At 40.4% G+C, this 72,089-nt stretch overlaps 4 protein-coding genes and 1 long non-coding RNA gene across 5 annotated transcripts; all 5 read right to left on the reverse strand.

The window, feature by feature from the left end:
• Window positions 1–5,084: 5,084 nt before the first annotated feature.
• On the reverse strand, window positions 5,085–7,908 carry LOC143861525 (uncharacterized). The gene is made up of 3 exons (XM_077372440.1): window positions 7,342–7,908; window positions 6,693–7,115; window positions 5,085–5,867 (listed from the first exon to the last, which is right to left on the reverse strand). Exons 1-3 carry the CDS (start codon window positions 7,906–7,908, stop codon window positions 5,085–5,087), a joined length of 1,773 nt encoding a protein of 590 aa, XP_077228555.1.
• An 11,872-nt stretch (window positions 7,909–19,780) lies between these two features.
• LOC143862675 (uncharacterized) lies at window positions 19,781–26,697 on the reverse strand. The gene is made up of 3 exons (XR_013240427.1): window positions 26,599–26,697; window positions 26,360–26,493; window positions 19,781–20,159 (listed from the first exon to the last, which is right to left on the reverse strand). It is a non-coding gene; the product is annotated as an uncharacterized LOC143862675 (long non-coding RNA).
• Window positions 26,698–32,417: 5,720 nt separating this feature from the next.
• Window positions 32,418–33,879, reverse strand: LOC143861527 (F-box/FBD/LRR-repeat protein At1g13570-like). The gene is made up of 3 exons (XM_077372441.1): window positions 33,025–33,879; window positions 32,791–32,946; window positions 32,418–32,714 (listed from the first exon to the last, which is right to left on the reverse strand). Exons 1-3 carry the CDS (start codon window positions 33,850–33,852, stop codon window positions 32,418–32,420), a joined length of 1,281 nt encoding a protein of 426 aa, XP_077228556.1. The 5' UTR covers window positions 33,853–33,879.
• Window positions 33,880–46,007: 12,128 nt separating this feature from the next.
• LOC143861528 (pentatricopeptide repeat-containing protein At3g53360, mitochondrial-like) lies at window positions 46,008–47,370 on the reverse strand. Its single transcript, XM_077372442.1, has 2 exons — window positions 46,716–47,370; window positions 46,008–46,648 (listed from the first exon to the last, which is right to left on the reverse strand). Exons 1-2 carry the CDS (start codon window positions 47,368–47,370, stop codon window positions 46,008–46,010), a joined length of 1,296 nt encoding a protein of 431 aa, XP_077228557.1.
• A 14,026-nt stretch (window positions 47,371–61,396) lies between these two features.
• Window positions 61,397–67,159, reverse strand: LOC143860098 (uncharacterized). The gene is made up of 2 exons (XM_077370620.1): window positions 66,284–67,159; window positions 61,397–61,624 (listed from the first exon to the last, which is right to left on the reverse strand). Exons 1-2 carry the CDS (start codon window positions 67,137–67,139, stop codon window positions 61,551–61,553), a joined length of 930 nt encoding a protein of 309 aa, XP_077226735.1. The 5' UTR covers window positions 67,140–67,159; the 3' UTR covers window positions 61,397–61,550.
• Window positions 67,160–72,089: the final 4,930 nt, after the last annotated feature.

Consider the following 72,089-nt stretch of genomic DNA (forward strand, 5'->3'; position numbering starts at 1 on the left):
CGGCCAAGCCCTCTGCACGACCTAGGACGGCCAAGCCCTCTGCACGACCTAGGACGGCCAGATTTTTGTTGTTTTCTGAACGCGTCAAATCCTGGCCGACCTCAGACGACCCGATTTTTGTCATTTTCTGAACGCGCCATATCCTAGACGGCCTGGGACGACCAAATTTTTGTCGTTTTATGAACGCGTCATATCCTGGCCTACTTGGGACGACCAGATTTTTGTCGTTTTCTGAACGCGTCATATCCTGGCTGGCTTGGGACGACCAGATTTTTGTCGTTTTCTGAACGCGCCATATCCTGGATGGCTTGGGACGACCAGATTTTTGTCGTTTTCTAAACGCGCCATATCCTGGCCGGCCTGGGACGACCAGATTTTTGTCGTTTTCTGAACGCGCCATATCATGGCCGGTGGGACGACCCTATTTTTGTCATTTTCTGAACGCGCCATATCCTGGCCGGCTTAGGACGACCAAATTTTTGTCGTTTTTTGAACGCGCCATATGCTGGCCGACTTGGGACGACCAATTTTTTGTCGTTTTCTGAACGTGCCATATCCGGGCCGGCTTGGGACGACCAGATTTTTGTCATTTTCTGAACGCGTCATATCCTGGCCGGCTTGGGATGACCGGATTTTTGTTGTTTTCTGAACGCGTCATATCCTGCCCAGCTTGGAATGACTAGATTTTTGTCATTTTCTGAACGCGTAATATCCTGGCCGGCTTGAGACGACCAAATTTTGTCGTTTTCTGAACGCGCCATATCCTAGCCGGCTTGGGACGACCATATTTCTGTCGTTTTCTGAACGCGCCATATCCTGGGCGGATGAGAGACGAGCAATATTTCATACTCATGTTGTACGTGTATGGTGTACAAAGTATATATATATACACTATACATGTATGTATTATTTGTATCCATGTACGTGTATATATGCGTTGCCTCGCATTGTGCACCCTGTCTCATTAGTGAGGGACACGTGGCGGCCTTTGGTTCGCGAATACGAACCGCCTCAAGCCTCCAAGGCTATAAGTAGCGGTGACTTACCCATTCACTTTCACTTTTCACTTTTACTTTCCACTTTTTCTTGCTCTACCTGCCTGGCTTTGTGATAGCTTTGCGGTTGTGGTCGTCGCTGAGTTAGGAGCCTTTTTCTTTGAACCGGTAATCTTCTTTTTAGTGCGCTTTTCCTCTTTTTTTCTTTCTGCTCTTGATGTCCAGCAATAGTTCTAGTTCTGAGTCGGGCTCCAGATCGTCCTCGGGGGAATCCACTTCGAATAGCAGTTCAAGGTCTAGTTTGTCGGAGAGGACCAAATCTAATCTGACCAGGGTTCCCGGTCCGTACATGGCAGGTCATAGGGTGGATGTAGTTGCCCTCGATGAGCACGTAGATAGCGGGGACGAGGTGATTTTAGATTTACACACCACCCCTGTTCGAGTAGATAGCCCCTACCGGGCAGAGGCAAGTGAGGGGAGTTATATGGCAGAGGCGTCCACTTCTTTCATTCCGGACTGGGCCGCAGAGGTCATAGTTGAGGCTCGAATGGACGCCAATCCTCAGTACAATATTCAGGCTCTCTACAAGGAGAATATCCTGGATGAATCCAAACTAGGGGAGATTAGGGATAGGTATTACATTCCTGAGCGGTTCAGGTTGAGAGCGGCAATAGAGGGAGATAGGGCTAGTAACGACAGTACTGATGTCTGTGTTTACGACGAGACCCTAAGGGCCAGACTTAGGTTCACCTTGCACCCCTTTTTTGCTGAGGTTCTCCGATATTACGGCCTTGCCCCGGCTCAGGTCGCGCCGAACTCATGGAGAACGCTGGTCGGCTTTATGTACCTGGTTCGAGGTCGTCTCCAAAGAAACTTGTCCATACTGTTGTTTCGTATGTGCGTGCATATGAAGAGGCACAAGGACGGAGGTTGGATCTATATCAGCCAGTGTCCTGAGGTGAAGATGATCACTGGCATCCCAACCTCCATACATAACTGGAAAAATAGGTTCCTCTACGTCGAGGATAGCGAACCTACCGGGCCCTGGCCGGTTCCTTTAAAATGGTCCACCCCTGACACGCTTGTGTTGAGTCGCAAGCCACTCCTGGAGGGCAAGGATAAGCTCACGTTTGCTCAAATCTGTGAGGAGCTGCAACGAGAGAGCCTGATCTATTGCTCGGAGTTCTCTAGGGAAGAGATTCTGGTCGGGCTCGGCATTAGTACTGTGACCCGGGCATGTAAGTGGCTTTAGGCTAGCCTTATTCCTAAGCTTTCTTTTTCTTTCGTCTTTACTGACTTCAGTTTTATTCCTGTTGAGTTTCAGAGATGCAGAAGCAGTCCGCACTGGAGAAGGTGAGACAGAATGCTTTTGGTAGGGGCCAGAAAAGGAAGGCTCCCGAAACTTCCAGCCCTGCACCAGTCCAGGATGCACCGCCCAAAGGGAGTAAGCCAACAATGAAGATCGTCGGCGCCTATGGCCGGGGAGCTAGATCCGGGCAGAGCGCTGTCCCCGGCATTCCATTAACTCCTGCGCAGCCAGCAGACAACGTTTTCAGCCCCAACTGGGCCGTTCAAAAAAGCGACACTGGCCTGGGTGACAACCGGGTAGCCAAAGAGATAATCACCAAGGGCTTGCTGAAGGACGACAAGCTCAAGGTTCTGAAAGAGCCTCCGGGCACGACCGAGGAGGCAGTGTTTTCTTCAATCTACCAGGTCTTCTAATTTTTATTTTGGCTCTTGTTCGTTCGCTGCCTCTCCTGTTACTCATACCCTTTTCCCTTTATTCGCAGATCGGATGTTACTATCACGACATCTGCGAGAAGAGCCGGGGCTTCTCCACAGCGATCACCCGATCTGAGGCTGAGAACGGCAGGCTGAAGCAGGAAGCCGAGGAGCTGAAAAGGTCTATTGATGACAGGGACAAGGAGATCAGGAGGCTAAACAACGAAATGGCCGCCTGAGAGGAGAAGGCTCTCGACGCCCTCCAAAAGCAAAGAGAGCCCAAAACAGGCAGAGGGAGGCCGTTCAGAAGAAGGAAGACGAGCTCATCAATCTGTCCACTGAGTCGTACAAGTTGGGTTTCACAGATTGCCTTGATCAGGTCAAGGGGGTAACCCAAATGTCGTCCTGGAAGGCATTACAATGCCAGAGACGGAGGCCGGGGAGGCAGACGAGCAGAGCGCCCTTCCAGCCAGGGGCGTTTCTGAGGCAAACGACCCTCAGGGGAACCAGTCGTGAGGAGCCCGGATCTTCTCACTCTCTTTTAACTTGTCTTGACCCATGTGATGAATTATTTTTGTTACTGCCCTTGGGGGCTCATTTTTTTGTACTTTTGCTCGTCTGGGCTTTTATGAATAGAGAATGTTCTAAATGTTTTGCAAGTTCTGAATGTTCTGAATGTCTTACAAGTTCTGAATGTTCTGAATGTCTTTGCTTTTGCTTGTGCTCGTATATGCTCAAAGCTGACCATACTTGGTTCACTCCCGGAATGAACCAAGTAGTTAACCCGAGCTTAAGAACTTAAATCCTATTAGAATATTGGTTCTCCCCCGGTTTGTGCCTGACCAGGAGTTGACTCCCGGTCTTACTGGGATAAACCAGAGTGAACCAAGCAGTTAACCCGAGCTTAAAAAACTTGGATTTTCATTTGAAATGTTGGTTTTCTGCCCTGGTTTGTTCTCGACCAGGAGTTGACTCCCGGTCTTACTGGGATGAACCGGAGTGAACCAAGCAGTTAACCCGAGCTTAAAAACTTGGATTTTCATTTCAAATGTTGGTTTTCTGCCCTGGTTTGTTCCCGACCAGGAGTTGACTTCCGGTCTTACTGGGATGAACCGGAGTGAACCAAGCAGTTAACCCGAGCTTAAAAACTTGGATTTTCATTTGAAATGTTAGTTTTCTGCCCTGCTTTGTTCCCGACCAGGAGTTGACTCCCGGTCTTACTGGGATGAACCGGAGTGAACCAAGTAGTTAACCCGAGCTTAAAAACTTGGATTTTCGTTTGAAATGTTGGTTTTCTGCCCTGGTTTGTTCCCGACCAGGACTTGACTCCCAGTTTTACTAGAATGAACCGGAGTGAACCAAGCAGTTAATCCGCATTGTAACATAGAGAGCTTGCAAAAGATGCATCCTTTTTCATTTACTACGAGTTTTGGTGGAATTACAATGGGATCTGGTGTTCGCCTAGTGTCTCCAATCTATTGGTAGTATCTTCTCAGGTTTTTTGAATTCCATGCGTGGGGGAGCTGGTGCTCGTCTAGTGCCTCCAGTCTGTAACTTCCTGGCTGTACAACTTCTTTTACTCGGTAGGGCCCCTCCCAGGTTGGGAAGAGTTTGCCCACCCTCCTGGGTTGGGATACAGACGCCTTTCTCAAGACTAGATCACCCACGCGATGTTCTCTCGGGCGTATTTTCGTGTCATGGTAATTAGAAACTTTTCTGTTTATAGGCTGCTACTCTGATGCGGGATTCCTCTCGGACTTCTTCCAGCAGATCTAAGTTCGCGCGGAGCTCGTCCCCGTTGAACTGCTCACTGAAGTTGCTGACCCGGGGGGAAGGGACACTAATGTCAACTGGAATTACTGCCTCGATTCCAAAAGTCAGGTTGAAGGGTGACTCCCCAGTTGCTGTACGCGGAGTCGTTCGGTAGGCCCACAGGACATGGTACAGTTCGTCCACCCATCGTCCCGCTTTATCATCCAAGCTCTTCTTGATTCCCTGGAGAATAATCCTGCTTGTGACTTCTGTCTGGCCATTGGTTTGGGGGTGCGCAACAGACGTGAACCTCTGCTCGATTTTCAGATTCGAACAAAACTTTCTGAAGCTGCGACTGTCAAACTGCTTGCCATTGTCTGTTATCAGGATGAGAGGTACCCCGAATCTGCAAACCACTAATTTCCAGAAGAAGGTCTGTATGTTCTGCTCCGTGATCTTGGACAGAGGTTCAGCCTTCGCCCACTTGGTGAAGTAGTCTATAGAGACTACGACGAATTCGCATCCTCCGGAGGCTAGTGGGAAAGGTCCCAGGATGTCCATCCCCCATACTGCAAAAGGGAGCGGACTGAAGATCGCGACCATTGGCACAGCCGATTAATTAATGGTGGGAGAGAACTTCTGACACCTCTCGCACTTTTTGACAAGGTCCAGCGCGTCCTGCCTCAAGGTCGGCCAATATAGGCCTCGCAAAAGCACCTTGATGGCCAGGGCCTTGCCCCTCAAGTGTTCTCCGTAGATTCCCTCGTGTGTTTCTCGCAAAGAGTACGAGGCGTCGCCCGGCCGGAGGCATTTCAAGTAGGGGAGGGTGTATGACCTTTTATACAGATTCTCACCGTCATGGGAGAACCTCACAGCTTTCTGTACTACTTTACGTGCTTTTTTCTTATCTCCAGGAAGCTTCCCTTCACGCAGGTAGTCGATGATTTCGTCCATCCAACATGGTTCAATATTGACCTGTATTACTTCAACCTCGCATTCGATGCTGGACTTCTTCAGGAATTCCATGCATATATTTCCGAGAGCGGTGTAGCCTGAGGCTGCTAGCTTGGAAAGTACATCTGCTTTTGTATTTTCCGTCCTGGGGATCCTGACGACCTCAAAGCTATTAAACTTGTCGACTAGCTGGCAGACCTTTGCTAGGTACTTGATCATCCGCTCATCGCGGGCTTTGTACGTTCCTTGAACTTGGTTGACAATCAGTTGAGAATCAAAGTAAGCCTTGAGCCTCTGGGCATGAGTCTGTACTGCTAAGTTCATTCCGGCAATAAGAGCTTCGTACCCCGCCTCGTTGTTAGATGCACGGAATCCAAACCTTACTGCGTAGTCCACAACAAAGTTTTCGGGTCCGGTGAGAATCAGGCCAGCACCACTGCCTAGCTTGTTTGAAGACCCGTCCACATACAATTCTCAGAGCGGTTGTTAATGCGACGGATTCTGCTCTTCGGTTTCCAAATCCACGGGATGAGCTTCCTCGGTCCGGACTTGCCCCCCAAGTGTAGTTAATTCTCCACCTGGAGGTCAGACTGTCTATGTTCCTGGCGTTGCATTCTGTGTGGGTACGGTGCACTCCGCGACAAAGTCTGCCAGTACTTGGGCTTTTATTGCCGGTCTCGGAAGGTATCGGATGTCAAACTCGCTGAGTTCCACGGCCCTCTTTACAAGTCGTCCCAATGTGTCCGGTCTGTGAAGGATTTGTTGGAGTGGCTGATCTGTCAGGACCTTTATTGTGTGCGCTTGAAAATACGGCCTTAGTTTTCTGGCCGCCATGATAAGGGTATACGCCAATTTTTCTACCCGCTGGTATCTGGTCTCGGCATCATGTAGGACCTTGCTGATGTAGTAGATAGGCTTCTATTGGTTATTCTCCTCTCGGATCAACACTGCTGCTAGCACCAGGGGGCTCACAGATAGATACAATACGAACACTTCTCCCACGTCGGTCATGGTCAACAGCGGTGGGGAAGCTAGGTACTGCTTCAGTTATTCAAACGTGACTTGGCATTCCAGTGTCTAGGGGGCTGTTTTGATCCCCTTGATGGCATTAAAGAAAGGGACGCATCTTTCCACTGATTTTGAAACAAAGCGTCCTAGCGCGGCCACCATTCCAGTAAGCCGCTGGACTTCCCTTATTGTGGTCGGCGGGCTAAGTCCAACCAGTGCCTTGATTTTCTCAAGGTTTGCCTCGATTCCCCTTTGGCTTACCATGAAGCCCAGGAACTTCCCAGCGGCAACTCTGAACGTGGACTTGGCCGGGTTGAGCTTCATATTGTGTTCTCTCAGAACTTGGAACGTCTCCTTCAGGTCGGATATGTGATCCGACACTTTTTTGCTTTTGACTAACATGTCGTCAACGTAAACCTCCATATTCCTCCCGATCTGGTTCCTGAAGAGTTTGTTTACGAGTCTCAGGTGCGTTGCTCCGGCATTTTTTAGACCGAATGGCATGACTTGGTAACAGTATGTCCCCTGATCTGTAATGAAGGATGGTTTTGGTATGTCCGATTCGTACATTCTGACCTGATTGTACCCGGAAAAGGCGTCCATAAAGCTCAATAGCTCATGACCTGCGGTCACATCGATCAATTGATCGATTTTTGGAAGCGGGTAACTGTCTTTCGCGCATGCCTTGTTCAAATCGGTGAAATCAATGCAAGTTCTTCATTTGCCGTTGGCTATCTTTACCATGACAACGTTTCCGAGCCAATCAGGATACTGGATTTCCTGAATGAAGTCAGCCCTTAAGAGCCTCCCCACTTCCTCTTTGATGGCATGTCGCCTCTCCGGGGCAAAATGTTTTTTTTTTGTTTTATGGCTTGCAAGTGGGGTCGACACCGAGTTTATGAGTGCTGACTTCGGAATTTACGCCAGGCATGTCCGCAGGGACCCACGCAAAGACATCTGCGTTATCTCTCAGAAACTGGATGAGCTCCTGGTGGGCGTCTTCACCTAAGGAAGAGCCGATTTGAACCGCTTTCCCACTGTCATCTTGATATAACGGAATTGAGAGGAGATCCTCGGCTGGTTCATTTACGACGATTTGAGCTTCGTCTCTCAGATCGAGCAGCTCAATCGGTAGTGTTTCTGATGCATTTTTGCCTTTGAGCGCCATGGCATAGCACTCTCTTGATTGCGGCTGGTCTCCCCTGACCTCACCCACGCCGTTAGAAGTGATGAATTTCATTTTTTGGTGGTATGCAGATGCGACGGCGCGGACGAGGTTCTGTCCAGGTCTTCCTAAGATAGCGTTATAGGCTGAACCAACCCTCACTACTAGGAAGTTAACCATAGCAAACGCCTGACAATGAGGCTCGCCGACAAGAACGGGGAGCTTGATTTGTCCTTCGACTTTGACTACCTCTCCCGAGAAGCCGAACTGATCTGAATTTGCCGGCCTCAGCCGATCATCCTCTATCATCATTTGTTTAAAGGCGTGATAATAGAGAATGTCCACGGAGCTTCCATTGTCGACCAGGTTTTTTTTCAGCTCTCAATTTGCAACTAGCACAGCGATGACCAGGGCGGCGTCGTGTGGGAGTATCAAGTTATCGAGGTCCGCGTCCGAGAAAGAGATCTCGTTCTCTATTTTCATTTTCTTATCACAAGTGTGGATGGCATTCGCTCGGCGGGCGTAAGCTTTTCGAGTTGATGACAAAGTTCCCTGTAAGCGCAATGGTTCCCACCTTGGCATTCCAATCTTATTTTGATGATTCCAATACACAAGTGATTTATATCACTAATGTGTTTGTTTGTCTAAGTTGTAGATCATGTTTGATTAAAGACAAGATTGCTTGGATTGAGGCGAAGAAGCACTCATTTGACCACATTCGGAAGGCCAAAGACATCGGAGATCTAAGACGCATGAAGACTTGAAGCATTGCAAGTAAAGACAAGGTATAAGATCCAATCCTAGCTTTAGATTATAAGAGGCATAAATAAAGTAATCTAACACACCCTAAATGTTTAAGTGATTGTCCTTGTGGTGTTCCAACACTTTGGAACCCTCATAACAATCCCAACTTGGTGTAGAGTTGGAAGCCTAAAAATAGAATTGAAAATGTGCTGAAAATAGGCTTCTCGGAAATTCTCTCGGAGCTCCGAGCTCGAAACTCCAAGATTGGTCTAGTAGAATTTTTCAATCTTCTGTTTGTATTCCCGGAACTCCGAGAGAAATTCTTGGAACTCAGAGAATTTCTCGGAACTCCGAGAACACTATAACGGGAAGAAATAGAGCCGTTGGTATTTTTGCCAGAATTACCACTATGCCATCAAATGGTCATATTTGGGTTTTTCTATATATATGGGTATTCCCAACTTCTCAATTATCGATCCCAACACTCTAAAATTCTACTTGAATATCCCAAGAGTGAATCAAACTTGTTTATGCCTCTCATCCTCTAGATTTAGGATTTGGATCAAAAGGCTCAAATTTGTACATCTTCTACAAATCTTGTAAACCCTTGTGAGGAATTGTTTTTAGTTCTTTCTTTCTTTATCAAGATTGTATTCGGGCGAGTGTTCGGAGAAGCGGAGCCCACTCTCCGTGTGAAGATTGCCACCAAGGTTAAAGCAGTGGGAATTATAATCGGCACCGATCTTCGCCGAAGTTAAGAAGATCATATAGTGAAGCCATCAACGGGTTTGGTTGGTGGAGTGGAGTAGGCCTCGCGTTTGGAGGACCGAACCACTTTAAATCTCGGGTGCAATATCTCTTGTCTCTTGCTTTTCATTTGCAGTGCACTTTAGATTTAACTTGCGTGCTTAATTTTCATTGTTGATCTCTTAATCTTCAAAACTGGGTTTGAATTTTGAAAAGAGTTAAAACTTGTTAAGAACCTAATTTTACCTCCTCATTAGTTGCCATACTCGGGACCACCCTTGGAATTTCACTTGGTATCAGAGCCTTGGCTCTTAAAAAAATTTATTTTCTTAAAATCAATGGTAAATTTTTTTAAAAATTTTAACAAGGGAAAGATCATAAGATCTTTGGCAACTTTCTAATTGTGAAATGGCAAATACAAATGGAACCGGACTTCCGGAAGGGCATTCCACAACTATACCTCCTTTCTTTGATGGGTCCAACTATGGACATTGGAAGACAAGGATGCGCATCTATCTTCTTTCGATAGAGGTGAAGCTTTGGCACATTGTAGAAAATTGATACATTTTGCCTTACAAACCATTTGAAGAATGGAATGTTGTAGAGAAAAGGCATGCAAATTTAAATTACAAAGCTATAAATTCTTTGTTTTGCGCCTTATCTACGGAGGAATTTAATAGAGTTGTTCTTTTTTATTCCGCCAAGGTTATTTGGGATACACTTGCTGTTACCCATGAGGGAACATCACAAGTCAAAGATTCCAAAATAAACTTGTTAAAGAGCAAATATGAAATATTTAGAATGGGTTAAAATGAAAGTATTTCTGAAATGTATACCCGATTTTCTAAAATATCTAATGAATTAGCAAATCTTGGTAAATCTTATCCTACTGATGAGTTTGTGAGTAAGTTGCTTAGGTCACTTCCTCCTTATTGGGACCCAAAAGTCACCGCCATCCAAGAATCAAAAGATCTCAAGACGCTAACTATGGAGGAGCTTGTAGGATCTCTTATCACTCATGAGATGCTCCTCACTAGCCGTCAAGAAGAGAAGAAGCCGAAAGAGAAAGAAAAGGAAAGTAGATCTCTAGCTCTAAAGGCCTCCAAGACGGACTCATCATCCTCAAGTGAAGCGGATAGTGATGAGAAAAAAGCGTTAAGGAAATTTAAAAGCTTATGGAGAAAGCAACATAAAAATGATAAAAAGAAGAAGAAAGAAGAAAGTGAAGTAGAAGGAGGAATAAGGTGTTACAATTGCAAGAAGACGGGACACAAAAGACCGGATTGTCCACTTCTCAAGTCATCTTCCTCTAAGTACAAGGGAAAAAAGGATTGGAAGAAGAACAAGGCTCTTGCAGCTGGTTGGGAAGCTTCTAGCACCTCGGGTAAGAGCTCAAGTGAAGGGGAAGATAAAAAAGATGATCTTTGCTTCATGGCACTCACCCATGAAGATGAGGTAAATTCTAACCCCTCTTGTAATTCATCAAGTAGTGATAGTGGAAATATATCTTATGATGAATTGTGCAATACCTTGCATTCTCAAATTTCAAAAAATAAAGTTCTTAAAAAATCTATTTCAAAATTAGAAAATGAACTTGATACTTTGAAAAATGAGTCATCTTCTTCCTTGTCTAAATCTCAAGCACAACTTGAAAATTTTAAACTTGAGATTGAAACCCTTAAGGGTCGTTTGGATGAGAAAACTTGCCAAATTATTAAACTTCAAAATGTGGCAAGCTCTTCCAAATTTTATGAAGATAACACAAATGATTTTCTAAATCAAATAACCCATCTTCATAATGAAAATGAAAGATTAAGATTATGTCTCAATGGATTCCTAAATGATAATAAAATCATTGACATAATCTTGAAAAAGACTAGTCATAGACATAATCATGCATTTTATGATAGGACTAGTCTATCTAACCCTCATATTAGATGCCATTATTGTGGAATTAATGGTCATTACCAATTCTAATGTGCATCTAAGATTAGGGATTGTGGTGGAACCAAGAAATCTTGGGTTCCCAAAGCCCCCATATGATTCTCTTCATATGTGCTTAGATTAGGGGCTTGAATTTAAAATTGAACATCTTTTTATGGTTATTTAAATATCCCCTCTTGTATTGAATTTATTTTCCAAATAGGGAGAGTTTTATGATTATCTTTTTCCTTGAAAAAGGGGGAGCTTAAAAATTAAAAATTTTATCCTTTGATTTTCTTTTACCCCATCTTTTTGATAGATGCCAAAGGGGGAGAGAAATCTAGTGTAAGGAAATATATGTATGCTTTTATTGGAAAATCTCTTGTGCTTGTCATCATCAAAAAGGGGGAGATTGTAAGCCCAATGATTCCCACCTTGGCATTCCTATCTTATTTTGATGATGCCAATACACATGTGATTTATATCACTAATGTGTTTGTTTGTCTAAGTTGTAGATCATGTTTGATTAAAGACGAGATTCCTTGGATTGAGGCCAAGAAGCACTCATTTGACCACATTCGGAAGGCCAAAGACATCGGAGATCCAAGACGCATGAAGACTTGAAGCATTGCAAGTAAAGACCTGAAGCATTGCAAGTGAAGACCATTTTAAGTCTTTTTTAGAATGTATAAGATCCAATCCTAGCTTTAGATTATAAGAGGCATAAATAAAGTAATCTAACACACCCTAAATGTTTAAGTGATTGTCCTTGTGGTGTTCCAACACTTTGGAACCCTCATAACAATCCCAACTTGGTGTAGAGTTGGAAGCCTAAAAACAGAATTGAAAATCTGCTGAAAATAAGCTTCTCGGAACTCCGAGAAATCCTCGGAGCTCCGAGATTTGGTCCAGTAGAATTTTTCAATCTTCTGTTTGTATTCTCGGAACTCCGAGAGAAATTCTCGGAACTCCGAGAACACTATAACGGGAAGAAATAGAGCCGTTGGTATTTTTGCTAGAATTACCACTATGCCACCAAACGGTCATATTTGGGTTTTTCTATATATATGGGTATTCCCAACTTTCCAATTATCGATCCTAACACTCTAAAACTCTACTTGAATATCCCAAGAGTGAATCAAACTTGTTTATGCCTCTCATCCTCTAGATTTAGGATTTGGATCAAAAGGCTCAAATTTGTACATCTTCAACAAATCTTGTAAACCCTTGTGAGGGATTGTTTTTAGTTCTTTCTTTCTTTATCAAGATTGTATTCCGGCGAGTGTTCGGAGAAGCGGAGCCCACTCTCCGTGGTGAAGATTGCCACCAAGGTTAAAGTAGTTGGAATTGTAATCGGCACCGATCTTCGCCGAAGTTAAGAAGATCATATAGTGAAGCCATCAACGGGTTTGGTTGGTGGAGTGGAGTAGGCCTCGCATTTGGAGGACCGAACCACTTTAAATCTCGGGTGCAATCTCTCTTGTCCCTTGCTTTTCATTTGCACTGCACTTTAGATTTAACTTGCGTGCTTAATTTTCATTGTTAATCTCTTAATCTTCAAAACTGGGTTTGAGTTTTCAAAAGAGTTAAAACTTGTTAGGAACCTAATTTTACCTTCTCATTAGTTGCCATACTCGGGACCACCCTTGGAATTTCATTCCCCCAGCTGCGGGCCCTCCCATAATGGTGTTTATAACCCCATTAGGCAGGGATCAACGGATTTCAGGACGTGGGCTCGATTGGGCAGGAGACTTATGCCACGCCGAGGGTGGAGGGGATCGTTGAAGGCTCTGACCCCGAGGGCGTCTCTCCTGCGCTCCCTTCTACGGTCATCCTCTTTAACATACTTCCCTAAGGTATCCTCGGTTAATCAGCAGCTCGATTTCTTCTTTAAGGTGCCTGCACTCGTCGGTGTCGTGCCCGTGGTCTCCGTGGAAACGACAGTACTTCGACTTGTCCTTTTATTTCCCTTTGAGAGCATTCTGGCAGGCCATTTTAAGAAGTCTTCTTCCTTGATGGCGGCGAGAATGCGCCTTCTAGAGGTATTAAGGGGAGTGTAGCTTTCTTTCTTCGTCTGGGGAGTCCTTTCTCTTCATGGAGCCGTATCGTATCTGCGCTGCTTGGCGGGGTTTTTTTCTTCCTCGGAGGTTCGAGTCCAGGGCCACCAAAGTTTCTTCTACGGATATGAACTCTTCATCCCCCGCCATCAGACCCGCCAGTGACTGTGGGTCTCGGCGGGCTACCGACCGCCGGAAATCGTTAGACTTGGCACTGGCGAGGAGCACATTTGTGGCTGCAGAGGGTTCTAAGTTCATCACCTGAAGGGCCTCTCTATGGAAACGGCTCACGAACGCCTTCGGAGGTTCTCTTTCCTCCTATCTTAAAGCAATTAGTGATGCCGCCATTTTTCTTAGCCTTCGACTACTCATGAAATGTCAGACAAGGTCATCTCCAAAGTCTTCAAAGTTACTGATGGAGTTCGGCTTAATTCGCGAGTACCAATCTTGTGCAGCACCAGTCAGGGTGGTCAGGAAAGCTCTACAGATGAACCCGTCAGAGGCTCCGTGGAGGAGCATCATGGTTATGAACGTCTCCAGATGGTCCACAGGGTCAGTGGTTCCGTCATATTGCGGGACTGATGGCATCTTGAACCCTTTGGGCGTTGGTGCGCCCAATACATTATCGGTAAATGGTGGTCTGCTTCAGAACGCCTTTGAGGCAGGCCGGCCATGATCTTTCGCCAGCTCTTCTATCTAGTGGTATATTTCCTCGATCCTTCACAGCATTGGATCAGATCTCTTGTCTCCTTGCCTCGCCGATTTGTCCCTTCTCACAGAAGGACCAGTGGCTGACCAGGAATGACTTTCTAAGCTCCTCCGACGACGATGAGATTTATCTTGTTGTGCACGGCCCCCTGGCTCGGTGCCTCTGTACTGAGCAAGATTGAGACCGGTGACGGCGGTGAGGTTCCGTCTGTGCGTGTCTTGTTTGGGAGTGGTGCGCTCGCCTTGAGTGGTGGGAATGATCACGACTGGGAGGTACAGGTTCTTCCCCAGGGGGACTCAACCTTTCCTGCGGTGGTCGGGAGGCCTCTGGGTCGTGCTGCTGGGGTGCTTGCTGCACCAGGTGCTTGTACTGATCAACAAGAGTTGTCATGTGTTGAAAAAGAGTCTCGATTTGTTCCGGAGTAGGAGCAGGGTTCAGATGTTCCGAGTGAGCCGGGCTCTGTTCCGATATTGTAGAAGGAGCCACTACTTGTGAGGCCACTCGCTCGCTCCGAACCCTACGATGCGCGTCGGCTCAAGCTGTCCGGGCAGTTAGTACTCGAGCACTCCTCTATCTTCCCATTTTATAAAGGGGGATTTGAACAGCTTTTAGTTCAGGGTCCCACCACGATGGCGCCAATCTGTTAAGCCCAAAATTGGTAACATAAACGGCAGTGACGAAAGAGCTGATCTGGCTGGTCCAAGTTGACTTAAAAATGTCCTGCGCAGTAGCGCACAAGGTCCGAAGACCAACCCGGAGTCGTGCTCCGGACGGGCCCTTCGACACTCAAGTCAGTATGAGCAGAAGAGTAAAGCCAGAGCTTGGAGTTATAGCTTAAGAATTTTTCTACTTACCCTTCTTAGCATGAGTGAAGGCTATTTATGGTGAGAGCTCTGGGGTGGTTGGATTACCTACCCCGGGACAGGTGTCGGTCCATGTGTGGGCTTGTTTTTATCTGCTCTTGACAGATTACTACATTGCCCTTGGGGTTGGTGTCAATTCCATGGTGGGCCCTTAGGGGGCCACGTGTCAACAACTGGTTGGATGTGGCTTTTCATACCTCATCATATGATAAAGGACTAAAAAAATCTAAGGCATAGAGGATGACTGATGAATAGTCTAATCAAGGTATTCTCATTGGCCTTTGGCCGGACTAATGATTTCATTCTGCTCAACTGATTTATCATGTAAACGAGGGAGAAGTGCTGGTCAATTTGATGCAATTACTTCTAGCCAGGGCCCATCCGATCTCGTAGTTCTCTTTCACTTATGATTGTTTAATTGACGATCAAAATTTGATATAATCATGGTAGTTTACCTTGGATTGCCCTTGATTGCTAATGTGGTCCCTCTTTGCGCCCTCGATTGCTTTAGATTGATGTCTTCCTTGATGAATAATAAAAAAATTTTTGGCCCGGATTGTTTGATCTTACTCCTCCTTTCTTTCCACACATTGATGATACTGGTGGGCCCCACCATATGAATTGTTTCACTCTACTTGTAAACAAGGCTAAGGAGAGAAATACTAGTATGAATAGAAATTAAAAGTGCTTTTATTTGCCGTTCAACCTTGGACATTTGCAGTTTATGTAATTTTTTTTTATAATGCAAGGTCTCCTTAGCCCAATTATTTTTTATAAGGCTAAGGAGAGAAATACAGTAGTATGAATAGAAATAAAAAGAGGTTTTATTTTTATTTTTGAAATTGATGGGTGCATTCCGTTGTTTAAATATTGGCACTCCTCTCTAGAGGCTGTAAGAATTGAAACAAGGGTGCAAGATATCAATCCCTTTACTTTCTTAACAGCTTCTTAATATTATAGAGGATGGTGAGAAGGGTCTTATCCAATCTTAGCCATTGATCTGCTCTGCCTCTTCAAAAAATCATATCCAAAATGAGAATACATTTCATTTGTCCACTTTTTGTTTAGATGATGGCACTCTTGAGTTTCTTCTCCCATTCCCTGACCCTAAGCCCAAACAGTGTACAATGTAAGTACAGCCTAGGACACTCCGATGGACAATCCAATTCAAAAAGGATCGATCGTGACCAACACTTAGAAAGTAGGATATGATAAACATTCCGAAATGGATCAGACTGGTACAGGATCTGAAGGACAGTGATCCATTTCGGACAATCCAATTCAAAAAGGATCGATCGTGACCAACACTTAAAAAGTAGGATATGATAAACACTCCGAAATGGATCAGACCGGTAAAGGATCTGAAAGGATAGTGTCCAACTCCGAAATGGATCAGACCGGTAAAGGATCTGAAAGGATAGTGTCCAAAATGGATCAGACCGATAAAGGATCTGAAAGGATCGTGGCCAAAACACAGGTATATCCGATCCAAACTTGATCTGATGATGCCCCCAGTCCATGTAAATAAAACTTGAACTGTAGTGGTTAGGTTAATTTTTTCACTTGTAATCAAACATTAGAAAACCATGAAATTCTGTAAGAAAAATTCTTTTACAAACTTTTCCAAAAATTCCTACAATCCAAATAGGGCTGTATTTCCATACTATTATACTAAAAAGATATGCCTTCAGTGGGTGTTAGGGGCATGGTTTTAAATTTCGGCCGAAACCGAAATTTGGTGAAATCCGAAATATTGGGTTTTATCAAATTTCGGCCGAAATTTCGAGAAATTGATTATTTAAAAAAATATATATAAATATTTCAAAATTTCGGCCGAAATTATTGAAATTATGGATTAACTCAAAGTAATAGTCGTAATGCTAAATAAGCAATACAATGTAAGTTAACAACCCCAAATGCATAAAAAAAAAACTTATAAAGCAAATTAAGAAAAAAAAAACTACATGAATTCTAAAAGAAAATAAAGAACAATATGCTAAAAGGAAATGTGCGTGACAAGGAAATTTTACTACCCTCTGGGTTGTCTCGAAATCTCCGAAGTTCGTGAAGATTTCAAGTCTTTCAGAGAGTTACAAAAATATATTAGGGCCGTTTGGATATATGGATTTTATAATCCATGATTGTAAAATCCTTGGTTTTACAACCTTAAACCTGGTTTTTCTAAGCTAAAACCGATAGGATAGTAATCTAGGTTTTAGCCTGTAAAATCCAAGATTTCATAATCATTGATTATAAAATCGATATATCCAAACGGCCCCATTTTGTGTGAGTCCAATAATCAGTTTTGGACTCACAATTACTTCTCAAAATCCAAAACAAACACGGCCTTAGAGAGTGAATTCACTTAAATAAAAAATTAAAATATTTTCCAATAAAACACAACACCTATGCTCTACTTGTTGTTGAAGCTAATGAGGAGTACGAGAAACTTCAACGGCAATTTAATGAATTCATCACCAAAGGAATTTGATCTAACGTCACATTAAGTGGATAAATGGATACTAGAAAGATGTGTCTTGGGAGAATATTACATCTAATTTTTCGTCAATTTATATTGATAAGTTTTTATTACATCTTACATTGAAGCATACAATGGATATTCATGGATTCAATCTAGTTCAAGATCATGACCTTTCATCTCTTCGTCTTGGAGATTATGAAGCAGAGTTTGATCATCGGGAGTTTGAGTTGATGGACTTTCTTTTATGCTTCAAAACTTTCAAAACTCAAGAACGATTTTTCTTGAACCATGGAAGTTTGGCAAACTACAAGATCATGTAGGTGGTCCTTTTCAGGTGCTTAAGAAAATCGGAGATAATTCATTCAAGATCGAATTACCTGGTGTTTATGGCATTTCAGTTGCTTTTAATGTTTTAATGTTTATGATCTTTTCCGTATCATGAAAATGATATGACCAACTCGGATGAGTTGACATTTATCCGGGGGAGATTGAAGTAGTTTCCCACCATAATGATGCAACCTGATTTTTAAACTTCTAGATGCTAGAACCTAGAAAAGTGGTAAACTAGGATATTGTAGATCTTTTTGAGATCTTTCCAATGAGTATAAGCACTCATAAATTGGACAAGTTGTTAGAGAGTGTGAAACAATCAGTAACTCCAAAAGGAGTTATTTAATCTTTTATACTTTAACACTCCCCTCATGTGTGGCCCCTCTTTTAAGGTCACGCGGAATATGCGGGCCCCCTCAGTTGGGTTTGGCCAATGCATCTGGATTTTTGCTATCAAGGAGGTTTGAACTCAAAGGTGATACCATGTGAAACAACCAATAACTCCAATAGCTTAAGCTTGGAGAAGGCGTTATTTAATCTTTTATACTTTAACAGAGAGATATGATTGTTTTAGTAGATTATGTCAATAAGTTCCTAGGCTAGTTAATGTGTTTGTGAGCTACTAAGTTATTTATGAGTATGTGAGTCTCTAAACTAATTAGTCAGCTAGCTTGAACATTTTTTCTCATGTAGTTCTCCATTGAAGTGTAGCAACCTTCAGTAAAAGCAGTTTTTGTTGAAGAAGAAAAGGTTTCTAATATTCTGGCTTTGTTCTTCCTCCACACCCACAGGATTGAGTTCGTCAATCCAAACGGTATCAAGAGTGGACAGGGAGCGAATTGAGAGGGGATAAGTGGGGAGATGAAGCTTAGTGGCTGAAAACTAGGAATGACAAAAACTCTATTGTGAGTATAGTTTTTCTCTTCCCTTTCTTTTCAGCCACATTTCACCCTCTTCTTACTCATGCCCTCTAGATTAGCAAACCTCTGCCACCCTCCTGGGACCTATCCCACCACTTGATAAACTAATATATATTCCATGGAAAAACTTTCATGCCTGCAAAACATGGCATAAGTCAAGCTTAGTCGAGATTTTATCAAATTTCTTGTAATTTATCAGACTGATCTTGAGAGATTATACCTATTGAAAGGGCTTTATGGATACTTTACAATAGTATATGGCTTATGTTTAAAATTTACTTTGATTAAAACAACTATCAAATTTACTTATCATCATTGATAAGTGCACCCAACATATGTATGACCTCTGAGATACTTAGACTACCATTCCCCAAAATCAACACCCAAGATTAGCAGCTTTGGAAATCCAATCCAGAAGGGGAATTCAGAGTAAAGAGAGATTACAAGAACCAAAGTTAGGAGATCACGCTATGAACTGGGCCCTACACTACTTTTTGAAAAATACTGGACTTCACTCGTGAACACTCCATATAAAATCTTGTTTGGTTGAGATTTTATATGGCAAGCTTTTATATGGAGTGCGCGTGAAGTCCAGTATCTTCCAAAAGGTACTCTGGCCTAACATCGTAGGATGATCCAAACTGTTAGTTTATTGGCTCACAATGTAAATAGGCTGTACCCCGAAGATTGTTTCCATTCGATGATCCTAACCCTCCAATCTGTTACGGGTTTGCCTATTTTAGAAACATCTATAGGTCAAAGGGTTATGATCATCCTATGGAGATGATTCAAAAGGTAAATACTATTTACGTTGTGGCCCAATAAATGAATGGTCTATCATCCTATGATGTTGACCCTACAGTTCTTTTTGAAAAAAACTGGACTTCACGCGCAAGCACCATATAAAATTATGTTAGGTTAGAACGCTGTCCTCCCCAAATGTGGTAATTTAGAAAGAATTTGGAGATCCCTTACACCAATCTGCCTATGAAACTATGCAAACATTGCAATTGGAATCAAGCGGAACCCGGGGAAGAAAAGGGAGCGAATGTATCATTTCCCTTTTAATAGTTTTAAGATTTGTGGACTGTCAACTCAATTTTCTTTGACGCATCGTAATAAAATAAGTTTATTTTCCAATGAGTCTAGATGAGTTCATATCTTTTTAGAATATTATAAGGAACATTGACAAAACATCTGTTTATACACATCTTTATTTCATCTAATGAATCACATAATAAATAAGTGATCAGGTAACATAAAATATGAGAGACAAACAATTTTAGGCTAGATATATATCAACAGACACTTCAACTTAACATTGCTAGCATAAGAATGTTTGACAATATCTTGATTTTTAATCCATCAAAAACTAAATAAGTTCAAAAACAAACTTCAATGTGAGCATTTTTAACATCTAATAATTCTCATAACGAAATCTGTTGAATTTAGACTTGAACTCTTTTAGGAGTTTTTGATGTAGCTACAAATGAGACTAATATGGAATATATACAAATTGATGATACCATGATTTCAAACACATATATGTGAATTAGTGGGCTAAGTATACAAGTAAATCATTATTCATAGTACAAAAAATATGTACATGATCATTATCCAAAAAATATTTTTAAATGAACTTGACCGTCCTTGGCCAACTGTTGTGGTAAAAAACAGTTAAAGTGAGGTGGCAGCTCAGGAAAAGCAAACCTGATTGGGGTATGATTGAAAGTTGGGATGAATGTTGATCTGATCGTCTAGTAGAGGCGGTCCTATGCCAAGAGAACCCTACACAAGGTAGCCCCCGGTTAGAAGGCCAACCTGAGGGACAGTCCCCGGACGGGCCCTCCGATGCTTAAGTTAGTATGTGACATCCTCTCTAGGCCGTACAGGACAAAATAGTAATGAACGGTGATTTCTCGGGTTTCGGACCCCTACCTTTGAGCCTTTGATGGCTATTTATAGTAAGTGGGTGCAGTTGATTTACCCTTTTGTCCCTTTGACAGGTGTCGCCCTGTGATTGGGTAGAATGTGAGTTTTCCCTCTGCCTTTTGGGGTTAGGCTTATAATTACTCTCTGCCGAGGGGGTAATTAGGGTATATTATTCGAGGACACGTGTCACTCTCTGACTGGATATTCGGCTTTGGGTCCCCATCAGAACTTAAAGTCAATCCTATATTAGGGACCCATGAAATTTGTCCTCAAATGCATTCATCTAATATATATTTTACGATGTGTTTATGATCAAGCATTGCATCCCTATGATATTTTTTAAGATGAAGAATTCGGAAGACAATAATAATATAAATCACATGGTCTTAGTATCAGATGGTTGAATTGAATATCTTGTTTGTAAGAGGGTTTTCTTTTCTTGGATGAACCCTAAACTAGTTGTGTTGGATTAAGTACCATCCACATCAAGATGTTCTCAATGGCTTATGACCAGACTTTTGAAGGAGTTTAATTGTTGCCCTTTTTTTTTTGGACTTTTCTTTCTATTCAGAGATACAATAAATAATTTTTTTTTACTGTTAAATAAATGTTTCAACCATTAATTGTCCAAGAGGCACTTCTAACAATTCAACCCTCTGTTTTCTCTCCTGGTTTTGAATTAATCCTTCGATAACCAGACAACAAAAGGGTGTAATAATTGTAGGTGTCACTTCTTTTTCCAAATGAAATATCTCAAATGAGACAATATTTCATAGGTAATCCACCTCTCCTCTCTTTCTAACCTTTTTTCTCTCTATCCCTCGCTCTGCTGATTGACTTGCATCAAAACATAATAGAGCTTATGGTTTTCTCATGGTTTACATGATATTCAAAATTCTGCCCCCTTCCATAGACTTTACTTCCCTAAAAAATGCTTAAGCATCCCAACAGAGGCTTAGTGAACATTTGGGTGATGTGCTATTGGGAATACTCCGGTTACAATGATGTATTTATTTATAGAGGGCTACTAGCAAAAAGGAAATCAGTTTTGCAAGAATAAAAAAGAAAAGGCGAATCACTGTCGTGACACATGCGTTGAGGTTGCCTTGAATTTTGGAACCGACCAAGCAAGTGACGTAAGGTATTTAGACTCATGTATAAAGAGTCTTTATGGGGTTTTTGGCAAAGAAGTGTCCTATTTACATAGGGAAATAGTGAATCGATTCTTGACAGTTTGTTTAACGCAAAACGTCAATTGAGGGGTTATCTTTTACCGTGAGAGAGAACTGGTTGTGTATGAAAAGGGAAAAAAAAGAGAGAGAGAGAGAGAGAGAGAGAGAAAAGTGAAAACCGTTTTCAAGAGGAAGAACGAGTGGTTCTTGGAACTCTTGTGAAGGGTGTTGTATTTTTGGCTCTCTTTTGGGCAAGATTGAAGAAGAAGCAAGGCATCTAGGGAGCGAAGGCGCTTGGATCCTAGAGGGCGTAGAGATTAATTTTTGTGTAATCCGGAGAAAGCTTGGTTTTTTGTAATCCGGTGAGTGCTTCTTGTAACCCACTTATTTTCCACATAGTGAAATCATTTGAAGTCTTCTCCAGTGGACATAGCCACACACATCGTGTGGTGAACCACGTAAAATCTAGGTGTTCTTGTGTGCTTTTGTTTGTGGTTTGGCTTGCACGTTTATTTATTTGTTCTTGTAAATTTACTTCGAGAGCAAATTCGGAAATGCTTTCGTGTTCGGATTGTTAACTTGTTACCGCGGAGGGCTGATTTTGAGACCCAATTCCGAAACAACATGCACAAGAAGTCAAGAAAGCCCCAAATCCCCACCAAATGCAAAAAACAAAAAAAAAACAACACCGTGGAAATGATCAGATCCTCAGTCATTTCCACTTTTGTCTTTATTTTCCAAACAAAGTTCCGTTTTAGAACTGTTTTCCTAATTTATATATTGTAAGCCCAAGGGTTTCCATGGGTTCAAACATTCATCTTACCTTATTGTTTTAATGCTAGCAAACTAAATTGATTAGCAGTTATGGACTGGTGTGTTGTTTTGAGGTGTTGTGTTATATACAGGAATTTCATATTATAATCGTCATTACACAACTCATCTCAACACATGGCTTGTGGATCCGCACACATGATGATCAAGAGTTTCCACTCACAGTGAAGACATCACCATTTGGAGGATGTTCAAAGTTAAGAAGCTCAAGTTCAGGATCCCACAAGTTCCCTATCAAGTGTCAAGAAGAAGCTTGGAGTTGAACATGCCATTATGACACCTCATGTACCTTTCAACTTGCATTGAAGATTGGAGGAGAAGTCACAAGAGCGAAATCAGTTGAAGAAGTTCACTCACAAGCTTAAGAATTCTAAGAAAGTGCAAAGGAGCTGATACATTCCAAGAAGACTCAATGGAATTCATTTTTAGAATGTATATAGATTCCTCTTGATTTTATGTAGACTGCACTTTCAATAGGTTTTCAAATGGTTTTCATACTTAACTTTTTATATCTTTGAAAACCATACATACACCCAAAAATGTGTTTGAAAACCTAGGACTTAAGCCCAAAGACCATGGCTCAAAAGCCCCTGAACTTTTAAAGTAGAAATGAAATTTTATACAGGACCGGTCGACCGGGGTGTCCCGGGTACCGCGGCAAGGTAGCTAGAAATCCAGCACTTGCCGGATATTGGGGGGCCGGTTAACCAAGGTGATCTGGGCGACCGCGGAGGTGTTCCTGGAACTCCAGGAACAATCTGTCATGGGTTTGGGCGGGCGACCGCCAAGGGCCGGTCGACCGGGATAGGTTTTGTGAACTGAATTTTTGAGCAAACAAGTAGCCCTCGCCGAGCGACTGCCATGGGGCCGTCAACCGCGACGGTAAGAAATTTAAAAATAAAAAAGTGTGCCCGATAGAGGCGGGCAACCGCTGTAGCCCGGTCGACCGCCGCGGTCTGGCAAACTAACTGTTGGGGCTTTCGCAAGTTGACTTTTTCAACCCAGTTTTTTATAGTTTTACCCCTAAACTGTCATATTTTCAAATACACTGTATATACACTATCTAAACCTATCTAAACAAGCTTTTGAACCATTTTGAAATATCAAATCCTATCTTTTTTAGCTTAAACTTTTCTATCAAAAGCTAAACCTCTTTGAGCTTGTATTTTCACATCTTATCAAGAGGAACTCGATAGGCTTTACATTTATATATTTCCTTGGAGTGATTGTGAGCTTACAAAGTTGTAATCCGTCTATTAAGAGGCATTGAGAGTTTTTCATTTTTGTTCTTCATTGTTGAGGGTCTTCTCTTCAGCCCGTTAAGAATTGTGAAGACATTGTGAGGGTCTCCTCTTCAGCCCGTTAAGAAAAGTGATGACATTGTGAGGGTCTCCGATTCGGCCCGTTAACAAAGGTGAATCATGTAAGAGGATGTGTCCCCTCGCAAGGCTTAGTGCAGAAAGGGTTTGTCCCCTTTGGAGATTAAGAAGGTGGTTGTAAAGCTTCGAGTTTAGGCTTGAAATCTCATTTTTAGTGGAGTCCTCAATGAGCTAAACTTGGAAGAGTGGAGTAGGTCTTGTGATAGATCGAACCACTATAAAAATCTTGTATTCCTTGTGGGTGGCTCTTCTTCTCCTTCCCTTGCACGTGTGGTGATTGGTAAACTCTAACCCTAACTTGTATTTATATGCTTAATTGAACAAAGGTTAGTAAATGTGCTTGATTAGTTTGTCTAAACCCTAGATTCCACTGACATGCCTATTTGAACAAAGGTTAGACTATTTAGTGCTTAATTAAGTGGATTAACTTTTAATCTTCCACCTAATCAAGCCTAAAAATTTTAATTGACCAATTCACCCCCATCTTGGGTTGTCACACTTGGATTTCATATATGATACTAGCATTTTGACTCATGCTATACGTACATGAGTGTAAAATAATGGGCCCCACCCATCAAAACATAAGGTGTAAAATGGTGGGTCCCACCCATGGACTTTGTTGGATATTGTGGGACACATCCCATCAACTCATGATGTAAAATGGAGGGCCCCACCCAAGACATGGATTTCAGTTGAATTGGTAGGACCCACCCTATCAAAATATAGCGCAAAAATGATGGACCATATTCAAGTATAAAAAGATAAAATAACGCCTTCTCCAACTGCTTAAGCTTTTGCAATAACTGCTTGTTTCACATGGTATCAGAGCCAAAGGTCTCAAAGTCAAACCTCCATAATAGCGAAAATCCACTTGCAATGGCCAAACCCAAAAGAGGGGCCACATGTGCCACATGTAGGCCAACCCTAGAAAGAGGGGCCACATGTTGGCTGGGGAAGGGGGGGTTGTTAAAGTATAAAAAGCTTAAATAACGCCTTCTCCAAAAGCTTAAGATTTTGGAGTAACTGGTTGTTTCACAGACCCCACCTATTCATGGATTTGGGTGGAGATGGTGGGCCCACTTATGGGTGTAAAATGGTGGGCCCCACCATATGGATGGGTTTGGGTAGACATGGTGAGCCTTGCCGTATCAAAACATGAGGTGTAAAATGGTATAGGCCCCACCCATGCTATATATATATATATATATATATATATATATATATATATATATATATATATATATATATATATGAGTGTAAAATGATGTGCCTCACCTTATCAAAACATCTGTTGAAAAGTTCCCTTTGAAATAATTCAAACAGAACTAATTTCCAGTTTAACTAAAGTTAATTACAAAATGTGAGCACTGTTTGACCGGTAAAGTAGCCAGAAAGCCTTTTCCAGTGGGAGAGAGGGCAAGAGAACTACTTGGAGTAGTTCATTGTGATATTTGTGGGCCGTTAAGTGTTAAGACCCACAGGCAAAATGACTACTCTATAACATTTACCGATGACTTTTCCATAAAATGATGGACCTCACCCATGCTATGCATGAGTAAAAAAATCCACCATAAAAAAATTCCAATAAAACGTTTTCCTGGAAAATGTTTTTCAATAAAAATTTTGCATAGAAAGAAAACAAATAACAATGGAACTGAACATGGCAAAGGTGTTGTATGATCATGAGATCTGTGTGGACCACATTACCACTTTGGTCATTAAGTTGATCCATACTTAGCTCAGTTTTTAGCTAAACCAACGTATTAGGTAATTATTTAAGGAATTCTAGCCTAATTAGGAAAGTGGTTGCATGGGGAAATCCTAACCCCTCGTATCCCATTGCGAATGTCTCTTCTTGATGGGCGAGTGATTAATAGATCCGGCCTTCTATTGACCAGCAGTGGTTGCAAGAAAAGAGCATTTTCAATGGACGGGATCGTGAATATCGTGAAACGACACAAATCTGATCATCACGGCCGGAGGTAAGATCGCTTATGCATTAAGACTTGATTTTCAAGTGACTATTTGTTGTTGTTGTTGTTGTTGTTGTTATTATTATTATTATTAGAGATTTGCTATGCAATTTCGCTGGAAGCCATTTCGTGTTGCATGAGGGAACAGCAACCTCAGATAAATTAAATGGACAGAGACAAAAATCTGGAGAAAAGTGAGCCTGTGTGGCTGTTCACTCATGCAAAAGTTAGCCGCGAAATGGCTTTTCGCCAAACATTTCGCCAAATTGCCTAGCAAATCCCTGCTATTATTATTATTATTTGAAACTTTAAAGTGATTAAATATCCATAAATACCATATATTTGGGGAGATTTATAAGTTTCCTTACTCAAATAAAGAGCAAGTTCACAAATCCCCCTTATATTTCCCCTGAGTTTGTAAGAAAATCAACATGGAATTATAACATTTAAGTCGTTATTCACTTATTCCTACTGCTTTAATTTATTTATAAAGGGATTTGCTAGGGACCATTGCAGAAGGCATTTCTTGGACCGGCTGTTGTATGAGAGAGCAGCTACCTCAGATGAATCAAATGAATAAGCCAAAATCAGAGCCTATGTGGGTGCTCCCTCATGCAACAGCTGGTCCGAGAATTGCCTTCTGCGATGCTCCCTAGCAAATAAATAGTACTAGTATTGGGACACAAGAACAATAATCTTACCGAAACGCCAAGCAAGTGTATTGACAGAAGCATGGAGAGCACAGAAGTGCTCAAACACTACAACTTCTATAGTGCCTGTGCTCCTGTGCTCTCTATCTTCTGTCAACATGACCAAAACCTCTCTTTGCTCCACCCTAAAAAGGGGAAAAAAAAAAGAACCTTTGAATCAATAACAACATAGAAAAAAACAATACACTAGAGATTTTTACTATAACCAAGTATTCGGAGAGTTAATCTACCTTTTAATTTCTTCATCATCTTCATCTCCCTGAAAGCTCTTTAGATTGAGAAATTAAAGAACCCTTTTAAGAGAAGATTTAAGAGGACTTGAAGGTGTTGAAAACTAGGAAATGTATGATTTTTATTTTGTTGGTTGGGATGATAAGTCAATAAGTTAGGTGGTGTTAATATGAAAAAGACCCATAAAAATATCAGTGGGGCTCAAGGGATGTCCTCATGCTTTCATTTTCTGATAAGTGACTTCCAGCATTGGTGTCAAATGATCATTTGGTACAGAAAATGGAAATCTTAATTTTTTTCATGAAAAATGTTAAAAGGAAGGATACTTTCCGGGTCGACCATGTGCCACATGGACGTGATTTGATGGGTGGGCCTCACTGTCCACAATAAGTTTGTCCCAGGCCCAGTTTTGTTCGCTCCACCTTCATTGGACGGTCCTAGATCAAAGTCCTAGCCCCTTGATCATTTGAATTGTCGGAATCATGAATTGGAATCGGCATCATAATCCAATTCTTACTTTGATTCCCCTGCAATGGGAAAAGTCAAAATAAAAAATTTAATTAAAATAAATTCTAACACAAATTTCATTCTAACCGGGATGGAATCAGAATACTATCTCTTGGGGGTGAGAAACAAACCCCTGGATTTTTCCCACTTTAACTCCACCCTGTTGTCATTTTCCGCCCCTGATTCCGTTCATTTTTTAACCAAAACGTAGATTGAAATAGGGTGGCGAGTCCAATGCCTGATTCCAGCAATCCAAACGCACCAACTGTTTTCAACTGACAATATCTTGAAAAAATTTAGATATTTCCCTTTTTGTTTTGAATATTGAGAACCGATTCGGACTCCATAACTGATTATTGGACTCGATATAAAACATAACTTTTAGTTCAATAATCAGTTTTGGACTCACAAACGGTTCTCTCAAAGTCCAAAACAAACATGGCCTTAGGGGTCCTGTCAAGAAAAGCTAGGCTTTTGATTTTTGTGGGGTTAGCAGTGTAGGTTTAACACTCTTAAAAGACCAGTAACACCCCTAATGTTAAAAAAAAAAAGCCTTGACAATTAGAGAGATACAGTGCCTAGTTAGAGAAAAATCAGGTCACTAACATTTGTTTTGATCATATCTCTTGAAGAAAGTGACTTTTAGATCTCTGAATTTTAGACAAGCCCATCAAGAAAAGAAAGCCCAACTGGTTTAGAAAAGGGATTGTCTTATTTGTGCTACATAGTTGATCTATGCTTCCTAGGCTCTTTTTGTTTTGACATAAAATGGGCATAAAATAAAATTTTACGCCCATTTTAAGTGTTAAAATGGGGGCAATACAAAATTAATGTCCATTTTTAAGAGTAAAAATAGGCGTAAATTTTGTTTTAAGTTTACATTAATTCTACGATCGAAAGAATTGAAATGTTTTTCGTCATGTACTACTGTATGAAACCCATTACAGGTGTCTAATAATTTGCATCTGTATTCTAACTTAAACTTCAAATTGTGTCTCTGCATCAAATGGTATGATGTTAACCCAATTAAAAGAGAAAATACAGCATGAGTTAGTACAATTACTAAATCATGGGCAATGACAGCCCCAATATCAGTAGAGTTTTTTATCTATTTAATTTAGTCTTTGGATTAGTCACCAAAATAAGGGTTGAGCAAGTGACTCAACCAAGCCACAAGAAAGTCCAATAATCAGTTTTGGACACAAAATTGACTCTCAAAGTACAAACAGTCCGGGCCTTAGTTTTTTCTTGATTCTCCAGGATGGTGAAATTGGGATCCATTTTCAAGGTTCCTATTCTCTTTTTTTTTTCAAGGTTCCAATTCTTGTGGATGAGAACTCAGGAAAACACTTTGAAAATGGGATTCCCTGTGGAAAATATAAGCGTGAGTGATGTGACCGTTAATTTGACCTTTTCACGATGTATTTATTGCTTTTATGGGGATTTGAGCTCCCTTCCTTCTATCTTTCAATGGACGGGGCTCCAATGAATGACGCCCGTTTTTTTTTTTTTTTTTTTTTTTTCACAAAATGTATTCTGGTTTTCCAAACAGTGCTCTTCTTTACTAGTTCTGACCGGTACAACACTGTTGTAACTATCTCTCCCTCCCTCTTAGCACAACACTTTTGTACAACCACTTCTTACCCCTCCTCCCTCTATCCAACATGAACCATTAGCGGGGCCCAAGAACGATTTGTTTAAATCATTGAACAAGGTAGGCCACAACCTTACTTATTCTCACAACCACTCCTCTCCTTCTCTTCTCTCTTTGAACATGTCCAACAATGAATGGTTTAGATCTTTGAAGAAAGTCGACGCTATAAAAATATTTTCTTTTTTCTTTTCAAAAATATTCACTTGGGCTTACTTTGTTCGAAGATCCAACCCATTTGTTGCTACCCAACATAAATGGGCCTTGTCCCAAAACCATCTCCCTTGGATGATCCCAACTCTTCAATCCGTGTAGATACATATACGGCATCGTCGTATTAGATTGGAGTTTTAGGATCATCGAGATGATTTTTATGGGCACATCCTACATACGTTGAAGTTCAACAATTAACCATTTTGGATCTTCGAACAAAGTGGCCCAGTGATTTTTTTTTTTTTTTTTTAAATAAGTGTTATATCAAATATGCACGCAGGTGAGGTGGGCCCAATATATATTGCGTATATTCTTAGATGAGCATATATTTTGAAAAATACAATGAAGCCTACCTTGTTTGGAGATACAAACCATTAAGTTTTTTTTATGGGTAAGCTGAGGCTAGGCGGACCCCTACCAGTATATTAGATGAAGAAAGATGATACAATATCAGGATCAAGATCAACAATACCCAATCCTTTGAACAAGGAAGTGGGCAGTACAACCATGGTTATGAAACCAGCAAGAATAGATTCAAAACAGGCAAAGGAAAGGGAAAGTGCATGAGCTGGATTTGTGTAATTGTTGAGGCTTAGGAGACATATGATCCCTAAAGCCACTCCCATGCTCTGGTGAAGTCATGTTTACTGTGATCAGGGGCGGAGCCAGGAATTTTCTCCAAGGGCAAAAAATAGTTATAAAATAATCAAAAAATTATAAAGTAAAAAAATGAAATTCACACAACTTTCAATTCAAATTACTTCCAATTTAAAAAACATTTATATTTTTTTGCCCACAGAATATTCGCTCAATTTTATTTGGCGATTTTTCATGTTTTGATGTATTATAGTTATGAAAATTGGATTTGTGAATTATTAGGTGAGACGAATGCTTCTAGAACATATTTATGAAGCTCTTTGAAGAGTATTAAGAAAATTGTGCATATTTCTCCGTTTAACACATATATTCTTAGTACAATGTACTTAGTTTTCTTAATAAATTGTAACTAAATAGTGGGCTCCACTATGTACATGGATTTGGGTGGAGATGGTAGGCCACACACCATGAAAACATGGTATGAAATGATGGGCCCCATCCAAGCTATGCATAAGATAGAAACATTTTTCACAATTGGAAAAATTCAACAAACTAAGGCCAATAATCCATTCGGACTCAAATCAAATTTCAAAATTTGTTGGGTATCCATTTAGGATAGTACCAAGACCATGTGGGCCACCGGATGATGTTTTTACAAGATCAATGGTCTTGATTTCATATACATGTTTTTTAAACTCCAAAATTCTTTTTTTCTTCTACTGTTGATCATAAAAATTAAAAAGTGGACTTTGGAGGGCAATTTTGTAGTAACTGTTACAAAATAATGGCAATTTGTTAAGTACAAAAAAGTTAAAGGAAAGTTGTCTTTATCCTAACTTTGCCGCACAAACACTTTTCCTCTGCGCCTAATTTTTGGCAAAAAACAGGGGCGCAATCCTATCCAAACCCCTGAGGCGTTAAGGATTTTTTTGGAAAAGGCCAACTCAAGAGGGGCAACTGCCCCCCTTATGCTACATGTAGCTCTGCCCATGACTGTGCTAGAGAGTCTATCATCTTCGGGCTAGATTTCCTTATTCTCTGGCTCTTTCTCAACTCCCAAGTCTTTAGAGGTTTTATTCTTCTTTGATGGAGGAGTTCTGTTTTCTTTCGTTGAGGGTGTTCTTCTTCACCACTTCCTATACCGTCTCTTCTATGCTGGGATGGAAGGAGGTCTTACCTTTTTTCCTTTGGACTTTTTGCCAACAGTTCCCTTCGGTGCCATTTATATCCAAATTTTTAAGAGCATCCTCCATATTATTGGTTTCTCCTCAATTTGGGATACTTCATCAAGATCTACTAGTGCTGAGAATCTGTTGTCTTGATCCAGACTTCCCCCCTATGTGTTCTTGTGTATGCGCCCTGCTTTTATTGTCTCAGTTCTAATGGCTTGAGCTGGGCGGCTTCCACAGTTCTCTTGACTGGCTCTGTTCTTACTTGGTCAAAGATAGTTTCTGCTCTGGAACGTAGCTTCACTCATCGGTTCTATGACTAAAGTCTTGACACTTGCTGCAAGCTGTGGGTTTCCAATCGTAGACTATTCTTTACGTTATCACTGCTGAAGCTGATCTAAGGTTGATTGAGTCTGAGAGAATTTGGTCGGCCTTGACTTGAATGCACATCCTGGCATAGTTAAGTCTTGAATACAAACCATTCAGTTGTTGGGCCATAATGTTACTAGACTGTGCCCCAAAAATCAGCTCCATTGGATGATCTTTACCATCTACTCTTAAAGATAAATTAGACCATATAGAAATCACTATATTTTTGAAGAAGTAGAATCATCCAATGGATATGATTTTCGTGGTACGAAGTATTTACGTTGGGACATACTTACTGAATTTTTAGATCTTTGAACAAGGTGTGCCATTTCAAAAAAAAAAAAAAAAAGAAGGTGGAACTCACCCTATTTTTGAAAAAAAACCTCACACCTCCGTACATACACCATATAACACAAATTTATTAGGAAATTCATTGCGGCCTTTATTATAAAATCCAAACCGTTCATTTGATGGGCCCCATGTAAAGAGGCCTTTTGCCGAAAATCATCTCTAAATTCCAATCTTAACGCTCCGATCTATAGTGGCTGATCGGTGGGTTTGGATAATCCTATGGAGATGATTTTTTGGGTGGGGCTTCTTTTACCTCTTTTTCCTAGCTTAAGGTCACGAAATATTTTAACTTTTTTTTCTATTGGGGCCCAATAAATGAACGGTTTGGATCTTCGAATCAGGCGGGCCCAAGTGAATTTCTTTTTAAAATACCCTTTTATATGATGTAAGGTGTGACTGACGCTACGGAGGCGGAAGTCCAAGCGGCTTTCAATGGCATAAAAAAGGTGAGTAGGGACCGTCCGAAGAGTGTAATTGTTGAAGGGGATTCGTTTAATGTTATCCGGTGGCTGAGGGGTGGGATGGCTCCACCTTGGAGGTTTTTGGATCATTTTGACGAAATGGAAGATATATTGGCGGAATCAGATATTGAATTGATTCATGTTAGAAGGTCTGCTAACGAGAAGGCGGACGCTTTGGCTAGAAGAGGGGTGGTATGCATGTCGATGAATTGGTCTGTTCCTATTTGATGGCCTACTCATTTTGTAATTAGTTTTTATTTTTTATTTTTTGTTCTGTATCTTTGGGTATTCCCTTTCGGGTGTCCCTCCTGTTTCTTTTTTAATATAAGCCATTTATTAAAAAAAAAAAATTGTAAGGTGTGCCAGGGACATAGCATTAATGATAAAATTGAATACAGCAACAATAACTGATCAGATTACATAATTATCATATTTTCCAAAGGCGTGATCTTGGAATCCATTCCTCCTGATTCTGTCAAAGATTGAATAGCAATGGCTTTTTAACCTCTGTATATGATCTCTGCTTTCGACGAAGTTCTTCGAAAACGAATCAACTCTTTTAAAATACTTGATTCTTCCTTGACTATGCAAATTCTAGGCTTTCTAGCCCCCTGGATCGTTAGTGTCTCAAGTACCGGCGAAATAATGAGAAGCAATTTTATGAATTCTAATTCGGGTTTTTCCCAACGCATATCAATCATCTTCACAGTTTGGAGGGGATTAAGCATGCAATCCATATGCTCTCGTGCTTCCCACGAGTAGTTCCTGGGGGGGTCAGTGCTACACTTCAAACTTACCTAAAATTTGGACATTTACGGTAATTTAGATTACTACAGTATCAAAGAATCTAAATCTTATTTTTGGAGAACTCACTCTAATTTCAAGTTGCTGTAGATGGTCCGAGCTTCTTAACACACAAAGAGCAGCTAAGATTTCATTTGGATTTCCAAAATTTATGTGCAAAGAGAGATTCTTAAGATGCTTAAATGTAGTAGGAACCGTCTCTGAAACATCACCTAAAGCAAAAATCTAGAAGACAAAGGAAAGGAGAGCATTAGTATTTTTGTTCGTTAATGAATCACAAATTACAACTTGAAAATTATTTACCTGTAGGAAACGAAGGTGCAATTCAAGCTTCTCAACATTGTGTAAGGAATGGAGAACCTTGGGAAAACTACAAATTTCGCCTTGCCCGAGATGCTTAGTGAATTCTTCCACCAAACAAGCAGAAATATTTGCAGAAGCTAGAACGGGGATGTTTTCAAGACAAAGAGAATAAAAAATACCCATGAGGTATAAATATTGAAGATTAGGAGAATTGATTTTAATACGAGGAAGACGGACATTATAATATATACATGTCAAACTCTCAAGAAGAGGAAAGTTGGAAGTAAGACATTCGAATTCATCATTGGGGATGACAACTTCATTAAGATAAAGGATCTTGAGATGACGAAAGCCTTCAAATGCGGGAGGTATGTTGAAATTACACAATAAGAGTCTCAAATGATACAATTCTTGACAAGAGAAGAGACATGCAGGCAACTTATAAACACCTCCATAAAAATTTAGGATTAATTCCTTAATCCCCTGTCTCGATAGGAAAACCATCCACCGATCAAGATCAGAACAAGGAGGAAGGTAATCAGAACACTCGAACTTGTGAATTGGTCCTCTATGGTGCAAGAGAACTTGATCAACAATGTTAACGCGCTTAAGGTTAAGGAGTGCCGTGTTCGAAGATGGGATACCACGTGGATAGCATTGGGAATTGAAAACAATTTGTGGAATTGTAACCCACATATACCTCCATTTCCTTGACAAGATGCTTGTCCTCACAACATCCTTGATAGGCAAACGCATCAGAATCGCATCTATGGCATCTCTTGGTAGATTGCTGATCACATCCACGGCTGAAGCCTGCGCCACGTCCATTTTTAGGGAGAATTCAATTCTTGTTTTCTTCTGAAATTCAACAAACAAAAATTCAGCCACCCAAAGTTACATCAGATATCATATGAAGAAAGAAGAAACAAACTGAGTCAAAAGCTAATGGGCACCATAAATGAAATTGCATTAGCAGGAATAACAGATGATGGCTCTGTATAGATGCTACTCACTATTTAAAAAGTTCAATGCAAACTAAGAACAATGGAGTAAATTTTTTAACTGATAGGGCTCATGTATGCAACTTTTAGAGTCTCGTAAGATGCACACACTAACTTGGGAAATCCCAAACTCACTTGGGAATTCAACAGCCAGGATTAAGAAATAAGAACTATTTTTTTTTTTTTGGCAGAAGCCGAAGCATTACTTCGAACACAATGGCCTGCTTTTAGAAACGTGTACAATCTTTTCTTAATATCTAGGGTGACACAGAGGGGTCACACCTTGGACCACACACAGTTCAAAATAAATGCGTTTAGATAATAAATAATTATTTGAACGAAGAGCCTGCATATGGAAAATGAGATTAAAAGAAGGGTTTTGCCCCTTAAGGAGCATTTAAAGCACCTATTTTCATGTACCCACACTTTTATCCTCAAAACACATTTATTATTAGAGAACCGTTTCCCACAATTTCATTTCTATTACGAGAAAATAACAAGAATAGCCCTATGTCATAAAAGATAATAGCCAAAGTACCTTAACCCATTTTCCATGAGATTGAAATATTTTATTATTTTATATGAGATAAGTTTATTTTTGTCATTTTCATGAGATAGTGTATTTTGTCATTTTTATGAGATAGTGTATTTTGTTCATAGGATCGATGATCCTAACCTTCCAATCTATGCATTTTTTTTTTATTGTGGTGTCCATTTTAAACTTCCTCAAATCAAAGGGTTAAGATCATTCTATGGAGAAGATTTTACGGGCCCACACTATCTACATTAAGGCCCAACAAATGAATGGTTGGATCACCACCCAAACAATGTCGGCACACGTATTTTTTTCATTTGTTGGGGGTGTGCCCAAAAAATATTTTTCAATCCTAACCCCGATCTATGTAGTTTTTTTATATTGCGGTGTCCATTTTAAACCTTCTCAAATCAAAGGGTTAAGATCATTCTATGGAGAAGATTTTATTAGAGAATAAAATTAGATCTGAATTAGAGAATAAAATCCGGGCCCAACAAAATGAACGGTTGGATCACCAAAAAAATGTGGTCACCAGTATTTTTTCGGGTTGCACGTAAGTGCAGAGCCGTCCACCATGTAAATTGTCTTGCATTAGATAAGTCTTTTTTATTATTTTCTATGAGATATAAGTGTATTGGTCATTTTTTATGAGTGAGTGGTGCTTTGATCATTTTCTATGAGATAGGGTTTTTTTATTTTCCATGATATATGATTTATTTATTTATTTTTTTCAGAAGAGAATGGTGTATTTAACACTTTCTATGAGATATATAAGTATTTTTGTCATTTTTCATGAGATTTAAGTAGGGATATTTTCGTTATCTTTTATGAGATAAGGGTATTCTTGTTATTTTGTCATGGTGGGGGTATTTTTGTAAAAACAAAACCCAAGCCTCTTTTGTTGAAATTGTAATTATGGAAATAAAATCTCGACTACAATCGTTGCTCCGGTAATAAATGTGTTCGAGGATATAATGTGCTCGAGGATATATGCGTGGGGGTGCATGAAAATAGGTGCTTTAAATGCTCCTTCACGAGTGCCAGGGCATTAGCAAAAAAATCTTCAAATTTTATCACTAAAAAACAAAAATATACGCACACTTTCCCTTGTATGGGTTACGTACTTGACTCGTCGGTGTTAAAAGGTAACGTTTTAAGTTACAAGGGGTGAATGCCTAATGGATGGGGGAGAATTTATGAGTGCCCAAAATATAGGGAAATGTTATCAGCAGTCCAAAAAATCACAAAATTCCAAAAGAAACCCCCATCTTTGAAACCCCAACTGAAATTTGTGTTCTTTATTATTTCAACCAAATGAAACCCACGATAACTAAAAAACATCAAACAAGAGGTTGAAGATGAAAATGGCATAGGTGTAGACATGAGAAAATTCTCTTCTTCTTTCACAGAGAAGTAGAAAACATAGGCCGTGACTTCTTCCTCTTCTCCGTCGGCAAGCAAAACCCAACTATCTTTGCCCTAATAGTTGCTCTTTAGAAAAGAAAAGAACCCTAGGTGTAGGTGGCTGCTAGCTAGGCCACTATTTAAACTAAAGGAAAGTAATGTATTCAACCTTTTTTTTACTCAGGACAGCCCCCATGGCCATGGGCTAAGTCGCTAACTACTCTTTTACTCTAGTGGGGGCTGTCCCAAGTAAAAAAAAGGGGGTGAATGTATCATTTCCCTTTAAAAAATGTAAAACAGTTATTATGAGTCTTTTTTACTTGGAAAATAACGAAAGACATTGCTTATGTCATACGCAAGTAGAAACCTAAGGACAAGCGCCGTTATTGGGCAGGGCGTAACCGCCTAGCCAAAGGTAACCACATCCTTTTCTTATTTTCTAGTTTCTCTTTTTGACTTTATGTTTTGTCTTCTTTTGTAATAGACTGAATCAGGGGTGTTCATTATTTGGTTTTTCAGTTTAAACCGAAATTCTTTTGACGATAACCCGAAACCGAAAACCGAAAACCGAAATATGGTCAAATAGGTAAACAAAGGTCCAAAACTGAACCAAAACACTGAACCGACTCGAAATAACCAACCGAATTCGGTTCGGTCGGTTATTCCGGTTTTAACCGAATAATGAACAGCCCTAATCAGCACTATTGTATTTTGATGAGGGCACTCCTCACTTTATTAAAAGTACGGTATGGCCTGCACCATAGGATGATACAAACCGTCCATTAGATGGGCCACAGCCTAAATAGGTTGTGCCCCAATAATCATTTCCATAGGTTGATCTAACCCTCATATTTGAATGTTAGAGTATTGATCCTAACCCTCTGTAGATTGGAGGGTTTGAATCAACCTATGGAAATGTTTTTGGGCACAACCTATTGAGGCTATGGCCCATCTAATGGACGGTTTGTATCATCCTATGGTGCAGGCCATACTGTACTTTTAATAAAGTGAGGAGTGCCCTCATCAAAATACAATAGTGCTGATTAGGGCTGTTCATTATTCGGTTAAAACCGGAATAACCGACCGAACCGAATTCGGTTGGTTATTTCGAGTCGGTTCAGTGTTTTGGTTCAGTTTTGGACCTTTGTTTACCTATTTGACCATATTTCGGTTTTCGGTTTTCGGTTTCGGGTTATCATCAAAAGAATTTCGGTTTAAACTGAAAAACCAAATAATGAACACCCCTGATTCAGTCTATTACAAAAGAAGACAAAACATAAAGTCAAAAAGAGAAACTAGAAAATAAGAAAAGGATGTGGTTACCTTTGGCTAGGCGGTTACGCCCTGCCCAATAACGGCGCTTGTCCTGAGGTTTCTACTTGCGTATGACATAAGCAATGTCTTTCGTTATTTTCCCTACATGGTAAAATGACAAGAATACTCTTATAACATGAAAAATAACTATAGTACACTGTCCCATAAAATGATTAAACTACCCATATCATTTACAAAATGATAAAGTACTCATATTTCATTGAAGATAACAAAATTACCCATGCCTCATGGAAAATTAACAAACTACCTGTATGTCATGCAAGATGACCTAAGTATCATGAAAAAAAAAGATCTCATGAAAAATGACAAAGCTACCCATATCTTATCTAAAATAATTAACTGAAACACCCCTATATTAAAAACAAAGATAAATTACCCATTTCTGTTGGAAATGACAAAAATACTCTTATATCATGCAAAATGAAAAATATTCCCATATCTCGTGAAAATAACAAAAAGTACCACTCATAGAAATTATCCAAAATGCCTATCTCTACTCTCTAGTATAAATGAGAAACAACCATATCTCATAGATACTAACAAATGCACATATCCCATAGCAAATAATATAATAATCCTATCATATGAAAAATGACAAAAGCACCCTTATCTCATAAAAGTGACAAAATACCCATATCACATAGAAATTTACCAAAGCTTCCCACTCTGATAGAATTAAATGACCAAAATACTCATATCATATGAAAAATTGCAAGTATACGCATATCTCATAGAGAAAAAAATGATAAAACTCCCCAATCTTTGAAAATTGGAAAATACACTTATCTCATGTGTTGAGGGAGAAGAAGAGGACAAGAGAATGAGAGGAACGAGTGAGTTGGAGAGATGCTTCCCCTCACTTATGCATTTATATTAAAGAGAAAGAGTTCAAAGACCACAATGCCCTTAGGCAAATACATACACCTTCGAACACTCCCCCTCAAGCTGGAATGTATATATCATACATTCCCAGCTTGTTACCAATATCGCTCAACTTAGCCCTACTTAAGGACTTGGTAAATATCTCAGCCAGTTGATCCACTGATCTAGTAAAAACTGTACATATCTCGCCCTTTTGGATTCCGTGAAATAGCAATCCACCTCAATGTGTTTAGTCCGCTCATGGAAGACTGGATTTGTAGCAATACGAATCGCCTATTATCAGTACAACTGAGAAGGAGAGGAAGGAGCGATACCGTTCTCTGACAAAAGAGAGCGCAACCAGATCGGTTTTCCACTCGTGTGAGCCATGACCTGTATACGGCTTCTACACTGGATTTTGCTATGAAATCCTATTTCTTGCTTCACCGTGACACCCAAGTTATCTTCTACGAAGGTGCAATATCCCATGGTTGATCTCATATCTGCTGGAGATCCTGCCCAATCTGCATCAGAGAACCCTTCTATCTTTGTATGACTATGCTTCTTAAATAATAGGCCTCTCCTTGGATCGCCTTTCAAGTAACTAAGAATTTGAAGCACCGAGGCCTAGTGACAGGTATGAGGAGAGCTCATATACTGACTGACTACCCTTACGGCAAATGAGATGTATGGGCGAGTGACTGTGAGATATATGAGCTTTCCAACTAACCTCCTGTAACTACTAGGGTTATCAAAAAGTCATCCTCTTGTGGACGAAGTTTCACATTAAGGTCCGTTACACCCCAAGGTAACATGTCTCATCTAATAAATCCAACACGTACTTTCTTTGCGAGAGAGAGGCCCCTAGTGGAGTAGGCTACCTCAATCCCAATAAAGTAACTCAAGCGACCGATCTTTAGTGAAAAACTCTTTCTGCAAGAGGGCCTTCAATTTCTGTATACCCATTGAGTCACTGCCAGTATGATAATATCATCAACATCTATTATCAGAAGAACACAACCAAGCGTAGTCTGATGATTGAAAACCGAGTGATCAATGTCGCATTGTTTCATGCCAAAATGCATAATAGTCTCACTGAATCTCCCAAACCATACTTGAGGAGATTGTTTTAATCCATAGAGAGATTTTCACAAGCGACGCACGAAGGAGCACATCTCCTCATGAGCAACATACTGTAGACACCCAATTTTGTCAAGGTGGAACTAATGATAGGTTGTCGCGAGGAAAAGTCTCATGACGAGTCCCAGAGCCCTTGTTCTTTTTCTCTCGGTCTCTCTCTCTCTCTAGGTTATTGAAACGGGAAAAACTTCTCAAAAACGAATTTGTCCTAGAGTTACAACAAAAGCCCGTCTTTACACAGCACCCGCCTTTTACAGCATAGCCAAAAAACCGAAGGCCCTCCGAATAGCGTCGTTGTTCTGCCAAATTTTTGAAGAACCCGAAGCCTCTTCGTCCAAATAGCGTCGCTGTTCTGCCGAATTCTCGGAGAACCCGAAGCCCCTTTGTCCAAATGACGCCATTGTTCTACAGAATTCTAAAGAACACGAAGCTACATCATCCAACTAGCGCCGTTACGCCGCCGATTTCTGGGAAGACGTCCTCGCACTTTTAGTAAAATTACAATTATTTACCTGCTTTCTGCACTTCTATTACAAAATCCGGTGCAGGGTACGTATGGGATTTATGGCTCATTCTGCCCTAAATCCTGTAACGTAAATCCCTCTCCTCTCTTTGTAAATAGGTCTATGTTCCCTCTCCTTATCATGTCACTCTGTCTCCGGTCCCACCATAGACAAAAGAGACAGAGACGAGAGCCCTGGTGCTCCACGGCGTTGGACAAACGGAGGGAACTATAAACCCATTGTTTTCTTTCCCTTATGTCTTGTCATTTTCTGTTTGTTTTAGTTATCCTGATTGAAGTCAACTGAGAGATCATCCTGTGACTCGAAACATCCAGTTCACACTACAATATGGATAACGCCAAACCAATTTTTCTTCTTTCTTTGTAAATCCACTTTATTTTACACACAAGAATTAAGCCTAATCATATTAAAAGGGTAAAAGTAAAGATTTCTGATAAATCTCTCCAAATCTGCCAAATCAAGTCAAGAGACCAGGTTTACCCTGGGCATGAGGGGTGCCTAACACCTTCTCCGAATGTAACCATAACCCTTACTCATATTTCGGTAAGGACCAAGCCTTAACAAACAGAGTAAAATTATGGGTTCTAAGCACCCGACCTATAGTACAACTGCGGTTACTGCTCTTTCAATGAAACTCAAATTTTTATCTGTGTTTCATCGGAAAGCAGGCACAGGTCCTAGGACCTAACCTAGGTTACGACTCTGAAGCTCTCTTTGTTGTGAAATTCGGACACCGATCTCAAGTTCACAAGAACACAGACAAATGAACATTCCCACTCTTTCAAAGAGAGCACCTAACATGGTGATCCCGCGCCTCGTGAGATAAGCGATCAGGGCGGAAAAAAACCAACTCCCACAGACTGATGACTCCGCTGGGGAGATGAGTTATAACTCTAAGAATGACTTGACTTGGCAGATTTTCAGAAAATCATCAGAAAACATGGCTTTTTCTGCCTTTAATACAGTTAATCTTAACCCTACGCTGCGTTCAGGGGTAATCGTAAGTTGTGAATCTTTTCGCAAATTGTGGCTACTCCGTACCATACGCTTTCTCTACAGGTTCTCAAGAGCCAATGCTCAAAATTGCCTCCAATCGTGTGAAAATACCTTAGGAGGCACCTAGGCTTACCTATTTAATTTATGTCAAATACTGCACACACCATATTTTGCATACCTACTACCCTCGGGAGTTACTAGTGCTTGGTCCGGATGGGTGGCGTTTGGGATTTCATCACCCGGATTGTTATTTGTCATGGTACTGTTTGACGTGAAAGCACCACCTCTTTGCACGTCGCCCTTGTGGTGGCGTTAAAATAAGGTTGTACTGACTTCCCGTGGCACCAGGGCCTCCTGGTAAGGGTTGTTCATACATCTCGGCTAGATGGACCTTCAAGCCTTCATCACAATGCATAAGCCCAGCATACGCACGTAGTCGTATACCATGCCCATATAGGGCATGCTGAGCTTAGAGTTAGGCAAAGCCAAAACCTATTACTCTCGAGAGATGTGAGTAGACCTGGCAAACGGGTGGGTCGAGCTGGGTCAACCCGCGGGTGGTGCGGGTGCGGGTCACACGGGTCAGAATTTTGGTGACCCGCATTTTTGCGAGTCAGAAATTTGGTGACCCGCGCGGCCCGCGGGTGGGCCGGGTCAACCCGCGGGTCACCCGCAATTATAATATGATATAATATGGGATTGTAATTCTCCTGATTTGACGTGATTTGACCGCACCGCAGAAGTTTTTCCCGTAATTGTAATAACTCTATACATGTTGTTGGTATTTTTCTCGTAATTTTATAACTTCATAACCATTTATCCGTAATTTTTCATTTAAAACTTTATAACTCAGTTATTTTACTTTTCTTTTTTGTAATGATTAGTTTTTTTTTACTTTTTGCTTTTGCTAGAAACCTTCGCCCATGTGCGCATCTTTGCACAGAGTATTACCACCTATTAAAAAAAAAACGAAATGTTATCAACACTACTGAGGGCACTCTCACTTTTTTAAAAGTATGGTATGGCCCACACCATCGGATGATCCAAACCGTCCGTTATACTCCAAAAATCATTTCCATAGGATGATTTCCCAAGTGCTGATAGCATTCTCCAATAAATTCTTAAAAATTACTCTAAAAATGCGGGTGCCCGCGGGTTGACCCGACCCGGCCAGTGTTTTTGCGGGTTGGGTCAACCCGCGGGTTAAATTTGACGGGTCACTAAAAGTCAGACCCATGCCCGCAAATTTGCGGGTGGGTCGGATTGACCCGCGGGCACGGGTTGCTTTTGCCAGGTCTAGATGTGAGCATATTCCCAAAGTAGGAATACACTAAACCCTTGGCCCACATAGGGCATGTCCAGCGAGTCTAGAAAGGTGTCCCCGGATTGCCTCAAGTCTTGCTAGGGATTTCATCACCCTAGCCTGATGCGCATCGGTCGTAGTTTATTCTCACCCAAAACTAGGGGTTATTTCAAACCTTGCATTTTGTCCAGAGTCGTGGTTGCAAACCAATACCATCACTTTCCTTGAATAAAACAACCATGGACCTTGGAGGAATGTCCGTCTTATGATTAACACTCTTAACCAAAAGGCCCACATTTTGGAACTTTCAGATTTATAGTGTTTTTTAAATCCAATTGAAACTAAGAAAATATAACTTTGCGAAAAATCCTTAGATTTAAAACACTTGCTTTGTAAATCGATTCAAGTTCTACTTAAAATCCTAATTGGTTAAACATCCAATTTTTCACATGTAACATGGTTCTTCTTCCACCAAAATCAGTAATAAAGTATATTGACCCATCATAAATCATATTAGATCATGCAAGACAACCTCTCATGAAATTCTCTACAAAAACCAATGAAGAAAACAAAGAAAAGACACCTCTAACATGTTACTAGTTCTAGATTACATAGAATAAGATAATAACCGTTGATCTCTTTCCTTGTCTCTAAGGTGTGTAAATCCAAGATATACGCTTTGTCACATCTTGTATACGCAAAAGAAAACCCAAATGATCGCCCAATATAATTCGGTTTTGACGTTTGTTGAAGAAGAGACGAAGAAATTCAAGTGTGCCTTGAAGAAAAATAAGCAATAAAAGATGATCAAGAACACCACAATGGGGGAAGGAATTTTCTAGAGGGGGAAGACAAGGTGGGATGTTTTTTTAAGAGAGGAAAAAGGCTTGGGTGGGTTTGCTTTTATAGGCACAAGGCTAGGTTTGAGTGAATTTAGAAGTTTCCAATGTGAGCTCTCTCCATTTGGCTTGTTTCCAATTTGTGCTTTAACTTTCTCCTTCTTCGATTTTCATATTGAACTTATTTCTAAACCTTGTTTCTTGCAAGCTAAGCAATGCTAAATTACACAATGGAGATCCTTCAAGATCAATCTAGAAGTCTTTTCACATAGGAAACTAGCTTTTATGAATGATTTTCGTCCAAAGAGGGGGCTGCCCAATGTTTGACCTCATTTTTTACCTATTTAGATGCTGATTCAGGAAATGTTGTCAATGAGAAAGTTGTAGATCTTTTCGAGGCGTTCGAAATAAGTATAATTGTAAAAATTTTGGACTAAAGGTAAAAAGTTATGGTCATTTACTAACCTGACCATACCAGCCATTTCTAATTATAGTTCTTCCTTTCTTTATTATATTTTCAAAAAAAATATGATGTCACCAACTACCTCATCCCATGTTGGAGGTTTTTGCATGTGGCCTCCCCATGTGGGGCGCCCACTTATGTGACCGACCCACATGGGTGGGTCCACTTTAGCCCAATGGGCCTTATGACATATATTTTGGATTTTTTTCAATAAAAATTCATTAAAATCCTTTAAATTCAAAATTTTTATTAATGAACCCAACCCACATGACATTTATGGTGCACCCTCGGCATTTGGTCGAACCATCCCCCTTAGAAGAAATAATTTTTCGGACCAAAATGCCTCTGTTTGATCATTACGTACCCAAAGGTGACTAAAATGACATTAAATTGGATTGTCCCCAAAGGGGAAAGTTAAAAATAGAATGTCTTCATGGTCAAACCTAAAAAATAGAAAGTCTTTAAGTTTGCTTCTTTTGGTGGGTGATATCAAACAAGATCACTTGGAATCCTCTGAAAATGCCCAAAATGCCCTCGACACACAAAATTTTCAAATCAAGCGAAACCCCTAGGCTCCGTTCACTTCTTTTCCCGCTGCAGGAAAGGAAAAGAAAGGAAAGGAATCTGACGTGGCAAAATGGAAAGGAAAAGAAAAGAAACTATGATTTTCCCGCACTTTCTCGCTGTTCACTTGCCCAGAAAGCGAGGAAAAATATGCAGGAAACCTGTTTTCTTGTTGTTCACTTGCCCATAAAGCAAGGGAAAATATGCAGAAACCCATATTAAACATATATTTCACTAGATTTTTTTTTTGGCATTACCTGCTACCACATAAACAACACATACATAGTATGATCCACCAACAGGAATTAAACATTAGTTATAACATTTCCACCTAACTCATACATCCAAAATATAGTTCATATATAAACGGTTCAACAAAAAATAGATAAACATCACATAGCCAAATGGCGCATACAGCGCAGAATGCGCCTCAACATCTCCACTCGGTCCATCTCGTCCAGAGAAAGGAAGGCCCCAGCTTCCTTTTGATGCCCGTGAAGGTACACATAAGCATCAATAAGGTCACCTCTAACGAAACCATCAATGTTCAACACTGCATCTTTGAGGCCAGGGAGGTTGTGTACCTCACCAGTAGTAATTTTGGCATCAGCAACCATTTTAATGCCCAGTCTGCATATAAAATCATAATGTGAGTAAACATACCTCATAAACAAGTGGGAAAAAAATTCTAAAATACTACTGTCATAGGTACTAACCCCACACCAATGGCAAACCCCAAAAACCAAGGAACACTGTGGATGTCCTCTTCACGCTTGTCTTTCAAATCCTCATGGCGCTCATCATATGCATTTAAGGCTGCTTCTGCCTCCTTCTTTGTGGCATAGGAGCGATAAGATGCTCCACTATACTTGTTCACTTGAAGGTGACAGTCTGCTCAACTGTCGAATATGCCCACCTGCCGTCCCTTGAAAACCACATAAAACTTATCCTTCGCCATTACCTGGTACCACATAAACAACACATAATAGTTGCAATAACAAATGATAAATAAACAACATTTACTTAGATCTCAAGCAAGGTTTTTCATTCACAAGCTGTAGTGCCTTACCCTGAATTTAAAATAAAATGATACAAGTTTCATAAGAGAGAACTTTACAAATATTTCTATACTCAATAATTTGACCCCAAATCATAATAAAATCAGCAATGCTAAATATCATTCACATAAGTAGAGAAGGGGCACCCTCTGCCATTAGGTTGGTGAAGGAGAGAGGACCCAAACATCAAAAATTAGAAATTCATGTATGGAAGGCAAGTAAAACTTTAGAGATAGAACAGCTCAGAGTGACTAAAAACCATGCAACTATTGTTTAAAAACATGATTAAATCAGAATTCTGAGTTGCCTTTTTTTAGCAGTAAAGAAACCTAGTTGCAGTGTCATTATCACCCAACTCCACCAACTTTGCTACAACAGTCAATCCTAGTTGAATATATCTATGAACAATGCATGAACTGAGCAGTGTCCTCAGCACCACTGTCCCTGGTGCCAAACCCATTCCCTCAATAAACTCCACCACCTCCCTAAACAACCCGGCTAGCCCAAAACCATCAATAACACACGCATAATGTTCCTTCTCTGGACTGACTCCATAATCATGCATCATAAAGAAATAATGGACTGCTTTGTCAACAAGGTTGCCATGGCTGCAACCCGAGAGGACTGCAAGAAAAGTGACCTCATGAGGCTTCACCCCATAGTTTTTCATTTCATTGAAAGCCTTCAACACCTCTAAGCCATTTCCACTGTGGGCATGGCTCGAAAGTAGAGCATTCCACAACACTATATCACTCTTTGATGTACCCATGAAGTAACTAACTGAATTCTCTATGCTTCCACACTTTGAATACATGTCGATGAGAGCGCTACCAACAAATTTATCATTTTCCAATCCAATTTTAAGACTAAGGAATGAAGCAATTTCCCAGTTTCAGTAGCTGTTAGTTTAGAACAGGCCGCTAGTGCAGTGGCAAGAGTGAAATGATTAGGCTTAAATCCCTAATCAAGCATTTTAATTAGCAAGGCTAGAGCATTTTCGCTATATCCAAGTTTTGCATAACCCGATATAAGTGCAGTCCATGAAGTAACATTGTGGCTACTAATCTTTCCAAACAATTTAAGTGTGGAATTTATATTTCCACATTCAGAATAGAGAGAAAGGGTAGTCTGAACTGAGATATCAGCACTGCATCCAAACTTGATTGTATAAGCATGAATTTGTTTTCCGTGATCAATAGCCTTGATATCAATGCAACCCATAAGGGCAGTGATACACACAACTAAATCTGGATTGACGCCTTCCTTTTGCATTTGGGAGAAATTTCTCAAAGCTGCCACTGAGAACCCATTATGAACATTACCTGAAATCAGTGTTGTCCACAAGACTAAATAACGATGATGACTAATCTGTTCAAAGATTTTCAGTGTACCTTCCATGGTCGAACACTTTGCATACATATCCATCAGAGCTTCCCTGACACATATGTCCGATTCACACCCAATTTGAAGGGCAACAGAATGAATTTGAGTACCCAGATCCAAAGACTCAGACACAGCAGAAACACTAAGAATGCAAGCTAATAAGACATTATCAATCATCATGGCTTCATGATAAATCCAATAAAAGGCATCCATAGCATCTGCAAAAGCACGCATGGATGGCATAACCATTAATCAAAGTTGTCCATGACATTATGTTCTTGCTACCCAAATAAACCAACAAATCAAAAGCATCATCCATGGCATCACAACAAGAATACATCCCAACAAGAGAATTCTCTATCACACCATCATCCTCAAAGCCAAATTTAATTATCAAACCATGAATTTGAACCCCACCTCTCAAAATTTCATATCCGTCAATTCTACTCAGCACATTGACAAAAGCTTCCTTAGAATTCCCATTCTTAGTGTGTACACCTATCATTGCATTGATCAAAACAATATCTTTAAACTCTAAACTATTAAAAACCTTTGCTGACTCATCAAAGCAATGAAATTCAGCATAAAACTCCACAAGAGCACTTCCAACAAAGACATTATCACCAAGACCCAGTTTGATTATATTACAATGAACTTGTAGTCCTTTACCAATATTTCCTAAATTAGTGCAACCTTTAAGCACACTAGTGAAGCTAAGCTTATCATGAACAACACCACAAAACAACATATTTTGGTAACAAATAAAAGCATCCAACCCAAACCCACATAAGAAATAGCCACCAATCATGGTACTAACCCCACACCAATGGCAAACCCCAAAAACCAAGGAAAGGAAAAGAATGTCCTCTTCATGGTACCACATAAACAACACATAATAGTCCATCAAACCCATACCAACAAACCCATCAAACCCATACATAAGTTAGTCCATCAAACCCATACAACCAAAATATAGATTAACATCACATGGTTAGTTCAAATATCAACGGTTCAACAAAAAGATCCAACCACCAAAAAACATCGACCGAAAAAAGGAACTCATAACTGCATAGGCAAGCGCCGCATAATGCGCCCCAACATCTCAACGCGGTCCATATCGTCCAAAGAAAGGAATGCCTCAGCTTCCTTGTGACGCCCGTGTAGGTACACATAAGCATCAAGGAGCTCACCTCTGGGGAAACCACCAATGTTCAGCACCTCATCTTTAAGGTCAGGGAGGCTGTGCACCTCACCAGTAGAAATTATGGCATCAGCAACCCTATTAATGCTGGAAGACACAACTTGCAACTCCGATACAAGTGCAGCATTAGGACGCTTCTTTGACTTCTTCCCACCAGTAGCAGAAGTTGGGCCCCTGGTAGGAGAGGAGTCACTAAAGCCCATGCTAACATCTACGGCAGGTGTAGATGAAGAAGCTCTAGCACGAGGCGGAGTACGGAGGAAGCTGTCGTCCATATCATCGAGCCCAACCGGTTGGGTTGATGAAGAAGCACCCGGTGTTTCCTGCGTCGCCTGAGTGGGGACCGCTCTCCTATCTCTCACCTCCTCTCCACGTGCGTAATCATCATCGCATACAGCTTTCATCTCTTCGTAGAGTGGATATCGTTTCGAAAAGAACCTCTAGTTTTCTGGATGCATCTGCAAACAACAATTGTCATTGTCATGAAGAGATGATTTAAACACGTAACTTATAAATGACTCGCAGTGATATACGATAAAAATTTATTACCTTCAAGTAATCATTCTTCACTTCTTCGTCAACCGATATCTTGCACAAGGTTTCATCCCAGCCAAAGCCACTGAAATTAATAATGGAGTTCAGAGTCCTGTAGGTTGTCTTGAGTGTCTTTAACCGATTCTTGACATTATCTTTAGTCAAGGTCTTGTTCAGGGCATCAGACACTTCATGCGCAACAGCATTGTAAGCGCACTCCTTGAACCCGGCACCAGTCTTCTGTCCTTCAGCTATCTGATTCTTAAGGGCTGCCAAAAGAACCCCATCCGTAGCTCCATTCCATGTGACATTCGCCTTCTTTTCCGTCGTACCTGCAGTTGTTGCTATCTCGCCTGCAAATTTCCAAAAGCATTCATAATAAAAATATTTAATCAAAGAAGTATAGATAACCAGTACTAATGCAAACATAGAAGTAACATTAACCCATGAACCAATACTAATGCAAACATAGAAATTACATAAATCTCAACAAAGCAAGGAATATAAGCTCCGTTCCAGCAAACTACACATCGAAATTGTGAAATCCACATCCAAACACAGGTGCACAACTATTGCGACCATGTCATTTCCTAACGACGACGTGCTTGGAAATCATTCCACATTTGATTCATGATTGCGATTCGAATGTTACGACCTTCCCTTACATCCTCGGCCCTGGTCATAGGAGGAGGAGGAACAGGTCCTTCTTCCTCCTCTTCCTCTTCAGTTAGAAGCGATGCCAGCTCATCGTCAACATCCTGAATGTAGGAGTCGTCAGGCATCTCCCTCCTAATGTGGTTGTGGACACAGCAACAGGCCAACACTATGTCGATCTGCTTGGAATATGAATACATGGGTGCTGAATTTAATATGCTGAATCGCTTCCTCAAGACACCAAAAGTTCGCTCGATTACATTCCTGGCTGAAGAATGCCTTTGATTATACAACTCCCCGGCTTTCCTAGGTCTGCGCCCTCTAATATGATTGAGATGGTAACCAATACCTCGGATTGGAGTTATAAAATGGGACAGGCACGGATACCCGGCATCACCAAGGTAAAATTTTCCTACAATCAAACAAAGGATTATAATTAAATTAGCTAAGTACTACAGAAACCGCATCAATACAAACAGTCTAATAAGCTAATTATTACCTGGCAAAATGGAAATCCCGTTCGGCTTTGATATAGCAGATGCTAACACCCGTGAGTCCGATGCCGACCCCTCCCACCCACAAAGGACGTACGTAAACTTTAGGTCAAAGTCGCAACAGGCTAACACATTTTGGGATGGGAAGTGCTTACGACAAACATATCTTTTTTGAATATCCTGAGATACTTTTGCATGAATGTGGGTCCCGTCAATTGCACCAATACAATCCTATAATAAGGACATTCAGATGTCAACCGTAACTGTTAACATACCGGCCTCAATTACTAACAACCTTCAGTCGAAATGCGTAGCTATCGTAAACGTACCTTAAAGTAAGGCATAAAATTAGGATTATCAAGGATTGCCCGTGGTGTCTCCCTTGATGGACGTACTATGAACATGTCTTGTAGGATGAGAATAGCATCGAGAACCTTATTAAAATACTTTGAAACAGTAGCCCCTGACCTTCTTGTGGTTGCCCTAACAGTACGATTCCTTTCATTGTGTGCAATCACACTTAAGAAAATAGCCACCTGTTCCTCAACAGTGCAGTGAATTGTATCTTCCAACAATGTTGTGCTTCTGAAAAGGCCCACGAAGGTGCGGAAGCACCGAACATCCATACGAAGAAGAGCAACACAATGGTTCTCTGCGTGCGTGATACGTCTAACAAAGGTCCTACGGGTTAAGTACCCACTTTCGTAAGGGGCTCTTATAATATTCTGCTCAAGGTATAGTCAAACCCTAAGCGTAACTGCGGTCGCCGCAGAGATTACTATAGCTGCAGCTCGAAGGATCAACATCCGCCTATCTGCTGGTTGACGAGGCATGATGGCAACCCTACCAAATACTTAAAAAATAACATTTAGGATAAGAACACAACCGGCAAAGACACCATAACCACTAGGGCTGGACATGGTTCTGGTTTTAACCGAAGAACCGAACCGAACCGGCTGCTTCGGTTCGGTTCTGGAACTTCACGGTTCGGTTCTGGGTCCCGAATCTGGGAATCGATGGCTTTCGGTTCGGTTCTGGGTTTGGGGACCTGGAACCGAGAACCGAACCGAACCGACAATTGTATTAACTATTAGTATTAAGTGGGGGGTGTTGATATCATTTTTAACTTTATAACAAATTCGTATGACAAAAGGGGCTGCTGATATCATTTTTAAGACAAAAGAAATTAAGAAAAAAGAAACAAGAAAAGATAAGAAACCAGATCTTTTTTGCCTCCACTGTTCTAACTTAACGAAACCCTAGATCGTTTCTGCCTCCACTCCGGCATCGATTGCTGCCGTGAGAAGATGAAGAAGAAAAAGAAGAAGAAGAAGAAGAAGAAGAAGAAGAAAAAGAAGAAGGTATGTATTAATCCCTCTTTATCCCTCTTTCAATTTCTGTTTTCTCTTTCTTCTTCAAGAACTTTTTCAAAGAATCAAGGTAAGTTTCATAGTCCTCTGCTTTTTTACTCGATTTTTCACATCTAGTACTTGTTTCCTGGCTGATAAATGGATCTTGTACTCTGATTTTTATTTGTGGTTTTTTTTTTTTTTTTTGTAATTCCTTTTTTTTTACTGTTCAACATTCATATTTCTGGTTTTGATTACATTTGGAGGACTCTGATTTGGTTTGTGTACTAACAGAACTGTTCATTCATGGATTTGAGATATATTTTAGTCGAATTTGCTCCGAAAATGTCTTTTTGGTAGTGTCTCATGTTTGTTCTACCTAGGGTTTCTGGTTTTGATAGCATTTGGAGGACACTGATTTGGTTCAGTGTTTAGTATGAGGATGTATTTCAGAATTTTCAGGTTCACTTGGTTTAAAAACCAACCATTTTTTTTTACTGTTGCAAACCCAGAACCGAACCGAACCAGAACCGAATAATTCGGTTCTGGTTCGGTTCGGTTCCAGGTTCACATGGTTCGGTTCTGGTTCCAGAACCTGGGAACCGACAATAGGTGGTTCGGTTCTGGGTTCACCCCAGAACCGAACCGAACCGAACCATGTCCACCCCTAATAACCACAGTCACAACCATCGAAACAAAACTCTTACAGCCACCACCAACCACCAAAGCACCGACAAGCAACCACAACCATCGTAACACCAAACAACATCATCCACAAAGCACCCACAACCACTCACAACCACTAAACCACCAAACCACCAAACACCCATCAACCACCAAAGCACCAGCATCCATCCAGAACCACAAAAACATCTAAACCAAACCCTTCTTCAACAACCAAAACAGCACTTAAACAAGAACTCAACAAGTACTGAAATCACATCCAACAAATTAATGAAAAATGATTGCAAAATCGATGGAATCACAGTAAAAAATGTCTAAAATAGATGGAAATCTTATTTTATTGTAAAGAGGTGATGATGTAATCACAGAAATGACAGAAGAAAGGAAATATTGATAAAAAAAACACAAACCCTTCATCAACAACCAAAACAGCACAAAAAACATACATTTCCAAACGAGAAGAACATGAAAAAAGGGTTCCGAACCCTAAAATGAGAAGAACAATTTTGTAATAACGTTTTTTGGAGGAAAAATAACAGAGAATAGTTCAGATCAGAACCTTAGCAACTTTTTACCAAGAAAAAACAAGAAAAAATCTCGAAGAAAATGAAATACGAGAGGGAAAGACCAGATTGGGGGAAAAATAACCAAATGAGACTCAAGGAGAGGAGCACTAACCTTTGTAGTGTTTGCCGGAGGTGGAGCTCGCCGGAGAAGGTGATGTAGCCGCCGGGTTCGTCGAGGGTTTCATCCAGGTAGGGTTTGGAGAGGAAAGTGACAGGCGATAAGCTTGTGAATATTGTTTTCCCACGCATTTTGTAGGATTTTGCGGGAAAGGAAAACAACGATTATGTGGGAAAGTATATTTTCCACGTTTTTTTTCAATTCTCCACGTCTGTAATTTTACATTCCCGGGAAATGAACTGAACGGCGGAAAGCAATGGTTCCCGAGAAAATAATGCCTACTTTCCTTTCCTTTCATTTCCCGGGACAGCAAGTGAACAGAGCCCTAAAAAATTCCAAATTTAGTAGGTTTTCCAAAATTCACAAAATGACTCATGACTCGTTAGACACACTCTAGAGATCAAATGAAACACATTGAAAATAACCAAATTACCCCTGAGGTGCAAAAATAGGCAAAAATAAGGGAAACCCAAAAATAGGAGTTTTTCCTACTTGATTGGAAACTTGATTATTCATCTTCCGGAGGCCAATGGAACCCTCTAGACACTTTCAGGATTGCGAATTAACTTCAAAATTCCTAAAATGAGGTGAAATTCACCCTAAAATGCAAGAATACCTAATCTAATATGGAAGACCGACTCAAGACTCGATGAAACTACCAAATCTTTTACTTTTTAAAGCATAGCAAAATGGGGGTGTCTACAGGCTTTAATAGGTGCCTTTGTTAAAAAGCATAAAGGAGGGGGGTAGGATTGAAAATATGTGGGTTGAATGGGTGCCTTTGTTAAAAAAAGTCAAAAACAGTTTCGCAGAAATTTTATATCCAATAAAAAATTCTTTTCTTTGTGGTACCAGATTTCGACCAAAATTTCAAATTTTCGATCGAAATTCAGTGGTCCGAAACCGGTACCGAAACTGAAATTTTAAACCATGCTCACTACCTTATTTTGATGATGGCACAAAATGACATACTGGTTCCATTGCCTGACTGTGGCAATCCAAACAAAGGCATAAATCATTTTGTATTTCTTGAATAGTGTGGGAACTCCAAGTAACAGTGATGGTTTCAAATTATACATAGTGCTAATGTCCTCACTACCACATTTTATAATGGCACTACTCACCGTATTTTTATGATCGCACTACTCACTTTATTAAAATGTACGGTATGGCCCGAACCATAGGATGATCCAAACCGTCTATTAGATGGGCCACTGCCTAAATAGGTTGTGCCCCAAAAAGAATTTTCATAGGTTGATCCTAACACTCCGATCTATAGAGGGTTATAGGTTGATCCAAACCGTCCATGTGATGGAACATAACATCAATCGGTTGTGCCCGTAAAATCATTTCCATAGGCTGATCCTAGCCCTCCAATCGATAGAGGTTTCCATAATTGTTGTTCCTCTTCAGGCCCGGAATCTATCAATATTTAGCAAGTTGTCTGAAATGCGAAATATCAAGTAGTTTTGTCGTCATTGTCATATGTCTATACCTCTTCTTGGTAGTTTTTTCCGTAATTGTCATAGACAGGTACCCTGTGTCGGTACTTTTCGTATGTATAAGACAAAGAAATTGTGAGAAAAGCATAGACATCTAATAGAGATGTAAAATATCAAGAATATAGTGACGTGTAAATCTCAGATAAAAAGAAAAGAAATTTCTTTTTCCTCCCGCTATATATATATATATATATATATATATATATATATCTAATACAATAAGCTGGGATGAAAAGAAGAGAGTTTTTTCCATTTTTTTGAAAATCACATGAGAATTACACGTCACATTTTTTGACTTTTTTGAACAAATGCACCCATTCAACTCATCTAATTTCAATCTTACCCCCCTCCCCTTATGCTTTTAACAAAGGCACCCATTAAATCATATAATTTCAATCCTACCCCCTCCTTTATGCTTTTAACAAAGGCACCCATTAAAGCCGTATAATTTCGATCTTACCCCCCTCATTTATGGGTTTTTAATCTCTCTGGAACTCACGTGTCCCCTCTACACATGCAGCTTCTGTGTATAGCTTATACACTGTATTTCTTTTTCCATTTTTTTGAAAATTACATGAGATTTACACATCACATTTTTTGACTTTTTTGAACAAATGCACCCATCAACTCATATAATTTCAATCTTACCCCCCTCATTTATGGTTTTTTAATCTCTCTGGAACTCACGTGTTCCCTCTACACATGCAGCTTCTGTGTATACACTGTATTTCTGTGTATAGAAAGGAATTCGTTAATTTAATGCTATAATTTATATTTCTGTTATCACCAACGAGATTAGAAAAAGTAGCTATTTTTTTTTATATTTTCTTTGCTAATACGACGACTGCTCATATAAAAATCTCTATAGTTTGAAGAGTTGGGATCATATTAGGGAGATAATTTTTTCGGCGAGGCCTGTACGGTGGGTCGCAACAAATGAACGGTTTGGATCTTTGAATAAAGTGACCTGATGCAATAATTTTTTTAAAATGCACTATTTATGGTGTGCACTTTCTTCAAAGATCTCAAGTGTTCATAATTGGGTCCAGCTAAGGATTCATGATCAATTAGAGAAGGGAGGGAGTACTGGCTGTGAGAGAATGGGTGGGGCCCACCTTCAAAAAGGCAGCACCCTTGATATTTGATCCAACAGCAGCCCCTTAAACCGATGGATACTCTGAGCAATTTTACAAGGCTTATTAGGTGGGATTAGGGGTGGCAATGGTTCGGTTTCGGTTCGGTTCGACCCCCAAACCAAATCGAACCTAAATTTGAATCGGTTTGGTTTTACCGAACCGGCTCCGCCAATTTTTATATCTACTTGTGGACCCCGATCCGAGAGATAGGCAGCGAGGGAACGGGTCCCCACACCATCCGGATCATCCACGTGTGAAGGAGAGCTCTACCAAGGAACTCTCGAAACGGATGCCACCCTCATAGCATAGCACGAGTGGCGATATAAAAGAAAGAGATATGTCTCGATCCGGAACCGAGGTTCGAAACCGAGACATACCTGAAATAAACTCAGAGTCGCCATCCATGGATATGCCATGGAACCCTAAAATCAAATCCTCTGTACAATGGATAACCAGAAATATATATGGGTTCATGCCTGGTTACGAATGGGGAAGGTCTGAGAGCACCCCCGATTCGTCCGAGTGCAAGCACTTGGTCTCTTATGCCATTTATTATTAACTCCAAAGAAGTTTGGGTAAAAATCATCTGAAATGGGAACAATCCTCAAGAATCGTCTACCTAAGCATGCATTTCCTGAGGATAAAGATAATGAACACATATAAACTAAAATGAAAGATGTGCCACCTAAGCATAGCTAGGTTATGAGTGACAAACCTAATGGGTGTCTAAGTTCTGATGTGCAAACACATGCAAGCTACAGCAAAAGGTATAGGATCAGTACGAGAAAGTAAGAAAACACATCAAAACATATAATAACAACATAATAAATCCTAAGACTCTAAATTATTAGCCCGAGTCCTCGGATGGTCTGGTATTCATCCAAAAAAGCCTACGTATCCCCGCCTCCACGAGAATCAAGGCAACGTGGTTCTTCGCGCCTATTCTAAGCTATGATGCCTAAGACACCTAGCCCTCTATCCTAAACTCGATCTAAAAGACCGGACCAATTATTAAAGTTTATTGTACGATTATTTAAATTCCAGTGAATTGTGGATTTTTAGGACACCCTATATGCCCTAACTAAATGCAGATTAGCCCTAGGCTAATGCAGGTGGTTCCTACAACCTATGTGTAACTAGGCTGTATTTCCTAAGGAAAACCAAGGGTGGACTAGCGAATCCTATTCTAGTCATCACTCGGCGATGTGGATCGCCGACTGACCGGACGGAGGCGCTCCTATAACTCTAGGACAAACCCCTAACTCTAAAACAATCACAAACAAGCACACAACAAAACAAAGGTCAAACCCTAACTCTAAACTCTCTATCTAAGACAAAGTCCTAACTCTAAAGGAAGAGCTTTTTGAAATCAAATGCTTATTCAAAAAGATTTAAAACCCTATTTACAAAAGTTTGGCTGGACTTGGGATGTAAATCCCAAGCTGCACTACGTACCTCGGAAGAGGATCAAGCCAACGTAGTTCGAAACGAATTCTCTACCTAACAAACACTTACAGCAAATCAACTATTTTTTTATGCTTTAAGTTTCTAATGTTTTTGAGATTTTTAATGATTTCAATGTTTATGGATTTTTAAAATTTCTGATGCTTTCACCCTTTTGGCCAAAGACCGGAGGGAATATACAAAATAACACCCTAGGGACAAACCCTAGGGTGAATAAGGGAAACTATGCTCTAATAACACCGTTATAAGAGCAAATGGGTCAAAGACTCTCTAATAAGAGTAACTGATAACACTGAAAATGAGATAACGGAGTCAAAGACTCTCTAATGACTGCAAAAGGAAAGGCGAGTTAAAAACTCTCTAATAAATCCAACTGAAAGTACAAATGAGTCAAAGACTCTCCAAGAAAACTGCGAAAGAGATAAATGTGTCAAAGACTCTCTAATAACATCACCAAAGGAATAAATGAACCAAAAATTCTCTGAAAGAAAAGGAAACACGATTCGAAGACTCTCTAAGAGAGAAGAACACACGAGTCAAAGACTCCACCGACAACAACTAAAGGATATATGAGTCAAAGACTCTCTAAGAGATGGAAACACGAGTCAAAGACTCCACTGACAACAACTAAAGGATATACGAGTCAAAGACTCTCTAAGAGATGGAAACACGAGTCAAAGACTCCAAAACACCGACTGAAGGATAAATGAGTCAAAGACTCTCTAAGAGATGGAAACACGAGTCAAAGACTCCACTGACAACAACTAAAGGATATACGAGTCAAAGACTCTCTAAGAGATGGAAACACGAGTCAAAGACTCCAAAACACCGACTGAAGGATAAATGAGTCAAAGACTCTCTAAGAGATGGAAACATGAGTCAAAGACTCCACAAACACCGACATAGGATAAATGAGTCAAAGACTCTCTAAAAGAAAAGGAACACGAGTCAAAGACTCCACTAATGCTAATTAAAGGATAAATGAGTCAAAGACTCTCTAATAACACTACATTAAAGACAAATGAGTCAAAGACTCTCCTATAACACCACCTAAAAGGCAAATGAGTCAAAGACTCTCTAATAACACCATCTAAAGGATGAATGAGTCAAAGACTCTCTAATCAAAGCTGACTCCTATGCGAAATGGACTATCGACTAAGGAGAAGCTTACAAGCAAAAGGAATAAGAGACCTTGTGCAAATTTGGCAAAGGTAAAAGCATCTAGCCGGGCCGGACAGCTACCTAGCCCTCAGGGTGCAACAAATGTGCAACCCAATACTCATAAGGGTAGGGGTATGAAGCCAAGCCGAGTAGGATGTTCTCCCAAAGCCAAACGGCGCACAAAGAGGAGGTTTAGCAAGGGAATGAGACCGGGCGGGTCTAAAAGGAAATAAGAGACTTTGTGCATATTTGGCAAAGGTAAAACACCCAACCGGGCCGGACAGCTACCTAGCCCTTAGGGTGCAACAAATGTGCAACCCAATACCCATAAGGGTAGGGGTATGAAGCCAAGCCGAGTAGGGTGTTCTTCCAAAATCAAAAGCACACAAAGAGGATTAACGAGGGAATGAGACCGGACGGGTCTCCCAAACAAACAAAGATGGGCTCCAAGTAACCTTATCATTGCCCTCAAAGGGTAAGCAAGGCTAAGACAACTAATTGACCAAATTGGTCTCTAATTACCAAAGGAACAAACTGAGGTGTAATCTCAGAGAGGATTCTACAAATGAGGCTTGCCTCCAAAGGAGGATTGCCTAACAAGACAGAGTATGTCTCCTAGTACAGGTTCTATTATCTAAAGAAGTCTAGAAGACTGCGCTAGTCTAATCAAAATAGAGAAGAAAAAGGTTACCAGGTAATCTCAAATTTCCATTCAATTATTATAAAAACAAATCAAGTATTAGCAAAGTATGATTTACAACTAAAGAGTGCACAATCTGTAAGAATAGCAATCATAAAATGATAAACAACATTAATTAGTCCAGACCAGCCGCTGGATAGCCTAATAAAGTAAAACAATATCAAACACTTCAAAGCCAACCACAAACCCCAATACGGGGACTCCAATGAAATCAGATGATGCCAAAGTAATCATCTGATTTCCTACACAATAATATTTCTACAAACCGCCTTGAAATCAGACGATATTCGTGTCAAGGACATCGAATAGTGCAAATCATCTGATTTCCTTCTTCAATTAAACAATTTATAAAATTAATTAGCCCAGACCAGCCGCTGGGTAGCCTAATGAAATAAAAGAAAGTATGATAAGGTTTCAAGATAGTCTCACCTGAATAATCCATTCATCACCATCTTCAAAACCTAACTCAAAGCTTAGTATAAGAAGAGTATTAGATTTTCAATAGATTATACGAATATATCAAATGATATTCCCAATTTATAAAAAATTTAGTACAAAACATAGTTGAAAAGTGGACAGATAAAGCCAGCTCTATAGAGACACAAATTGTCTCTCTAAATGGGAGGCTCTAAGCAACGAGGCTTGTCCCCAGAGGAGAGTTGCCTAACGAGACAAAGCGTGTCTCCTAGAACGGTACTCGCTAATGAGACCACAATGGTCTTCTAAATGAAGAAGAGAAACTACCATCTAATGGTGTCTAAAAGACTAAGTAAGTCTACTAAACTAAGAGGGGAAACCTACTCGGACTAAGCAAGTCCCCAAAGGATGGGCTTGGGCTAGCGCCTTCATCGCCCTCGCTAAAATGAATCTTCTTTCCTATAATTTCAATGAAAGCGCATTACTTGTATCAATAATCCCAAAGTCCAACACAAGAACCACTAAAAAGAAAGTCAAGCCCTATAACACTTTCATTCACACATAAGTATCTTTGGGAGTATCCACAATAGAAACTATCAGCTCAAAATAGAAACAAGTACAGATCAATCGACAGAGTCCATCAAAATCAATACAAGCACCAAAGAAAAGAAATCATTGTAGTATCTATCCATGAATGCCTTAAGAAAAGAATAAAATAAAACTAAAGAAAGAAAAGGACAAAACTGAATAATAAAATCACCTTACCTTTTCTTTTGCTCTCTTTCAATTATCTGAGACAATGCATCGCGCTCTTCTTCTTCTCCTCTGACAATAACTCCTTTTCTTTCTCTTGTCGCAAGTGGTAAAAAAAAAATCCTTCCTTATCTGTGTCCGGTTCAGTCTTCAATTCTACGTTCATTATACGGCAAAGTACCTTTGACAGGAGATAACAGGCATCTGCTGGTCTGCAATCTGATTCGTGGACGCCTCAACCTGTTCTATATGCCCTTGCGAAAGTAAGAAAATTCTCTCACTTACTCGAGGAACTGCCACGAACGATCCGGCACAAGCGCGCCAGAGTTCTGTATAGAGAGAGTCCTCTGAATCTTTTCCGGCAGCCGGAGAAGCCGAAATCCGGCATGGCGGCTCCAGAACGGCCTTCCTTGTGATTCCGCCATCGTTTGGCTCGCTACAACCGAAATAGAAACTCTCTCCTCTTCCCCTACTACAATTCCCCTTCACAGAAACCTCGGAAGAAACCACAACTTACAAAATCCTCAACAGATCTTACATCTGCGCCTCCTCCTTCCGATTTTTTTTAATCCGAAACCTTACCAGCTCAAACAGCAGAAAAACCGATATAAAATGACAGAAAACCGATACTCCACCACAAAGGATCGCGCCGGAGAAGATCACACCGGAGATGATCTCACCGGAGAAGAAGAAAAAGAAGATAAGGTTTCATGAATTTCCCTCTCCAGCTCTGTCTCTTTCTCTCTCCATTTTTATTTCGACCAGAATGAGATCCTCTCCCTGTTAAAAATCTTGAGCTGGAGAAACGGTCGGAGAAAAGAGATTGCCGGAGAAAATGATTAGGGATGAAATCCCTCTCTCTTTCTTTCTCTGCATATGGGTTTCTTAGCTCAGATCTAGACTAGGAGAAGATGAATCACGGTCTACGATCGTAGATCTAAAATTTTTTTTATGAATGAGATGATGAATAAAAGAAAATCAACGAGGAAAAATGGAAGAATACGCTGGCCGGAGCCTCGGCCGGAGCCTAAGCCGGAGAAGATGATCGGAGCCTACTTTCCCTTTTTCTCTTTCTCGCCTCTTTCTCTGTCACGAGAAATGAAAATTAGGAAAGATCCCCCTTAAAACTCGATCAGATCCCTTTTATAGGTGGAAGTGGTAGATGATGGTGGAGGTGGCGGATTGGGCAGAAATGGAATGGGGTTTGGGATGGAGAGATGGGCGGAAGTGACAGAGGTGGCCGGTCGGAGATGATGTTCGAGAAGAAGATTAAGAAGAAGAAAATGGGGTTTTGATAATCGGAATCAACGGAAATCCGGCAAGACCGAGGTGGAGATGGGCCGGATCTGCTATGATTAGGGTTTTGGAGCAAATTAAATGGGATCTTGAGGGAGGAGATAAGATTGGATCTGGTGGTTATGGTGGAGGTTGGTGGTGGGGATGCGATGACCGACGGCAGCTCTCTCTTCTCTCTCCAAATGGGCTTTTTCCCTTTCTCCCTCCGTCAATCTCTGTGTTTGGGCGAAAAATCAAAAGACCCCTCTCCCCTTTTCCTTCAGTCGGTTGGGTTTTGATGAAATGTATGATAAATTCGACCTCCCCATTTCAACTGGACACCCCCCCTTATGCAGATAGTTCAACCCCCCTTTTCGGATTGCGTTGTCCGCACTGCTCGGCTCGCTGGCTGGGTGAATGGGTTCAAATCTTGACGAAATTTTGTGAGGATTTGGACGGGACCCTAATCTACGCTGGGGTTAAATTCGGAGCGCCTACTCACTCATTGGACAGGTTTTTACACAATCAATACGAATTTGGGTCTGGTCAAAATGGGGTGTCTACACTACTAAATTTTTTAATGAACACTTAGCTCTTTTTAAAAATAACTTACTTCTGGTTCAAGTAACATAATCGTCTCCTATTAATTCTCTTCATGTGAAACATGCCCCTATTAATTAGGTTATTAATTTTAACGATAAACAAATCGTCTAGGAGAGAAAATCACTCTCAAATTTTTTTTTAGAGACACCCCTATTGTAAGGACCCGGATTCTCAGGCTAAATTTTGAGGCAATTCTGAGCCTAGCTCTTTATAAAACAGAGCAAACGAGCCCCGAAAATCCGGATTTGCTACGCCTCTCAAAAAAACAAAAGAGGCACAAAACACATTCATTCTTTCATACAGCGGAAGTCTTAGTTAAAAACAAATCATTTATTTAATGAAATAGAGACAGAAATAAGGGAAGATAAATTTTATTCCATTAACCTTTAATAATAACATCCACGAATTTACCAAATAATATCTCTAAGTCCAAAGGACTTTTTAAAAGAAAACTAAAAGAAAAGAAAATAACAATCTAAACTCTAACATCTCTCCCCATCCCTTTTTGCCTAGGTCTGTTCATCAGCAAATGCTCCTTCGTTTTGATCGATTTGCTGGTTTTCCAGGTTATCACCGTTAAAGTCTGTAGAACAATTTTAAGAGTCAGGATGCAAGAATAACGGTTATGCAGTGTAATAAAACTTAACTAAGACAATTGAAAGATTTAAATATATAATCATCTCATGTTAGAGGATATCAAAGAATTTGCAATACGAAACAAGAATATGATATTTGGCTTTTAATGTGAATCAATAATATAAAAGAATTCAAGTAATTTGAATAAATCTTCATAATATGGGTTTTTCATGCAATTGGTAGGGTAGAACACTTTGTTCAATGTGAAATTCATTAGAGACTATTGCTCTAGAATCGTTAGAAACTACTGTTATGAAATCATTAGAGTCTATGCTCTTCCCTTTCCTTCCCCATTAATTCCTATACACAATGATACCCATGTAGAATTATAACCTTCGCACTGTTTTTGTACGAGGATACCTTTCGCACTGTTTTTGTACGAGGAGTTCACGTGGTTCTTTGACCTTCTCGTCCCTTTTCGGGTACGAGTGAGATGGTATCAAGGGTATATGAAATTATGGCCTTTAATCATCTCCATTATAGGGTTTTGGTTTTCAATGAAAAATCATGATTTGGATTCAGGAATAAGAAACAAAATCATAAGAGGTTTTATCTAAACTTTCAAGAATTCTAGTTATAGTGTAGATTACAAAACATAATCCGAAATCTTGCCTTTGCCTTTGAATGGATTGGTTTGATTGATGTGATTGATTACTTGAATTGAGAGAATTGAATGAAGCTTGATGGATCTTGGAGTTGAAAGCCCTTCCTTCTTCTCCTTTTCCTTGAATTCTCCTTTTCTTACTCTCCTTAGGTTTTAGGGTTTTGATTTATGAAGAACATTAGGTTATGATAGTGTATATATATAGTCATGAATCTTTTTAGGGTTTGTTTTGGTGTTAACTCACCCAAAAAAGACGGAAATCGGCACTTCATAGAGAGTTTGGAAACTCTCGGATTCTCAATCCGCGACATTCTCGGAGTTCTGAGGCATTTTCTCGGAGTTCCGAGAATTCTCGGAGTTCCGAGAACCGGATTCCAAAACTACTGTCCGATTTCTCGGAATTCCGAGGTTATTTTCTCGGAGTTCCGAGATCTCTCCAGTAGTTCTCGGAGTTCCGAGAATTATTCTCAGAATTCCGAGTTTTTTTTTTTTTTTTTTTTTTTTGGGTTGTTACACTCTACCCCCCTTAGAGGAATTTCGTCCTCGAAATTTGATCTCTCTCATAGGGTAAACCGAAAACAACCGATTATTATACAACAGATTATAAATGAGAAGTAAGGAATATACCTCCGAGCAAATGCGGATATTTCTTCAAGATTTCCGATTCGCGCTCCCAAGTTGCTTCTTCAACGCCATGATGTCGCCAAAGAACCTTGACCAACGAAATCGTCTTATTTCGCAAAGCTCGCTCTTCTCGATCTAAAATCTTCACAGGTCCTTCAGAAAAAGACCAATCTTCTTGAAGCTCGACATCATCCTCGGCCAAAACATGTGAAGGGTCAGGATGATACAATCGAAGCATCGATACATGAAAAACATCATGCATCCGCTCCAAATTAGAAGGCAACTCCAATTTATAAGCTCTTGCCCCAATCCTTTTCACAATTCGGTAGGGTCCAATAAAACGAGGGGTCAACTTCCCTTTCTTTCCAAAACGCATTACTGCCCTGAACGGCGAAATCTTCACAAAAACCATATCGCCTTCAGCGAATTCTAAATCTCTCCTCCGCTGATCGGCATAACTCTTCTGTCGACTCTGCGCGATCTTCAAGCGATCCCTAATCAAAGCAACTTTTTCAGTCGACTCTCGAACCAACTTTGGTCCAAGCAATTGCTTCTCACCAACTTCAGCCCAGCACAAAGGTGATCTGCAGGCACGGCCATATAGAGCTTCAAATGGAGCCATCTGAATACTCTGCTGGTAGCTGTTGTTGTAAGCAAATTCACATAGAGGCAAATGCTTCTCCCAATCTCCACCAAAATCTAGAACACAAGCTCTCAACAAATCTTCAAGGATCTGATTTACCCTTTCAGTCTGACCATCAGTCTGAGGATGATATGATGTACTGAAACTCAATTTCGAACCCAAAGCAGCATGTAAGCTCTTCCAGAATCCCGAAGTGAAACGAGAGTCTCGGTCAGAGATTATGGTCGAGGGCACACCATGATACCTAACGATCTGAGCCACATATGTTTCAGCAAGCTTTTCCAACTTCCAATCTTTCTTAATCGGAATGAAATGAGCCGATTTAGAAAGACGGTCCACAATCACCCAAATACCATCACAATTGCTCTTCGATTTGGGTAAACCCATGATAAAATCCATGGACAAGCTATCCCATTTCCACATGGGAATCTCCAAAGGGTCCAATGTACCTCCAGGTTTCTGATGCTCTGCCTTTACTTTCTGACAAGTTAGGCATTTAGAAACATACTCAGCAATGTCCCTTTTCATTCCACTCCACCAAAGATTCCTCTTCAAGTCTTGGTACATCTTTGTGTTACCTGGATGAATGGTGTAACGAGACTTATGTGCCTCATCCAAAATGTCCCTTCTGATTTCTTCCTTAGCTGGCACACAAATTCTGTCTTTAAAGAACAAACATCCATCCTCTCCTACTGAAAACTTTGGTTTAGAATCAACTTCAGCCTTTAATTTCAAAATTGCTTCATCATCTATCTGAGCTGCTTTAACAGTTTCTATGATATTCGACTGAACTCGAATATTAGCAATAAAGGATTTATCGCCAATTTCGCAAGTTCCCAAATCTAAATCTCTGAACCGCTCAAGCAATTCCCATTCTTCCATCATCAAACAGGCCATCATAGGGTGTTCTTGTCGGCTAAGAGCGTCAGCCACTACATTAGCCTTGCCTGGATGATAACTCAAGGTGAAGTCATAATCCTTCAAAAATTCAACCCATCTTCTCTGTCTCATATTCAGCTCTTTCTGATCAAAAAGATACTTGAGGCTCTTATGATCTGTAAAAACCTCAAACTTGACACCATACAAGTAGTGTCGCCATATCCTCAAAGCGAAAACCACTGCTGCTAATTCCAGATCATGAGTTGGGTAATTCACTTCGTGCTTCTTCAACTGCCTCGAACCATAGGCAATGACCTTGCCTGATTGCATGAGCACGCAACCCAAACCTCGAAATGATGCATCACTATACACCACAAAATCTCCTTCTGCGGTAGGAAGTATCAAAACTGGAGCTGATGTCAATATTTTCTTCAATTCTTGAAAACTGCTTTCACATTCTTCATTCCAAACATATTTAACATTCTTCCTGGTCAATTTAGTCAAAGGTCCAGCTAAAATTGAAAAGCCTTCAACAAACTTCCTGTAATACCCGGCCAGACCCAAGAAACTTCTGATCTCAGTAACATTGGTAGGTTGCTTCCAGGAAGTAACTGCTTGAATCTTAGTAGGATCCACTTCAATTCCTTCTTTTGATATCACATGACCCAAAAATGTAACACGCTCGAGCCAAAACTCACATTTAGAGAATTTTGCATACAACTGATTATTTCTCAAAGTCTCCAATGCAAGTCCCAAATGCTTAGCATGCTCCTCTTCAGATTTCGAGTAAATAAGGATGTCATCTATGAATACCACCACGAACTGATCCAAAAATGGCTTGAATACTCTATTCATCAAGTCCATAAATATGGCTGGTGCATTTGTCAATCCAAACGGCATTACGACAAATTCATAGTGACCGTATCGAGTACGAAAAGCTGACTTTGAAATGTCCTCGTCTCTGATACGCAACTGATGATATCCAGATCTCAAATCAATCTTCGAGAAATGAGTAGCTCCTTGCAACTGGTCAAAGAGATCGTCTATCCGAGGAAGAGGATAACGGTTCTTGATAGTCACCTTATTCAACTGCCTGTAGTCAATGCACAAGCGAAGACTACCATCCTTCTTCTTCACAAATAGCACAGGAGCTCCCCATGGGGATGAACTGGGTCTAATAAATCCCTTCTCCAACAATTCTGATAACTGCTCCTTCAATTCTTTCAATTCAGCCGGGGCCATTCTGTAAGGTGTTTTAGAAATAGGCTCGGTCCCTGGCACAAGATCGATAGTAAAGTCGATCTCTCTGTGGGGAGGTAATTCAAAGTCTTCTGGAAAGACATCCAGAAACTCCCTCACCACAGGGATGTCTGAAACAGACAACTCAATACTGACTTCTTCCTTCTCCATGAAAGCCAGAAAGCATTCACATCCTTTATTGATCAACTTCTGAGCTTTCACAGCTGCAATTACTTTAATCTTCTTCATAGGGCGCTTCACTCCCTCAAAAATGATTTCTTCTTCTCCAGGAATTGCAAATTTCACGATTTTATGAAAGCAATCCACATTAGCATGATAAGCTGCTAGCCAATCCATACCAAGGATAACTCTAAAATCGTTCATCTCCAATAGCACTAAATCAGCCAAAAGCTCTCTACCACCTATCTTTATAATACATCCCTTACACACTAAATTTGTAATTACATCATCTCCTAAAGGAGTAATAATTCTCAAAGGGAAATTTAGAGTAATAGGGGTCAAATTCAGTTCTTTCGCAAAAATTGGTGATATGAATGACAAGGTAGAGCCAGAATCTACAAGAATATGCACAGATGTATTATTAACAAAAAGCTGACCTTCAATGACTGCGTCGGAGGCATCAGCGTCTTGTTGATTAAGCGCATAGACTCGGTTGACAGGTGCTTGAGATGCACTCTTCTCCAGATTCTGCTGGCGATTCTGATACCCTTTCCACTGATTCTGCTGCTGCTGCTGCGCTGGGGGTTTCTGCTGCTGCTGATTATTATTAATTCGGTTCCCCTGATTCATTGCTAGCTGAAAATTCTGCTGCTGCCTTTGAGGTCTCGTGTCCCTAAATGTAGGCTTAGGACACTCCAAAATCTTGTGACTCGGGTCTCCACAGTTGTGGCAGACATTCATCGTCTTCCAACACCTTCCAACATGAAATTTTCCGCAAATAGCACAAGGAACCCTTGCAGGAACTCCATCTTCCATTCTCTGTCTCTTAGGCGGCGGCACTTGATTCCTGCTCCCTGATGGCGGCATTCTGGCGGCCATAATCACTTTCTCACTACGCTCAGTCATCTCGGCTTTCGCGCAAGCTTCTACCAAAGTCTGAGGTTCATGAAGAACAACTTTCGCCATAAGAGATGGGCGAAGGTTGTCAACAAACTTCGAAACTTTATCCTCCTCTGTAGAGGCATAGCCAGGTGCATACCTCGACAACTGCCTAAACTTGGCTCCATACTGAGCCACAGTCAAAGATCCCTGCTTCAGAGACGCAAACTGAGATGCCAATTCCCTCTTAACATGGTTAGGAAAGAATTGGTTGTTGAACCGTACTTTGAATTCGGTCCACGTCTCATTCTTAGCATAAGGATAATTTTGCAGTAAGGATCTCCACCACACTCCTGCTTGGTCCTTTAGTAAAAAGGTAGCCAAACGGATTTTCTGAATATCACTGCACTCCATCACTTCAAAAATTCCTTCCACTTCCAAAATCCAGTGGTCTGCAGTCAAAGGGTCTCCCACTACGGTAAACTCCGATGGCATGTAGTCCCTGAACTGCCTGTGCAGCTTAGTCGGATCTGCTGCAGGCGCATGGCGAGCTGCTAGAGTGGTTGCAATGTTCTGCAAAGCGGCCTGATTAGCTGCTTGGTTTTGGGCTATGACTGTCTGAGTAGCAGCCTGTGCCTGAGCTTGACCTCTAAGGAGATCAGCAATCATGAGTAAAGGATCTGCTCCTTCACCAACATGGGCACCACCACGACCTCTCCTAGCATTACCTCGCAACTCTCTTTGATCCATCTGTCAAAAGAACACACAATTGTTAGTTCATAAAAATTCTAATTTACTTAATTTAATTATGATCATGTAAATTGTGGTTAGGTTGTACTTTAGTTAATTAGGTTCAACTACCCAACCTTAGACATATACCCAGACTCGCACTAGGTTCCTCACTGACTAACCTAGATAAGCTCTGATACCACCTCTGTAACGACCCGGATTCTCAGGCTAAATTTTGAGGCAATTCTGAGCCTAGCTCTTTATAAAACAGAGCAAACGAGCCCCGAAAATCCGGATTTGCTACGCCTCTCAAAAAAACAAAAGAGGCACAAAACACATTCATTCTTTCATACAGCGGAAGTCTTAGTTAAAAACAAATCATTTATTTAATGAAATAGAGACAGAAATAAGGGAAGATAAATTTTATTCCATTAACCTTTAATAATAACATCCACGAATTTACCAAATAATATCTCTAAGTCCAAAGGACTTTTTAAAAGAAAACTAAAAGAAAAGAAAATAACAATCTAAACTCTAACATCTCTCCCCATCCCTTTTTGCCTAGGTCTGTTCATCAGCAAATGCTCCTTCGTTTTGATCGATTTGCTGGTTTTCCAGGTTATCACCGTTAAAGTCTGTAGAACAATTTTAAGAGTCAGGATGCAAGAATAACGGTTATGCAGTGTAATAAAACTTAACTAAGACAATTGAAAGATTTAAATATATAATCATCTCATGTTAGAGGATATCAAAGAATTTGCAGTACGAAACAAGAATATGATATTTGGCTTTTAATGTGAATCAATAATATAAAAGAATTCAAGTAATTTGAATAAATCTTCAGAATATGGGTTTTTCATGCAATTGGTAGGGTAGAACACTTTGTTCAATGTGAAATTCATTAGAGACTATTGCTCTAGAATCGTTAGAAATTACTGTTATGAAATCATTAGAGTCTATGCTCTTCCCTTTCCTTCCCCATTAATTCCTATACACAATGATACCCATGTAGAATTATAACCTTCGCACTGTTTTTGTACGAGGATACCTTTCGCACTGTTTTTGTACGAGGAGTTCACGTGGTTCTTTGACCTTCTCGTCCCTTTTCGGGTACGAGTGAGATGGTATCAAGGGTATATGAAATTATGGCCTTTAATCATCTCCATTATAGGGTTTTGGTTTTCAATGAAAAATCATGATTTGGATTCAGGAATAAGAAACAAAATCATAAGAGGTTTTATCTAAACTTTCAAGAATTCTAGTTATAGTGTAGATTACAAAACATAATCCGAAATCTTGCCTTTGCCTTTGAATGGATTGGTTTGATTGATGTGATTGATTACTTGAATTGAGAGAATTGAATGAAGCTTGATGGATCTTGGAGTTGAAAGCCCTTCCTTCTTCTCCCTTTCCTTGAATTCTCCTTTTCTTACTCTCCTTAGGTTTTAGGGTTTTGATTTATGAAGAACATTAGGTTATGATAGTGTATATATATAGTCATGAATCTTTTTAGGGTTTGTTTTGGTGTTAACTCACCCAAAAAGGACGGAAATCGGCACTTCATAGAGAGTTTGGAAACTCTCGGATTCTCAATCCGCGACATTCTCGGAGTTCCGAGGCATTTTCTCGGAGTTCCGAGAATTCTCGGAGTTCCGAGAACCGGATTCCAAAACTACTGTCCGATTTCTCGGAATTCCGAGGTTATTTTCTCGGAGTTCCGAGATCTCTCCAGTAGTTCTCGGAATTCCGAGTTTTTTTTTTTTTTTTTTTTTTTTTTTTTTTGGGTTGTTACACCTATTAATTAGCTTTTGAAATTCCTATTAATTCAGTTAGAAAATCACTCTCAATTTTTTTTGAGAGACACCCCTATTGATTAGCTTAGTGTGAAAATTGCTCCTATTAATTAGCTTTATGGTTTTTAATAAAAAATCTATAGGGTGATCTTAACCATCCGATTTAAGAGGAATTATGGAAACATCTATAGATTGGAGGGCTAGGATCAGCCTATGGAAATGATTTTTGGGGCACAACCTATTTATGTTGTGTTCCATCACATGGATGGTTTGGATCAACCTATGACGTGGTCCGTACAGTTCTTTGTCGGCCTGTGTATCGCACGGGTTTCTTACTAGTATACTATATAGGAGAAGAGAAGAGAAGAGAATTTTTTGAATTTTTTGAAAATTCTATGAGAATTACACATCACTTTTTTTGACTTTTTTTAACAAATGCACCCATTCAACTCACATATTTTCAATCCTACCCCCTCCTTTATGCTTTTTAACAAATGCACTCATTAAAGCCACATAATTTCAATCTTACCCCCCTCCTTTATGGTTTTTTAATAAAAAATCTATAGGGTGATCTTAACCGTCCGATTTAAGAGGAATTATGGAAACCTCTATAGATTGGACGGCTAGGATCAGCCTATGGAAATGATTTTTGGGGCACAACCTATTTATATTGTGTTCCATCACATGGACAGTTTAGATCAACCTATGACGTGGTCTATACAATACTTTGTCAGCCCGTGCATCGCACGGGGTTTTTTACTAGTATATATATATATACTAGTAAATAGGTTGTGCCCGTAAAATAATTTCCATTGGCTGATCCTAGCCCTCCAATATATGGACGTTTCCATAATTGTTGTTCCTCTTAAGGTGCTCAGAATTCATCAATATTTTTACAGGTGTCCTGCATTCGTAATATCAAACTTTCCGTAATTTGACCTGCACATAGTGAATAAGGAAAAGTAGTTTTTTCATCATCGTTAGGGGTGCAACTTGGGTCTCAACCCGACCCAACCCGATTTCAAATTCGGGTTGGGTTGGGTCGGGTTGACCCTATTTGATATGGTACCAATTGTTGACCACCTCAACTCAAGCAGGGTTGTTTTGGATTTTGAGAACCAATAGTGAGTCACCAATAATAAGTTTTTAACTCACAATCGGTTCTCAAAATCCAAACCAAACAGGGACTAACAATTAACGACGGGAAATGTTATCCGCACTACTATATATTGATGATCACACTCCTCACTTTATTAAAGTACGGTATGGCCCGCACCATAGGATTATCCAAACCGTCCATTGTGAACTGTGGAGACTATTTCAATGTTGAAAAAGAAAAACACATATACAGAACTTCTTCAGATGGAACCCAAATTCGGGTTTCGGGTCGGGTCGGGTTGCCCGACAGCCCAACCCGACCCGACCCGATTTCCAATTCGGGTTGATTTTTCCCAACCCAACCCAACCCAAATTCGGGTTGAACCCGTCGGGTTCAGGCTAAACCCGACCCGTGTGGGAACATCCAAGTAACAACGATGGTTTCAAATTATATATAGTGCCATTGTCCTCACTACCATATTTTATAATGGCACTACTCACCGTATTTTGATGATCGCACTCCTCACTTTATTAAAATGTACGGTATGGCCCGTACCATAGGATGATCCAAACCATCCATTAGATGGGCCACTGCCTACATAGGTTGTGCCCCAAAAATAATTTGCATAGGTTGATCCGAACCCTCCGATCTATAGAGGGTTATTGGTTGATCCAAACCGTCCATGTGATGGAACACAACATCAATCGGCTGTGCCCGTAAAATCATTTTCATAGGTTGATCCTAGCCCTCCAATCGATATAGGCTGATCCTAGCTCTCAAATCGATAGAGGTTTCCATAATTGTTGTTCCTCCTCAGGTGAGAGAGAGAGAGAGAGAGAGAGAGAGAGAACGGTTCCTACACACTTGTGTAGATAAGTATCTACACACTAGCTTAAAATACAATGGGGGCCCACATTTTTTGGGTGATCCAAGCCATTCATTTTTAAGGTTCTCACATAGATAGGGTGTCCACAAAAAATCAGATCCATAGGATCATCCCAACCCTACGATTTGTGGAGGTAAAATGGACGTCTTTAAACCTTCACAAATTAGTCCATTATTAGCCTCCACAGTTCGAATGGTTAGGATGATCCTATGGATCTGATTGTTTGTGGACACCCTATCTATGTGAGGGCCTTAAAAATGAATGGTTTGGATCACCCAAATAATGTGGGCCCCCATTGTATTTTAAGCGAGTGTGTAGATAACTTATCTACACAAGTGTGTAGGAAACGTTTTCTTATATATATATATATATATATATATATATATATATATATATATATATATATATATATATATATATATATATGAGGAAACTGTTGGTGAGCTTAACCTCACCAAACTTATGGTGAGCTAGCTTGCCCAATCACATGGGTCCCACATTTTGGGGAGTGATCCAAACCATTCATTTGCAAGGCCTTATCATAGATAGGGGGTGTACCAAAAATCAGCTGCATAGGATCATCCTAACCCTTCCATTTGTAGAGGACAAAAATGGGGCAGATTTGTGTCTATCCATTTTTGTCCTCCACAAATGGAGGGGTTAGGATGATCCTATGGAGCTGATTTTTGGTACACCCCCCATCTATGTAAGGGACTTTCAAATGAATGCTTTGGACCATCCTAACAAAGTGGGCCCCCATGTGATTGGGCAAGCTAGCTCACCATAAGTTTGGTGAGCTTAAGTTCACCAACAATTTCCTCATATATATATATATATATATATATATATGTGTGTGT

This window comes from Tasmannia lanceolata, unplaced genomic scaffold, assembly GCF_043159265.1.
Source record: "Tasmannia lanceolata isolate RefF3 unplaced genomic scaffold, GAP_Taslan_0.1 ptg000037l, whole genome shotgun sequence".
Classification (NCBI taxonomy): Eukaryota; Viridiplantae; Streptophyta; class Magnoliopsida; order Canellales; family Winteraceae; genus Tasmannia; species Tasmannia lanceolata.

Bases quoted from the DNA above. Each gene is read 5' to 3' on its own strand.
- LOC143861528 (XM_077372442.1), bottom strand. From the start codon at position 47,370: ATGTATGGGTTTGATGGGTTTGTTGGTATGGGTTTGATGGACTATTAT. The intron at 46,649-46,715 runs GTAGCAAGAACA...GTGCTTTTGCAG, and splicing joins TGATTTGTTGGTTTATTTGG to ATGCTATGGATGCCTTTTAT.
- LOC143861527 (XM_077372441.1), bottom strand. From the start codon at position 33,852: ATGGACGTGGCGCAGGCTTCAGCCGTGGATGTGATCAGCAATCTACCA. The intron at 32,947-33,024 runs GTAAATAATTTT...TTTGTCTTCTAG, and splicing joins TGCACCTTCGTTTCCTACAG to ATTTTTGCTTTAGGTGATGT. The intron at 32,715-32,790 runs GTGAGTTCTCCA...TCCAAATTTTAG, and splicing joins TACAGCAACTTGAAATTAGA to GTAAGTTTGAAGTGTAGCAC.
- LOC143860098 (XM_077370620.1), bottom strand. From the start codon at position 67,139: ATGGAGTGCAGTGATATTCAGAAAATCCGTTTGGCTACCTTTTTACTA. The intron at 61,625-66,283 runs GTCAGCTTTTTG...ATTGTTCTACAG, and splicing joins CTCCGACGCAGTCATTGAAG to ACTTTAACGGTGATAACCTG.
- LOC143861525 (XM_077372440.1), bottom strand. From the start codon at position 7,908: ATGATGATAGAGGATGATCGGCTGAGGCCGGCAAATTCAGATCAGTTC. The intron at 7,116-7,341 runs GTCAGCACTCAT...GATTTGAACAAG, and splicing joins TGCCTGGCGTAAATTCCGAA to GCATGCGCGAAAGACAGTTA. The intron at 5,868-6,692 runs GTAAGCCAAAGG...TCTTCAAACAAG, and splicing joins GGAAGTTCCTGGGCTTCATG to CTAGGCAGTGGTGCTGGCCT.